Source organism: Trachurus trachurus, assembly GCF_905171665.1.
Source record: "Trachurus trachurus genome assembly, chromosome: 6".
Taxonomy (NCBI): Eukaryota; Metazoa; Chordata; class Actinopteri; order Carangiformes; family Carangidae; genus Trachurus; species Trachurus trachurus.
This window is the reverse complement of record NC_139897.1, coordinates 4,910,472-4,982,560: the sequence shown is the minus strand read 5'-3', so window position 1 is coordinate 4,982,560 and position 72,089 is coordinate 4,910,472. Positions and strand designations below refer to the sequence as shown.

The window sequence follows — 72,089 nt, the reverse complement described above, 5'->3', positions numbered from 1 at the left end:
GTTATAATAAAATCATACAACTAGTAACAAGTTGTACACACACATGACATATCATCATCTTCTTCACATCAACCATTGACCAAAGGAGGCAGTCTTTCTTAATAGCAGGATCGAAAACTTGGAGTTCTTGCTGTTTAAACCATGCAGGCTTCTCAGATGTTGTTGTTTCTCCTGGTAAAAAGGATTTTGAAAACTCTAACATACAGATAGGGGAAGAGGATGGAAAGCTTCAACTCACAGTCAGTCAGCCTGAGTTATGTGAAACCTACCATTAACTTTTTGCTGAGTCAGCTGGTGTTTTGTGACATGGTTACACATTTTTTGTCTAATATGCACACTAACCACTGTCCACTATTTTCTGACTTCGCCATTTTTAAATCGCTGATGCAGTACATGACTGTTAACAACTCTCTTTTGGAAACTTACACTTGCTAATTGATGCTATCAAGGTCAATATGAATGGGAAGCTGCTCATTGTTCTCAGTAGGAAATATATTATATTTTGTTCTGAATCATGTTGGAGCTAAACTCCAGTAACGGTAACTGTTCTGACTGATCTGGTTTGTGTGGGAGTGTTGGGAGCTGGGACTGTGGAAAACAACAAACAGTACAGCCAGACTGACAGTTGTGATGAGGGCACGACCATGTCTTTACTACAGGCCTGTGTGTGATGTGATGGACAATTAGAGATTACTCGAGAGATCATATAGGTCTCTCTCTCTCTCTCTCTCTGGGTGTTTTGTTTAATTATATCACTCGTGAGCATCATGATGTTACCATGGTGAAGGGGTTTGAGTGTCACAGTGATCCAGTTATGCTGTCTGGGGCAAATGCCCCTGGAAGGGTCTCCCAAGGCAATGTGGTCCCAAGGGAGGGGCCAGACAAAGAGTGAATCATGACCCCTAAATGAACAGACATGATGAGTGGTGTGACTTCTTGGAGCCAGACCTGGGAGGGGAACTTGCCCCAGTGATTGTCGAGTGGCTGTTCCTTACAGTTCTACTGTAGGTAGGGGTTGGTTGCTATGCCGATTGGGCAGCAGATGGGCAGAGACCTAGGCATTTGGATTGCAGACTTGCTCGACATGGAAAGTCACTTCACTGGAAGACAAGGACATCTACTGGGGGAAGTTGGGCACAAGTCTGAGTGGACCGTGGCCGAAGCCTCCACTGCAGAAGCAGCCATTGAGAGCTGTGACCACTGGGGTGTTCAGTCAAGAGTGAGAACTGTTAACATCGGAGGGGGGCAACTGCCATTCCGACATAGGCCTCTAATTGTCTAAATGGCAACACTTAATTTTCTATCAAACGTCCCGTCATTCCGACGATTTTTGCCCGATATGGTCGGAATGACGGCATTTTTTTCTTTTTTTAAATGTCCTGCCTTTCCGACAAATGGCGTATTTTTTCCCCAAAAGATTTTGCACTGGTTGAGCTTAGGCAATGATGAAAGGACTTGGTTAAGTTTAGTAAAAAGACCAGGTAGAGGCTAAACAGGCAGACTAGTCCCTGTCTACGCTCTGCTGCGTAATTACCAAAACCATGTGTGTATTCCTCTATCAGCATGTCTTAAAGAAGGGAGTCACCTGTTGAGTAACGCACATTTCCTTATATTGAAAGCCTTGTCGGAATAGTGGGACGTTGACTTGTCGGAATAGCGGTATGTCGGAATGGTGGGATGTCGGAATGACAGCATGTAACCAAAGCGGACTGGGTAGGGGATGTTGTCGGGCGGTGGAAAGAATACGTTGATGATCTCCCAAACCTACAGTAGCTCACATGTCATCCATGGAGGAGGCAGAGTTGGAAGAGTCAAGGGAACCCTCATCCATAACCCTGACAGAGGTCGCCGAGGTGGCAAAGAAGTTCCTCTGACTGTGGCAAGGCAAGGCACCAGGTGTGGATGAGATATGTTTTGAAATGCTGAAGGCTTTGGATATTGTAAGGATGTCGTGGTTGACACATCTCTTCAGTGTTGGAAAACATCAACAGTGCCTGTGGAGTGGCAAACTTAGGTGTTCCCCAACTATTGGAGGAATTATACTGCTCAGCCTCTCCAGCAAAGTATACACCAAGGTGCAGGCTTATGACTGTGGGGGGAACCTGGGGAGAGGAGCCTGGAACCCTCTGCTTAAACTGCCATCATTGTGACCCAACCCTGGATGAGCAGAAGAAAATAAATGGATGAAACAATTTTCTTTCTCACTCTCAGTCTTCCTCATTTGTCATATTTGTCAGACATTTAATATCTGAGTGGAAAAGGTGACAAAGGCTCTAGGTTATAACATAAACCAAACAGTAAATGTGTTTCCAGGACCATGAACCAAGACCAGTAGCATGTTGCCATTATGTAAATACAGTACATGACAAACAATATTGCTGGTAAGTGAATTATAATTATGAAATGTTTTTAGGTCCATAATGGAATAACTCAGCCAACACTGTCTTATATTGTACAGTGGTTCATGGTCCATAGATGATGAATTCTACTGTCTTTAGTGATCCATTAATGTTTCCTTCACTACCACCACCAGTGTTAGTTTGCCATTGTTGACCAGTCTTTGATGAAATGGCAGCTGTTGGATGGATTGCCATGAAATGTGTTACAGATTTTCACTGTAATACTGATCCTTTTCATCAAGTGCCATCATCAGGTCAAACACTTCGGGTTATGACCAAACATCTGCTGAACTAGAAACATTCCCATTGGCCTCTGCCAATGGGAGTGTTATTAGATGGGAATGGTTCTCTCCAGGTTTGCCAGCTTCCTCCCACAGTCTAAAGACACCCACACTAGTTTAACTGGCAACTCTAAGCTGGAAGTGTGAATATGTGTGTGTGTGTGTTATAAGTCCTAACAGTAAATTAGCTCAGCAGCAATTACTTCAAGTGAAAAATATTTGAAAAAGCATTTTTAGGCTCATTTAACATTAGCTGATGACAAGCTTCGACAGCCGCTTCCCGTAAACATCTGTTTAGCACTTCTGTGTAATAATACATGACTGGTTGGGGATAAATCTGGAAGCACAGTGACTCTGACTCTGCTGTGCTTTCTCCTCTTGTCTGCCGGGTGAACAGCTGAGGAGGGTGTGGCGTGGTTAACATGAACCACACACGCAGGTGTGGCCTTCACCCTGCTGCTGCACTGTTTAATTAGGTTTCTTCTGCATGGGTGGAGAGTCTCAGGGTTTCCACTGTAAAAAAAAAAAAAAGAAACCTCAAATCTCATCCTGGCAGTCATTGTCTCAAGACTTTAAGAAGGGCTCCTCCGTACAGGCCCACGAGCAGTGACGCTGAGGGTGTGACTGAACTTAGTGACCACAGCTAAAGCTGGAGAGATGAACCTGCACAAAAGTTTGGAATACATTGTAAAGCACTGTGTACTCAAAGTAGCCTGACAAACTCATTCAATATGTTTGCTCCTTACAGTTGCTGACAATACACATCAAGGGTTACACAGGGCTGAGATCTCAGTCTTGGAGCTGGACCTGGCCAAATGTCTGTCACTCTCCATTAGTAGTCTCTTTCTTCTGGATGAGGTATTTCTTTTGTTTGGTGCTATTTTTCCATCCCTCCTCATTGCCTGTGTGGCCTCGCTGGAATCAGGACTGGGTCATTTTGGTTCTTCTCCCACAAGTCTGCTCCTCTCCAGAAACTGTTTTTCACACAGCTTAGCAATTTCCATCCAGATGCCCAGAAATTATATTTTCTTCATGGAGAACAGCAGTGGGAGAGTTCTGTTTTTTCGCCCATGATGCCAGTAAAGAAAATATAAATATGACACCTCGCAGTCGAAAAGTGATTTCTGCTTGTTAAGGGGATTTTCAAGAGGGCAGCAGGGTTAGAGGAGGTTACGCCTCAGCAGGTGGTGTGGTTTGATCTCCATTTCCTCCTGTGCATATGTTGAGAAACACATTTAACCTTTCCTCATTCTAAATGACATCCAGCACGAGAGCTTTATGTATACAAACATACAAGCCAGGGGATTCTCTGACAAATGTGCTGCACTTGCATAACTACAGCAATATCAGTGGCTCTGCCTGCTGCATTTGAGTCGCTGACCTTTGACCTTGGAAGAATACAAACAACAGCTTTCACCACATGGAGTCAGCTGCCTGTCTCCGACACTAAGAAGAAGATATTCTGGGTTTTTTTTAAAAAGCGTGACCACACCATTATATATATATAATCCTTGGCTGCAAGATAAAAACTGCATAAATCTCATAAAGAGCTCACACCTCTGGTGGTGCTGAGTTATGAGAGGAAAAAATGCAGACAAAAGGGGGAAAAAGTGTGACCAGGAACGTTGTGTAAGTGTTAAAGTTGTTTTATCAAAACAAAGACTTTTGTTGCATTAAAGATTTAATTGCTCAATAAATTACAACCAATACGAAGAAATATTGAATGCAAATCAATGAGCAAACTTTTGCAACACCAACATTGCTACAAGAAGCAGCACACATGCATCCCACTTCAATCTTTCTTACAGTACACACACTACCCATGCGTCACAAGTAAATCGTTGACGCTACTTTACTGTGGGTAATGGTGACTGTTGACACATCATTGCAGTGGTGTTCATGACTCAGTGGAGGCTCTTTCTTTGGAGTGGGGACTCAATTAGGAGAGTGCAGGTATAAATTTTTGCGTAGGTGGGCCCAATATGGCAGCCACTCTGGGGCCCAAGGCTGGGAGATAAATCAATATCAGACTGGTTGAATTAGAGCATCAGCTTGGAGCTTCCCTCTCACCGACCTCTTTTTCTTTGCTCTTGTCTTTTCTTCCCATCTCCATCTGCTAATTGCAGGGGGGTCATAGCTTTCTGGGCTCCAGTCTGTTTATCTGTCTTTACTGCAGATTGCCATCTTCTGTGTTTGCTCTGCGGTCCTTGTTACGGTTCATTGGGGAGATCATGAGAGGAAATGGAGGCTTCAGTTCTTCACCACGTCTGTTTGTTGTGAGATTCACGGATGACAGAGAGGTCATCCATCCCTCCTCCTCTCCTCATGGAGAAGTCTTGAGGCTGTTTAGAGCACCTTGGGGAGTCCAGAGGAGTTACTACGCTCTCCTCCCAAGTGGTGTCATTTTCTGTTTGAGTGACCCCCCATCACAACTGCCTGCCCTCGGCTCATATGACTTCATACAGCAGCAATGAGAGATAAAGGGGAGTGGTTGAAAATGTAAAACTAAACTCTTTATCTGATTATGATTTAACTGTTTATTTTTGGTTGAGTGTGTGGGCTCATGGAGATTTAGTTTAAAAGACATTTTCCATAATGTCCTGTGTTATCATTTTTGTTCAATAAATTTTTTAACCATTATTTTATTAATGTCATCACTACACCTGCAACTAATTATGACTTGTATTATTATTATTATTATTATTATTATTATTATTATTATTATTATTATTATTATTATTATTATTGTTATTATTATTATTATATACCAGTATAAGTATATTTTTTGGCTTTTCATGCCTTTATTTGATAGGACAGTTGAGAGAGACAGGAAATGGGGAGGCAGAGAGAGGGGGAATGACACACAGGACAGGGTCGCTCGACACGGGATTCGAACCGGGGCCGCCTGCAGTGAGGACTATAGCCTCAACACATGGGGCAGGTGCTCTGAGCTAACCACCGCCCCGTGACTTGTATCATTGATTAATTGGGTAATTCCTCCATGTATCGATTATCAGGACCCGAGAGCACAGTGGGTGAAGTCACAGCCATCATAATGTATGATACAGTGGCTTGGCCTGTCACCACATGAGATCGAGGCAGATCTGTGAAGTTAGAGTGATTTACGGGAGAGAGAGACGAGAAAGGATCAGTCTTGTTACATGATTAGAAGCAGAAAGTTTGCAGCTTCTCTTCCCAGGAGAAGACAAAAGAAGGCCCATAGATACAGCTTCAGAGAATAAGCAAAATTCATCAACAAATAATGATAGAAATTGCAAATAACTTCTTGAACAAATAATTAAATGCAATTGGTGAAAAAAAACCTACTTTATTCCCACCTAGAGGAAATAAACTGCAAGAAACCGCCATCACTTGATTTACGTACAATACATTTTCATGGTCTTGCCTGTGCTTGCCTTGCACGTGCCACCCTGAGATGTGCAATAGCACCAAGGCCCATTCATTACTGCTTGCAGCTTTCATTGTAAATTGACCCTTTCCAATTTTTCTTATCACTACACACAGTACTTTATGATTGAATTTGTTTTGTTTTTGCAACTAGATTAAACTCTGTGAAACTCAGATGTTCTGGTAGATCAATGCATGATAACAGTAATCATTTAGAGAATCTGTGTTGACGCATGTCTTATTTAGGAGTAAGAATATTCTGTATATGTTAAATGAGACATGGCAGGCTGTTTTTCAGACTTAATTACTCACACACTCTCACACTGTTTATTTGCAGTGAGGAAGAAATAGCACTGAAATAGTTCTTTGAAGTGTCACATGTGGGCTTTTCTTGCATACCTTGCAATTTTTTTGCCCCCAATATTTACTTATCACATTGACCCCATGTGTGTCCCATTTAGCCCAAGCCTTTACGTCACCGGTGGAATAACAGTTGAAGGAAACGCCTTGAAAAAATTCCACCCTGCCCTTAAGTGCTGCCTGTGTTCCTGAGCTTAGATCTGAGCGGCGGACCTATCCTCCACCCCAGATTCTTGCTCTTCCCCTCTCCTCTAAGCCCACACATGGACCCAGCCCACCTAATTTACTCCCACCTCCTAATGTCAAACAGCTGTAGAGTTGACTTGCATGGAATTGCTGCTATTACGTCCTCCTCCCCTCCCTCACTACGTTTTCTTTCTCAGGCATTTTGTGCGTGTGGCCCTTGCTATCAGGTCACTCACCGGCCCAAATGCTGGTCTACTGTAAACCATGCATCCATTCAATCTTTATTTATGATGCAGGCGCTGGATATGAGGTCATGAATTGGCATCGTACGTACCCATGGGTGGAGATGGATAGACCAATAGCTCACCATAAATTGTGTGAATGGATTGTGCGCAGTTCCCATGTTTTGCTGTTTCCTGGGTCTTTCTGACATGTAAAGCCAGACTGTAACTGGGCCAATGCCATTTCCAAGGCACTCCATCTAACTGAAGGAGCTGCGTGACATAAATGCCAGCGAGGTCATTCTTCACATGATTGACAGGAGAAGATCAGGCAGTGATGCTGAGGGTTGAGAGCTCCTGTTGCTGTCGGGAATCTGCTTCAAAGGATTGCTTTGGCCCCGTGCCTGAAGCCTGACCTGGAAGCTGATCACACAAATTTCAAGAATTTATCACTAACTTTAAAACTTTGGCCCTGATATTCAAGACAATACTGGAAAAGCAATGAAACTGCTGTGTACTCACATCCCTTTCTTGCAGTACTGTTAAACTCAGGAGTGCATCGGCGTGTGAAGACCATTAATTTAAGCGAAACGAGGAGAAAACAAAAGACATAAAAAGCAAGATGTAAGTGGAGTCAAATTGTGGCTAATGTGGCTGTTATTGATAAGGAAATACTACGTGTGAGTTAGTGCGAGTGTGAGAGCATTGTAGTAGGCTATTACTGTATGTGAGAGTATGATGTGACATGTAAAAGCAAGTATTTATCTCTCAAACGGCCGCACATGTGACCATTGGTCTGTTGAAGACCATGAATGCTGAACTGAAATCAGATAGGGTCTATAGAGGACTTGTGCTGTGCATCACAGGTCTTCCTGCCAAAGTGCAGCTTTTGTCCTCTGGCAACCTTCAAAACTTGAGGTTCTAAGGCCTGTGGTGTTAACAGATGTATTAAATCGTGCTGAAAGCCAATATTTATATTTGAAAGGGTTATCCTCAGAGTGTGTGTTGGTGTCTTTTGCTTTCATTACTGGCGCAGTGATTCTCAGGTTGGGCCACGTAGGATCCATCTGTTGGACCGTTTTTGATCCTTTAGGGGACACAAACCATATGTCTGCTTTGTTCACTCTCATACATTTTAATCAACTGGGGTAATTTCACCTGGAAGCTCAACAATCAGGTGAATTTTGGATGAACTCTGTAAACAGTCCCATTATGTTAGAAGGAAAACAAAACCACCACCAAACCAGATCATTTTGAGGCAGTTTCCCACTAGAGAAGCTGAAGTGTTGCTGTTTTAATGAAGCTTATGCTCCGCCTGAGCACTCCCCTAAAGCAACACTGACTTTGAATGGAAACTTATGGGCGTTCATCACGTCTATCGCGTTTGGTGTGAACCACAGTGAGAACATGGATGGTCTTATAATAGATCCATGGGTGAGACTTGAAAGCACCTTGATGGCATAGGTGTAGCTGTAGCTGCCCAATCAGAAGGTTTCCTTTAATGCAGATCATCCAGTTGTCAATTAGCTATCTGAAGATGACACGAATAAAAATAATTAATTTTTTATGATTTTTATGATGATAGGTCAGATTGCCCCTCCCCTTTCACCAAGGCGACAGCCCGCGCAGCTAGCGCAGCAGGAATGAGCAGCATGCTAGCCTCTTCGGCCTCTTCCTGTAGCAGATAAACAGACTAGTCATGGCGGAACAACGCAGTTTGCTGAAGTTTGTTACAGAAACACGCCGTGAGGAGCTGGAGGAAGAGAAGTCAACTCATGTTCAGCCGTGGACACGGACTTCTGCTCCTCAACAAGTGCTAAGTAGCCTAATGAGGACACGTAGGCTAACGTTACATGCTAATTCAGCCCTTTCATTAAGTCGGACTGTAGCCTATGGTTTATGGAAGCCGCTGCTGCCCGCGCGCCTCAGTCAAACAGTGATGTAACTGCGTTACTAACCTACCCTTTTCAGTAACGAGTAACGTTAGTTTCCCCGTTATAACGCGGTTACCGCTAATGACAGTAAAATGCGCTGTTACTCGACATTACTTGACTCAAAGACAAGTGTAGCCTACACACTTTTTCAGCTGTTTGTACGGAGCCTGTCAGTGCGGAGGAATACTGAGTGAGTTGGTGGGTTTCGGATAAACAGGAGGTTATGGTTATGGTTGGTAAGGAGTCTGGGGTGAGTCCCAGTAATTTGACATATTTGAACATTGTATTAAAAAGTAACGCACTAGTTACATTTCCTGGTAATTAGGTAGTTATTTTATTAGATAACAATTAAGTTACCAACTTAGTTAGGCTACTTTTTGGGAAAACTAATGACAACTAATTACAAGTAGGCCAACGTGCCCGACACTGGTCAAACACCAGAGACTGGGGGATAATAGAGCGCCAGCAGCACACACTTCGGTCAGTGTGGAAGATGCAGAACATGAAGTGTTGGTCCAGCAGCTGGAGAGAAAAGTCAGAGTCTTTCCCTCACCTGTTGCCTCTCTGACATGGCTTCCTGTAAATCAGTGGCTTCCTCCAGGCCTTTGCAAGCTGTAGCTGAAAGACTTGGATAAAAACTGGCATCAGCTGGTCAGTAGCCCTCTGTCCCTCCTGTCTTGGAAAGACAACTGACTGAATCATTCCAGTGTTCAACATGAAGCCCGGTTGTCCCCTGCTGTAATCAAAAGTAAGTTAAGTTACACTGTGTAGCCTGTTGCGTGTGTGTGGTTTGATTGGCCGCCATGCCACGCTATGTGTTATTTTACTTGGTGCTAGTGTACCTCTCTGAGCACTGCATTTATTAATAATGGTGCCTTAATTATTTCCTTGAACTGTGGTACTTTCATGAGAACACAGTTGTGACGGTCTGTTTTGGTTAACATGCTTTTCAGAACCTATAAGTATGATTGGTGTTGGACGGGCCAGACCCACCGAATTTCCTCTGTGCTTGGGAACACCACTGATGGCACCAGGTCAAGTGCACTGTGGCTGAGGAGGATCTGACCAGGTTTCATCACTCATCTGTGGTATGTCATCAGTTACCACTAGCAAAAAAAATCAGTATGAGATTTTTCCCTCAACACGGTACAGTTAAAAAATACACTAAGCCTTATGCAAAAGTCTTTTTTAACAAACATCCACCTGTTTATTTTGTTGGTCAGGGGCACAGAAACCATGCACTGGCAATGAACTTTAGCACTGGACACAATACATTTTGAGAATCCATGTGTATGTGCTTCCTCAGGATCCTCCCTAGCCTCGGGGTAAGCTGGGTCCATAAATATGATGCCGAAACATAGCAGCTGTCCACTACAGCTACAGGTTACAGTGAGTGACAACATGATTCCGATTGTGGAATCGACTAAACAAAATGGCAGAGGATAGAATAAATAAAAAACTATTTATTTAAAGTATTTTGGAGCAAATTACATAGTTCCCCCTGGTCAAAAGAGATTTACTCAGTTTTTGAGGAGGTGGACATTGTGTATATTTACAGGAATAATTTGTGCTGTTATGTTAACCCCATTAAAAATAAGCTTCTACTAAAATTTGAAGAAAAATGGTTTGAAAATGTTCCATCAAAACCAATATGCAGATGAAATATAGGCTAATTTTGGCCCTGAATTATGTTACATTTCGTATGCAGAGAAGTTAAAAATCTTTAGTTGCACAGCTGAGATGGTATTCTTACTCTGGCGATTGAGGTCGGTTGATTTAAAAATATTCCTGAGGAAAATAGAATATGTGAAATGTGTGAGTTGGATGAAGTGGAAAGTGAGTATCATTTCCTTTTGTATTGTACAAAGTATGATGATTTGAGAGAGGTATTCATTTCATGAAATCTAAAGACAAAACCCTGAAATATTCTGGTGCTCTGATAAGCAGAAGCTGGAGTGGTTGTTTAATTTTAATGTGTTTTAAGACTGCTAGTTTTATTTCTGGAAAAGAAGACAGGAGCATTTGTTTAATTAATCTCTGATGATTTCCTTTGAACCTTGGTATTGTAATAAAATTCAATTCAATCATGATAATCATGGCCATGTCTGTGAATCTTAGTTTTGGATCATCTGTGAGCAGGTCCCACAGATGATACCTGATGTCTTACCATCATCTTACTGTGGGTGTGAACCCTGAACTTGCCCTTCTTCTCTCTGTAATTGAAAGGCATGGACATGGCTCTGGTGATGCAGTCCTCCAGCTCTGAAAATGCAGTATATTATGATTTACACACATGCCCTTCTAGAGACCCCGGCCTCATATCTAATGACACTGTGGTTCTCTTTTGTGTTGCACGGAGGATAAGTTTTGGTTTGATATTCTGCGCTGGCTTGGTTGGTTGGGTGTTTGACTTAGGGCCAGTCAGTGAAACCGCAGGTTTTTAAACTGATGCACTTCTGTCTCCTGGTTTCAACCTCAGTGTTTGTTATTTCTCGGCCTCATGATGACTCAGCTGACGTTTCATTGGAGAAAAGCGGTTCATGCTTTTGTGTCTCAGAGTTGGCGGCTGTTCGTCTCTGATTTGGTTTTCCCCTCTGCTTTGCCATGAGTGTTGCATCTTGGCCAGTCATATTGTGTTTCTGAGGTGGGCGTGGCTAGAGTTAGGTCATACATGACAACACCTATCAATCTTGTTATTTTGAACACCACACTGGTTTATGATGTGACTGATTTGTTTTTACAACTGTCAGTGTGAAACCAAGAATAAAAGGATTTAAAATAGGAGCAGAGTCTGTCTGGGCTTACACTCGGACTTAAAGGGATAGTTCACCCAAAATTGAAATTTCACTCATCTACTCACCCTCATGTCGACTAAGGGCTGGGAGAAGTTTCAGAGTCCTCCGTGGCTTCTCTGAGTTACAGGGGCTCTCGGCGTAGCAGTGCATGTCCATATAACGGTTGCAAATGGATACCAACTGTCTTCGTAACAAAAAGACACACCAAAAAACATCCAAATACCTCCATGCTGCTCGTATGTAATGTCCGTCTTGTATTGAAGCCCCGAAATGCGAAATTGTCCCGAAAAAAATTAAATAAGTCTATATTTCAAACTTGTTTGTAGCGGAAGCTCCTCTTCCCGGTTCGTGAAATTTGGACGAACCAGGGTCTGTCCTCTTCCCAGTTCGTCCAAATTTGACGAACCGGGAAGAGGAGCTTCGAGAAGCTTGCACTACAAACAAGCTTGAAATATAGACTTATTTAATTTTTTTCGGAACAATTTCGCATTTCGGGGCTTCAATACAAGACGGACATTACATACGAGCAGCATGGAGGTATTTGGATTTTTTTGGTGTGTCTTTTTGTTAGGAAGACAGTTGGTATCCATTTGCAACCGTTATATGGACATGCACTGCTACGTCTAGACCCCCTGTAACTCAGAGAAGCCACGGAGGACTCTGAAACTTCTCCCAGCCCTTAGTCGACATGAGGGTGAGTAGATAATGAGTGAAATTTCAATTTTCGGTGAACTATCCCTTTAACTGTGTGTAAAGTGAGGAGTCACAGGGTGATGACAGAGTACTTTGTTACCAACATGTGTCAAGTTGCTCCAAATGATTATAGTCCTACACCCTACTTTTACCTGACTATGCTGTAAGCCTGTCTCCAATTATGTCAGACTGACTCCCCATTAGCCATGTGGTGTGTGTGCCTCTCCACAGGCCTTATACATCCATTATTAAGCAGCTCCTGATGTTTTGCTGGCCATCGCTGCTCTGGTGTCAGGTACCCGTGCGATTCCCCTTCATTGGACCAGACTGTTGGGATCCAGTTCCAGTCTCGGTGACCTGCTGCAGCTGCTCCTGAAGCTACCACGCTCCACTCCAAAACATTGAGTTTCTCTGGATGTTGTCTCTTCCCTCAGCTGACTTCACTATTTCTTGTTTGTCTAACTGTTGATTGAGCTGGGAAGCTTACAATGCACTTGGATATTTCTCTTGGCGTGACATTAGGACTGTTTGAGCTTTCAGAAGGTATGGTGCTGCTATTATATTGTTTTTTTCTTTGTTTAAAAAAAAAAAGAATCAGGGGTAATTTTATAGCAGACTGTAAAGTACCAAAACAACAGTGCAGTTAGGAGGCTTGTGGTGAAGCAGTATAGTTGTTTATGCAGCTGAATTTCATCTCACTGGGGGGAGAAATGTGTCCCAGGCTGCTTCAGTGTTTGAGGATTTTGCCTGGTGTGATTACCATGTAGCTGCCTTCGTGATCTGTCCACTTTTATTAGTTTGACACTGAACAGCGTGGCCGACCACAGACCAGGCTCAGGGTTACAGATATGTGTGTAAGTCTGTGTGTGCAACTTGACCCCATCTGATTTCATCCCCATAAGCAATGGATGTTGCCTAGAAACCCTGTTGCAGGAAGACTGTTCAACTTCCATATTATGCCAGAGGAAGGAATGCTCCCACACCTAAATAGATTACAGAGTTTTTTTTTTCCTTACAAGGGAATCTTCTCATCCAGTTCACTCAGAAGTCTTGAAGTTTTCAAATCACAAACTGGTGCACACACAGAGACCTGAGGGTAATCAAGGCACACAAAACAAAACCCCAAATTGGCCTTTTTCTAGTTAAGTTTTTTATAGAGTGCATTTACTGTATTCACTGCTGAGAATAACTGTGTGTGTGTGTGTTTGATGTCTAGGTAGAAAAAAAAACACGTTCCACTATTGTTATTAAGTCAGGGCTCATAGGGATAACATTTCAGACTGCACGAATAATACAAAGTTACTTTTTCAGTTCATCATTTTCCTGAATATTCTACAGTTAAGCGCAGTGTTTTTCAACCTTGGGGTTGGGACCCCATGTGGGGTCGCCTGGAATTCAATTGGGGTCACCTGAAATCGCTAGTAATTGATAAAAAAAACTTCGATAAAAATATTTTTTAAAGCCCCAGTATGTAACTTATTTGGCTTTTTATTAGCAAAAATCAAATATTACTTTCATAAATACGTATTTCACTGAAGTCGAATCACACTTGCATACAAATGAAAGCTTTCTCGTACCTTAGAATTAGTTGTTACAAGTCGTTACAAATACATAAGTGGGCGACTCACCGAACCGAGGCGGCCATGTTGCATCGCCATTTTTTACGTTGAGTGGCAGCGTGACCGTAGGTAACCATAGAAACTCAGCGGAGCTGTCAGCTCGGGGAGAAAGTTTTCCAGGTAGCGCCTGTTAAAACTGTCACCACTGTGTAGTGTGAGGAAGGACGGAGGCACTGGTGTTGCATTCAGGTGCAGTCAGGCAGACGGCCGTCGGCAAACCAACCGGATGTCATTTTACTCCACGAGAGAAAGACGGTAAAACGTGGGTCAGGTAAACAATACAGTACGACATCACCATGACAACATATTGTCACGCCTGTATTGTTTTGCCTCGTGCTGGCGGACCACTTGTTTACATAGATGCTTGTTTATCCTGTTACATGCAGCGTCTGTTGTCTGTCTGACGTCTGCCCCATTTCACGTGAATGCAACATCAAGAATACGTTCCGATATGCAACCGCACCGCTAGATGGGGGGAATTCCTACATACTATACCTTTAACTAATTATTATTTGTTTTAAATGTATGAGTAAAAACACCACACACAACTTACTTTCACTTTCTTGAATATAAATCGAGTTCAAATAAAATGCAGCATATAAAAATATCTGAGCTGACGCATCTAGATTGACGGCTGTCAGAAATTTGATATGTCAAAATGGAGAGTGATCTCCGGCGCAACTTCACCAACCCACAAGGTGCATGGAGAGTGTGATGTGGAAAAACAACTTTATTTGATATGTCAAACTGGGGTCACGAGCCAAAAAAGGCTGGGAACCACTGGTTAAGTGTATTAAGTTTGAAACTGAGGTACATTAAGAAGTCAAGTTGCAAATTATATGAATACAACTTAAAATACAAGACTTTTAAGATCCACCTGTAAGGATTTAGAATGTATAGATAAAGCGGGTTTACACAGTGAAAGCTGCTACAAGTATTAAATGGCAGCTCAGTAAAACCCTGTAGTATTAAGGGAACATAAGCACCACAAAATGGTGCACAAACACAAGGCAAAACCATAAACAGGGTGTGATGTGTGTGTACCAAAGAGTACCTCCAGTGAAAAACACTGTTAAAATACCAAGAGAGAATAGCTAAAGGTTTAAAAAGTCTGTGATAAATAAAACAAAGGCAATAAAGAGTAATGGTAGGTCCTTAAAATAGTGAGCAAATGTTATCACAAGCCACTTTTCATGTCACCACAATTAGTGCTGCTCACACCCTGAAAAAAATCCCACAATATAAAAACACATGTAGAATATGTCAAACATAAAAGCTATGCTCAGATGATCACATTCGGTGGCCTGAAAAGTATAAGAAAACTTTAGTTTTGTAAAGATCACCAGAAGAGAGAGTTTCCTGCTGTGCTCCCTGACACCCACAGTGGATGGAGGATGGAGTGTGAGTGGCAGAAGTACAGAGGAGCAAAACTGTGGTTGAGCTGTCAGCTACTCTGCTGAGGGAGCATTTTACACGTGGAGGCCGCTGACAGATACCGAACCGACTCATTCCTTCTCCCAAATGGATTTTTTAAGTCAGAGAGACGGACTGACAGAGAATGATCCATTTAGGAGGCAGGAGAACACAGCTCTCAGCGGCACCGCCAACACTTTCCACCACTCTTTTAACATTTTTATAATAGAGCCCGATAGAAACTATTTGCAACCTCTAATATATCTTTTCCATTTATGTTATATACTGTTCCAATCTTAATCCACACTGTAAATAGTTTGATGACTCATACTGACCACTTTTTAATATCATTTACACTACGGTCCTTTTTTTTGGTTTATTCTTGAAACCTTGAGTTTTATTACGTAGATATTTTCCACTTCTTCCTCAGCTTTTCTATCCACAAGTTTAGAAGTGTTTTTATGAATCCCATAACTCCTAGTGGATACATGCAAACCTTCTTCATGGTAGGGTACATGTATGCACTGCAGGGTCACTTCCTGCTCTGCATGACTGTGTGTGAATTACAGGCAAATTATGAAGCACTTTGGATGATACCATGACAGTTAGTAATTATTTATTTCTATAGCACCTTTCACAGCATGGAGTCACAAAGTGCTTCACAGTGAAAATTAAACAAAAAGATAACAAGGCAGCAGTAAACAAAGTGCAGACATGGTAAAAAAAAAAAAAAAAAAAAAACAGTGCAAAGGCAGTGAACATGATTACCAGGACCTTGAATTGGTACCTGAAAGCCACGGGGAGGGAGCGCAGGATGGGGGTGATGTGGCAGGACTTCTGTTACCATGTTAACAGCCTGGCAGCGGCGTTCTGTACCAGTTGTAGGCGCTCCAGAGATGATTTAAAGAGGCAGGTGAATAGTGAGTTAGATGAAATGAAAGCATGGACAGCCGGTTTGAGTTCTGAGTGTGCGACGATGGATCATCTGACATCCAACGTTGCCACTAAAAGCAGTCTATAATAACTAAAAAATAAAAAATCGGGGCGAGGTGATGTTCTGTGATAACAGGTAGTTTCCTTTCAATATGAATCTGAATTTACTTGGAACACAGTAAAAATAAGACTGTATTTTTTGTGGAGCATATCCATGGATGCATGTTAAGCAATTAAAAGAAAGCGCCTTTACTCATTGTGTTATGAGTAGTACTTTTATTTTGAAGTTGCTCCCTGATGTGACGTGTGTAGCTTGCCCCGGGAAAAGTTTGTTGATGCTTGTGTTCGAGCCGTCAGTCTGGAAAATAAAGCAATGGAACCTGTACCAAACAATGTATCCCATAGATCTAAGATGCAATAGATCCGTGATAAAGTGGAGGCTTGACTGCAGCGGTAAAACGTTACTTGCAGGTGGGAGCTTCTCGCGGGATTTTGAAATCTTGTTAAGTCAGAAAAAAATTACCCCAAAAAACAGGAGGAAAAAAATTACTACGAAAAACAGAAAAAAATTACTACGAAAAACAGAAATAATTACCCCGGAAAACAAACCAAAAAACAAATGACTCAAGTGAATGTAATACGCTTCTGTATATATTTGTGATCCATGTGATCAAGCTATTTTACAAATATTGACTGGGTTAAAAAAGAGAGGATGGATGATATGCAACATTGGTAGCAACCAAGCCTGTTGTGATAAAGCTAGACCAGAGCCACTAGGACCTTCCAGAAGCATCTCATTAAACATGTAATAAGGATGAAACCACATTCAGAGCTGCAGTCAGATCAGATCCTGTTCTCCCCTCTCACGCTAAAGAAATGTTTTCCTTCTATGAAACTCTTACTTTGAAAAACACATCTATTTGGAGCCTGTTTAATGTCCAGTCTATGTTGTTTCCTGCTTTACCCACAATCCATCTCCCACATCACCCCATTGTCATTTTCTGGTCCTCTACACTTCTTTTTGCTTCTTGGAGCTTCCTCCTGAACACTCTACAGCCACTTTCTGTAGCAGAAATATATGTGCTTCCGTTCTGTCCGCCTACATATTTATTCCTGACATCACGCTGTGTCAGACTCAAATCTGTGACGCTACTCAACCTCTTGTCACCAACATCCGGAGACACGCTCAGACTTAGACACAGTTTTTCTATCTTTAGCTACACTGCTATAGAATGTGGTTGTATACGTATTTCAAGTCAATCCTATGTGCCGGTGTGCAGTATGCACCTCTGTTGCATCCTCACAGGCAAAGAGAATGAGGAGATACCTATGGGAGCTGTCAGTGTTTGCCGTGGTGGTTCCCACTCCTTTTCACCCGGTGACAGAAATGATTGAGGAAAAATCTGAAGGATGGATTATTTTGACAGACCACCGGAAAAACCTGGACGTAGGCAGAGGAAAAACCTGCTCAGCCACTATTTTAAAACACACTTGACTAAAATATTAAATGTCAAGTTTTGACATAAACTTCACAGCAGATTGTGTTTGCATACTAGTGGATTAGTCTGACACGTTCATAAAACAAAATAAGTAATAATGATCAATCGTATAGACTGTTGGCCACTCTAGTATCGGTTTTCTCACTGCAGGTGAGCCTGTCGTGAGAAATGTATGAACATGACAACATAACGTGGGTCTTGTTGTTTACAGAGAAACAACAATTCCCTCTCCGAGGAGCAAGGAAAAACTTTAAACTGTGTGTGTGTGTGTGTGTGTGTGTGTGTGTGTGAGACAGAGATTTTGTTCTTTCGTGTAAATCTAACATTGTTATCTTGTCTACCAACAGCTTTATGTCGTAGAAGCTGTGCTCTTGATGCGTCACTCACATTTTCACAAGGTTTGGTTGAATATGGAAGTTGTTGTATATGTGAATAACAGCGGTGGAGGGTTTGAGTCAAAACCGTTGTGTTGTAAATGTCACTGTGCTAAACACCCCAGCTGAACCCTCGCTGGTTGTCAGCGTATGCCCTAACATAGGGTTCTTCTCAGTGTGTAATATTTTTCTCCAGCGAATGGCGTGTTGGAAGCCTGGAGGCTTGGCTTGAGTCCAACAAATTTTCCCAGCGGGCCATTCACATCCCAGGACAGGCTGGGAAAATATGAGCAAGGCAGTGGCTTCCAGTTCCTTCCACTCCGACTGCACTGAGCAAAGTGTCAGGTGTGAATGGAGCCTGATAAAGTGTTTCTAGAGTATGTGACGTAAAACTAGAAAAGTTAGTTCCACTTTTATATTGTAGGCTACTGGTTTGGGTTAGATTCACTATGAAATTATAAACATAATAGGCTCCATGCACAGCTCCACTACTTCCTGAACTTAAACAAGCTCATTTATTTCCTGTCTAACATTAGGCTATTGGACAAACTGATTAATCCAGCTGTGTCTGACTCTGACCTAGTCACAACAATGGTCAGACACACCTGGATTAATCAGTTTGTCCAATAATGTTAGACAGGTAATAAAGGAGCCTGTTTAAGTTAAGGAAGTAGTGGAGCTGTGCATAAAACCTATGAATAGTTGTAAGAGAAAAAAAGGAAAGACCCTGGTTTACTTAGTTATACTATCCAAAATATACATATTGGACACAGTAAATGAGACAAATACAGAGATAGAAGTGAGTGTGTGAACTATACACACACTTTAAAGACAGTGTTATCAGGGGAATGCTCTGGATTTAGACTCACTACTCTACTGAGATAGCAGTAAGAGGTTAAGAGGGCTGTTGTGTCTGGAGGGACAAATATGTCCTTAAATATCTCAGTGCAGAAGAAACAGAAGACTTCAGAATGTGCTGGGAAGTTCATCGTACACATGGACAGAAAACCCAGTCCACTATGCACATGTTAGCACATGTTATGTTAGCTCGCTTAAGGCTTCAACGCTGTGCAGGAAGCCATTGTCACTTTTACTTTAAGAACACCAAGAGAAACTTGAGCTGACTCACTAAACATTTGAGCAGTAGCAGTTGACAGTCTGTGTTATCTGCTGCCCTGTGTGGGTCTCTGTCCACATACAAGGGCCCACTTTCAGCCAGCCCACTGTGTGTGGGATGGGAATGTTGGGTCCGTGGCTCAGCACAGCACCGCTTCTAGCTTGTTCCCACCCAACCACCCATGCAGTACCCATCTAGCTCTGCTTTCCTCTCAGCATGACAGTCCTGTGGTGGGACCGTGACCACTGTCTCCTCCTGCAAACCCAGTCTCCGGCTCAATGACAGGACATGAGCAGCATGGCACCGCCGAGTCGCCGATGCAGAGCATGTCCACTGTATTTAGATACCAGAGGCCAGAGGCAGCTGCTTTAGTGGAGGCTTTCCTCAGCCTGTGACTTAGGACGGCAGAGGAAACATTTTGTGTTTCATTGTCGGCAGTTCTAAAAGAAAGCCAAACCATAAGGAACTGGTTACAACAAGGACGGTGAATGTGGACATAGCCTGAATCTCTCCAACACGTTGGTGCCACCTGGCAGAATGGTGAGTGGCTTTGTCTCTCCACTTTCTCTGCAGAGTTCCATTTGTTTAGTTTTTGTCATACGACATGAACTCCATTGGATGTTTGGTAGCGTCATTACAGGTTTGATTATGCTTTTGAGCAGAAACTGAGGTTTTGCCTGTTTTTTTTTTCCCGTGAATAAATCTTATTGCATGATCATCGGTGCAAGCTATTTTTAGAACGGTGGAGCAGAGCTGCGAGCTGCTCAGAGCTACGCTACGGAGGCTAATGGGATTTCTTGGTTTCCCTCATCAAACTCATCAAACACACAATCCAACAACTCCAAAACGCTCTGGTGGACAAGTTGTGACCTGCACATTCACCACGCTATGAGATAATGGAACGTTACGAGACAGAGCCATTTTCGAGGTAAATACAGAAACTGCTTGCCGGAAAACTGCCCCTGACAGGAACGTGCATCAGCAGTTTTGCATGAATTTACCTTGAAAACAACTCTGTCTGGTAACGTTCTGTTATTATCTCATAGCGTGGGGAATGTGCAGGTCACAACTTGTCCACCAGAGCGTTTTGGAGTCGTTGGATTGTGTATTTGATGAGTTTGATGAGGGAAAACAAGAAATCATGAGCCTCCGTAGCATAGCTCTGAGCAGCTCGCGGCTCTGCTCCGCCGTTCTAAAAATAGCTTGCACCGACAATTAAAGGTAACAACCTGATGCTAAGACTATAGGGATTATGGCAATGGGCCAATTTGCCAAAATGTTGAACTATCCCTTTATGAAATATGGCAACTTATTTCACTCGATACATAACTGTTTTTTTCATGACTAAGCTCTTGGTCTAAGCATCATAACATGACTCTGGATTCATGACCATGTCTACGAAAAAAATGTTATTCTTGAGTGAAGGCAAGGTGGTTGTTTTAAAACACATGTATTCCTAAATAAAGGTAGAAGTCAGTCAATTGTAAAAGCTCTTAAGCTTGGTCAAGCTATACAGTCAGATTACATAAAGGCTGCTGAACTCAGGTGAGGAATGGGAATCCAGATGTCTCTGGCGTGACTAAGTAAGAGCAGACATCACACAAAACATCACTGGGAAACTGCAAGTGACAGAAACATGTGCTCAAAGACACACTGGCGGTTAAATCCCCTCTCTACATACATGGCAAGGAATAAATGCAAGTGCTGCAGTAAATCTGGAAAGCACACCCTGGTGATTTCCTTTATGCACAAAGGTCTCTGAGTGGTTGTTATTTTACCCGCCATGTGACATGGGTCTGAGACAGAGGTGTCCTTTGTTTGGCTTACCTACGATCAACACTCTCACCGAGGCAGCTGAATGGGAAAAACCACTGGGCCACTCAGGTTTCCCTCCAGACATGAAATGAAATGTCAGCCACAGCAAGAAAATTAGCCAGGATCTGGTCAGATGAGATCTGACCTTCTTGTGAGGAAATATTTCTGTAGCGCTTGCAAACTTAATGCACTCAGGGTTGTTTTAACTGCAGTGGCCACAGCTCCACTAAAATACAGGCTTTATTGAACATGAATAGATACATACCACAGCTGTAGTTCTCTAATCACATTATTGCAGGATAACTCTGGATGCTCTGAAACTGAATCATCCAGGATGCTGTAGAGGAAACGGTCTCGGAGGACCTGCCCTCTCTCCTCATGCATCGTTTGCAGCCGGTGGCCACTCACGGCAGAACGACGGAGATCACTTCCAGTGCAGTGGTCCTTAACATAGCTCTTAGTGGTGCATGCTAAGTGCTCAGGACTGAATTGCTTGATTGAACAACTCATCTCCATTTGTATGTTAATCCACTGAAGAGCTGCAGGCTCGTGTAATGGGATCTGCGGGATCTGTGTCTGGTCGGCCGCGACCCCGTGCTCAATTACAAGGCCAATATAATTTATCTACACCTCTACTGTAATAATCTAACACTGCAATTACACCCCGGCTTGTTTGATGGTATTCTACTGTATTATAACAACGTTGAGTGTTATGGATGTAGGTTTTACCCCCAGCACACAGTTTTTACTACACAGTCTTCCATTGTGCTGGCACAGCATTGGGATCGTTTCTGATCCACTGTGATGCTCTGGCTGAAAATGGCAGTGGAGGACCCATGCCAAGACTTCAGTAAAAGTACCCACCCCCCACCCCCGCCTCACCATCCCTTAATCTGACTCTCTGCATCTTCTTCCTTCCCTCTCCCTCCTCCTTTTCTGTCTGTATTACAGCTATCTATCTCTTAACCTACTCATCCGTCTTGGTACCTCTTTATCGGAGTCAGTGACTCACCCACCCCCCCATCTTTTTTCCTCATCCATCATCAAACAGTTTCATTGATGATCACAATTACATAATACAAGGAGTTTTCAGAGCAAACAACAGAATGTGTGTGACTCCTCTGCTGTCCTGCTGTGTGTGTGATCCTCTCTGAGCTCTGGAGGATGGATCAGATGCGATGCTGCAGTAGCATTCTGTCTTGATCACTGCGACAATGAAAAAAGCAGGCCGGCATGGAATCGAACCTGTGAAATCTAACAAGCATCGCACATCCCTGTGGTTTAAATGGTCTTAATATGAGAACTCCTCTGGGTGTCTGTCTATTGATCACCATAACAGCATTTAGTAAAACATGTGACACATGCTGTGTGTGTGTCAATGTGAGTGAGAGAGATTGTCTCACTTTACTACCTGCTAATTACACTCCATAGTAAACATGAAATGTGTAACCACTCCACTGCAGGATATCATTAACTAAAAGGATTAGAGTGTGGCTCAGGCAGGAGGGCATCTGCGGCTTCTCCCGATTGAAGATGGTCTAATCTAAATGGGATACATCAATAAAACGGTGGAATAAAGTTGCGAGCACTTAAGAGCGTCAGCCCCTTTTGCTCAGGCTCAAAGTAGAGAAGAGAGTCACTGGCTGGCAGCCAGCCAATAAATTAGAAGATAAGAAATATTATTCCACTGGCACACCAGCGGCTTGAAGCTATTTAAAACAGGAAAGTTTATTGATAATTGAATTACTTGAAGGAAAAAAAAGACAAGACAAGAATAGAAAGCTTGGAGGCGGATCAATAAGGAGATATTGTAGAGGATAATGTTGCGGTGGCAAGCAACACAGCCAGGAGGATGCGGAGTGGCTGCTCATGTGTGTGTGTGTGATACTGTATCCAAAGAGTGTGCGTTGAATGTTGCTGTTGCACTTGATGAAATGAGCATATTCCCAAATGTAACAGGGAAATATATGAAAATGATAAAAGAAAGAGACCATCACATCATGTCTTTATGTGTGCATTGTGTTTCAGGTGCTGAGCTGAAGTAAGACGGCCTCCAACAGAATGGCGACTCCTCAGAGCAGCTCCAGACAGAGCAGCTCGCTCTCTTCATCTCCAATGAGGCAAGTAGCAGCTGCACCCCCACACATTCACATTCACAATCACAAGTCGTTTCGTCATTGCGATATTGAACTGTGTCATCGCACATGGGACATTTTGCTGATATGGTGCAGGCCGACTGCACACATAAATAAACCAAAAACAGAGAGAAAAGTGCTGTTAACAAACTCCAAATACTGTAAGTGGACTAAACCAAGGATGTTGACAGGGATTGTCAGCCTAGATATGACATTGCATTTCAGCAGTATCTGAGGGAAGCAACTAGAGTTAATTAATTGATTAATCAAACAATAAGGGGGGAAACACTGATTGAAATTTTTCAACATTTTATTGACCAAACAATTAATTGATTAATCGTTTACATAATTGACAGATTGATCGATAATGACAGCATCCGGCATTGTTGTTACGTGACATCTACATGTGGCTCAGGTTATAGGTTAGAGAGGCGGGCTATGACATCATCACTTTACAGAAGTTACGTTTTCGTTGTCTGCATGATGTTTTGTGATTTATTCACTCTGGAAACCGTATCCTATATCCATGTGGACGGGACCTCGTAGTCAGAACCGGTATATTGAAGAACTCAGGCATGTCAGTTCCAATCACTCATTTATCACTTTGCCACATCTTTCTTTCTTTCTTTCTTTCTTTCTTTCTTTCTTTCTTTCTTTCTTTCTTTCTTTCTTTCTTTCTTTCTTTCTTTCTTTCTTTCTTTCTTTCTTTCTGTCTCTCTGAACTTACGAAATGGAGAAAAACTGGCTTCTGAAAAAAATGTATTATGTAAATAGCACCAAACCCCTTGTGTGTGGAGGTGCCTAATATGAATGGAAATGGTGCTGCAGTGGTCAGCTCACATCCAAATAATCTACTGATAGTAATAACCATGATAACAAGAAATAACCTCCTGTTTCATCTGCAGACGGGGGGCCCCCTCAAAAAATGTAACCTTCTTTGATGCCAGTCCCTCTGTGATAATGTGCTGTAATGGTGGTCATGGTGTCATGGCAGCTATTGTTAGAGCAGAGATTGAGGTTTACAGTGGTGACGAGGGTCTGTAGTCATTCTGGGCTGTATGATCATGAATTGCAGAAACAGAGCCATGTTGTCACCTTAGCTGGAATTCAGAAAAAAAGCAGCACTTCATTACAAAAAACGAGGAGCTGGAGAATGAGCTGTGAGGGTGGGGTTGTGGTGTTCGTATGGTGAGCTACACTGTTCTGATTCTCATGAATGAGAGCTTCCAGGAGGAGCTCATGCACTCGTCAATCAGTACGTTTACATGACACTTGAGAAAACCGAATTATTGCCTTAGTCCGACTATAACTGGACAACTGAGTACAATTTAAACATGTTAGTCCGACTAATATCTTTAGTTTAACTGGACAACACATGTGCACATGCTCCACACCCCCTGCACTAGTGTAAGACCCCGGAACAAAAACATCCAAGAAAGCCGGTCGCAGAAGCTATTGTTGTAGCGTTACGGCGTTCTTGTCTGTCTCTCTAAATCACCATGACCTCTAGGGATAGCGTGCACCTTATCTGCACAATAAGTAACACACACATTATGTTCGAGATGAACAAAGCCGTACGCTTAACCATTCCACCTGGCTAACCAGAAAAGGTTCCGTATTAACCCGCTGAAACGACACATATCGCCACCTGGTGTTGAGGAGGAGCACACGTTCCCGTCAGTTATTTGATTTTCTCAGTTGCATGTAAACTGGGACAAGGACAGATGTCCGATTAGACGCCAAAATCGAATTTTGAGCATAGCTCGATTAAGCTGTGCATGTAAACGTACTGACTGACTCCAAACAGTTCCAAGATAATGTTGGATGTTGTCTCACTTAAACAATGTGCATGTAAAATCATTAGCAGCCAAATAATATAAATGTAGTTAAAGTTGAGTGCTCATAATCTATCAGCAGCAGTGTACAGCTGCTGAATGAATGAAGGAGACACGTTGCATAGGCGGAATTATCCTTTATTCAGGCTCCACTTTCATACAGTATATCTTAAAGAACTGTGGGAGAAGAATTGATAAAGATCAAGTCCAGCATTTCTCAGGTCCAGTCCATCATCATTCTGTAACAAAAGTCTCCTCATCTTCCTTTTATATAATCGTGGACTCTTGTGAACCTTTTTTTAATTCACCTGGCACCACTGGAGCACATTTTTTCTTACTAATAACATTTATATTAGTGCATATAAAAATCATTGCCATCCAAGCTGATAATTCTAATGGCCTTGATGGTTTTGAAATTCAACAGGCACTTTAACATATTGGCCTGTGTATTGTTCGGTGTGATGCCTTTCAAGCTGAGAGTCGTTTCAATGGAAATCTGATGTTCACAGAAGAGAATATACTTCTTTTATGTTTACTCCACATTAATTTAATCTAAAGAAGAATCATGATTAAATCACAGGAAATGTGCGATTGTGAGAGGAATGTCTTTTTTTCACTGAGGGCTGAAGTTGGTCCAAGCTGCGCAATATTAACATTTATTTGAGGCTGAGTTTCTGGTGATCAGGTGAAGTCCAATATTCTATCTACGACTTTCAGCACTTAGGTGAAATATCTGTGTGTTTAGCTGCTGAATGGTCTGTTGTGATTACTAAGTAGGTGCTAACTTAAACAGGGAGCTACAGAGGATTTATCACATTAGAGTGGAACAAACCTTGAGGATGTTAAAATGCTCATGAGAGCTGAGGGAAACTGTGGAGTTACCGAATGACAAATGTGTATGTGTGAAGGTGACGAGTGACCCCTCTCACATTTCATCCATGTTTGATTAGACTTGTTGGTTCAGCATCCCCAAACCAATATATTGGCCTTAGAGAGGATCCTAGACCAACAAATTAGAGGCAGTCAATAGCAGAGGGCGTAAAGGTCGAAACCCACAGATCCTGACCCACACACTCACACACGTGAAAAAAATCTGTCCACAATTGGATTCTACACAAGAGCTAGAGAGATTACAACCAAAAATCCTGAAAAAAATCTGTGAGACACATGTGGAGCCTGTGCATACCAAACAATCAGTAACTGAAGTTAAAACACAACTGGAAGGCTGTTCTTCCAAATACAGTATAACCTCAGTTTATTCTGTTATCAAACATTCTCACTGGTTTATGTATTTATTATGAAAAAGCCAGATCCTGATTCCAATTTTTTAAATGAGAAAAACCTCTTCATCAAACACTGTGGTTGAGAATATTTCAGTCACTGCTAATAAATTTGAATATATATCTTCTGACAGTTTTGTGTTTACAAATGCTTACACAGCACGCACAGTGAATGCCCCTGGATATCAAATCAGTGGAGTTGTCACGCCATACATTGGCAACCAGACACGCGCACACATAAACAAACAGATCATCTCTCACTTGCTTCCTTTGTCCTGGCTCACACACATGCACACAAACATAAATCCTATTTGTGGTGACGCATGGCAATAAATCAGCTGATGAAAAGAAGAGTATTAAAATAAAGAGCAAAGACAGATGGAAGCGCACACATGCACTCAGCTGACAAACATCTCCACCAGCTCTTTGCCCAAATGGGCTCGTCTGGACAATCAGGGCTTCAGGTTACAATCTGAAAAGAGCTTTGCCAGTCATTACACTGTTGGCAGGTTTAACCAGGTTTTCTGTGGCGTCGCTTTTTCATGTCGCCACTTTTGCTTGCTGCAACCCATGTAGGAGTGTCGGAGAAGTTGCACAACTGTGGGTTTGCTGTTAAGAGAGCTGAGATCAAACCAGCAAGTCAGCTGGATATGGTTTGAGACACACACTGTGTTTGCCTGCGATAGCTGCAAATCGGTGCCTAGTGCACGGAACCAGGCATGTGTTATACAGGGCAGGAGAGTGAGTCAGAGGGAAGAGAGAACAAATGATGGGGAGAATGAGAAGAATGGAGTGAGACAGAGAAAAAGAGAGAATCAAACTTGGTGTGTGCTAGTCAAGGTGGATCTGGTCTTGGCTGCACATTAGAGGCTGTCTGAAACATCTGGGAGTCAGATGTCTGCCCATGCTGCCAGGATTCAACCGGACCAGTCAGTTGCCACAGTATCCCCTTACAGTGTGCTACCTCAGGGGCACAGACCCCATCCTCGTCTGCAAAATCAAGATTTATATAATGGCAGTTTTCAGTGGAGCTGTGTCCTCTGTGTTAAAAATGTGTTTTGAGAGAGTCGTGCTTTATTGAAATTCTGGTTTCTTAGCAGCGGAGGAATGCTCTAGCGTCCTGTTTGGTCGTCATGTAGCCTCCATATTTAATTCTTTTAGGACAAGAGCGTTCTTGTTTCCTCTTTCAGCCAAAGCCAAAGCCACAATGGTCTGGTCCTCAACATTTCCATTCATTTCCATCGGTTCCTTTGTGGTATTTGAGAGAGATTTCCATTTGTTCATATGTGACATCAAGAGTCAGACTGTTACATTCATTGCAAACCAGACAGTGGGCCCTAGTGAAGGGCTCCTTCCAGCTTGTATCAAGAGGTTCTGAAAACAGTTCAGTCCAATCCAAACATTAAGGAACACATGTTGCTGCTTCTTTCCAAACAAGGTGCTTGTAATAATGCATGGAGTTGGTGTGAAGTCGTAGATGTTACCTAAGATTTTTTTTTCAAAAGAAATTGTTTAGTTATGAGGATGAGTAACACTACAGAGACATCTGGTTTCTACCCTGTTGTGTTGATGTTGACAATAATGGTTACAACATTTTCTTTTGTTCCTTAAAATAGCCAGAAGTAGGCAAGGAAAACAACTTGATAGATGAGAATAAACATTACATCAATTTTAGGAGCAGGTAAAGATAGGCAAAAGGTTTGAGGGAAGCTAAAGGGAATTTAGTATGAGAAAAATATTGACTTATTAAACTGCTGACATGACAGGTGACAGATTTAGTTCAAGTCTGAGCTACCAGATTTAGAGCAGAGCATGGGAGCTAACCAACAGCTAACACCAGGTCACAGATGGCTACCATTAACTTCTACATGGTTGGTATAGCTCATTGATCGCCTTGCTCCAATGAACAAGAATACAAAAAAAAAGCAAACTGCAAACAGGTAGATAGCTTGAAGTTGGTATATGGACTGTGGCAAAAACACATTTACAGCACCAAAAGTCCGATGTTTTGTATATAAAACAGTAAAAAATAAACTTCATGTTCAGTCTGAATGCACCTAACCAAATAAACAATTTGAACTGTATCCATATTAGATTAGCATATTCTGGGTCACTCAAGATGAATATTTGATAAGAATGATGCAAATATTTGATACAATTATTCACACCCGTAAATATGCATGTTTTCATTAGAGGTGAAGCCAGGTTCTGTACTAACATGTGAATGAGTTCATCAGGAATACAGATTTTATTCTGCCTCTTTAAAGGGACATTGTGTAACTTCTCCTGTTATCTAATCACGAAAATCGATTATTTCATTCAAAAGTATGTTTTTCATTAACCAGTAATCCCCCCATCAACAGACTGAAGTGTTCCTTTCAGCTCTGAATTTGCCGTTCATATCATTCATATCTACATGGAGCGGGTAAGCTCGGTGCTGCTGCCATGTGGTGTCGCCATGTTTTTACGTTCAGTGGCAGCGTGACGGTAGGAAACCACGGAAACTCAGCGGAGACACCGGAGCTGTCGGCTCAGGTCGAGGTGGCGTCTGTGAAAAGTCACCGCGGTAACGCAGTGAGGAGGAATGGAGCGTTACACTGATGCTGCATTCACCTGCAGTCGGGCAGACGGCCGTTGGTAACAAACCAGATGTCTTATTAGTCACAGAAGTCAAACGGTAAAACGTGGGTCAGGTAAACAATACGACATCGCCATGACAACATATTGTCACGTGTATTGTTTTGCCTCGTGCTGACGGACCACTTGTTTACATAGAGGCTTGTTTATGCCGTTACGTGCAGCAGCTGTCGTCCGTCTGCCGTCTGCCCAATTTCACATGAATGCAGCATGAAAAATATGATTGAGTTGCTTGCGATATACAACCGCAACTAGATGGGAGTAATTCCTACACAATGTACCTTTAATCTATAAAGACAATCAAACAAACACATAAATAAACTGAATAGAATAGTACAATTACATTTTAAGTTTAATCTTAAAGATATCCAGTTTAATATCCTAACTAGGAAATTATTCAAATGTTTAAAAAGACTAAAACATAACTTTTATGATTTACGCACAGTGTAGATGTCAATTCCCAGATCATTATTATTATTACTATTATTATGTAATTTGTTCAATAGGCCCTGCTTTGTCTATGTAAAACTGGAATAGCATAACCATTGCTGTATCTTGGGTGTTTGTATTTGAAGGCATTCAATTGTAATTTTACACACTTTCTTTGACCCTAGGCTGAGCTTCCCACCTACTGTGCACCTTAATTCAGAACATCAGTGGGTCCATTTTACAGCTGACAGCAGGGTGCCACGACATGCAGGGAACCATTTATCAAGCAGCCGACTGGAGCAGACATTACTCAGCCCGGGCTCGTCGTGTGTGAAGTGTTGCATATAGTATACCTGAATCATTTCCAGCCTCTAGCGATATGTAGAATACGCAGAGTAATGGGCAGCCACCCTCGAAGAACAAATGAGTTCCTGCTGTCCAATCACTGCTATGCTTGAGTGACAACAGGTGCTCTACCTCCTGGTTCCAGCCCCGCCTCGTCTGTGGCTCCCCAGCTAACAAGCACAACACTGCACAGCACTGATGATAACACACAGGATGTAACTGTCACACTGGTTTAAAACACATTGTTATCGTCCTTTATTTTCATTATCTTCATGATGCGATTAGTGAATGACCCACGGATTAAGCACGCTAACAGATTAACGCTCACAGTGTGTTTTCAAGTGTACATAGTTGATATTTTTAGCCTCAAGAAAACTGACTCACGCCCTGTGAGGAGACATTCAGTTAAGAGATTCACATGAATGCGACAATGCTTTTGTGTTTTTCTACTCTTTGCTTGGCACAGGTTTCCTCAGCATAGAGCTGATGCCAGCAGATGATCCCCTCCTTTAAAGAAGTCACAGAACAAAGGGTTTTGAAAAAAAATACACATGGTTAATGTGAGCTTCGCTTGAGTGACAAACCATTTCATTTAAAGATCCTGTATTATTGTCTGGTTTTCTTTGAGTATGAAGCAGGTCAAGGCAGCAGACAGCTGATGGGGCTGATTTTCCAGGCAGTGCCACTAAACAAAAGCAGAAAGAAAGATGAAATGATTAAATGAATACCCCAGTTCTAAGCAGAGTTGTGAACATGATGTAAAGTTGTATGTGTGCGTGTTTGATGTATACTGTAGGCCTATGCATCTGCTAGCACCTAAGCACACACACAGACACAAACTGTGTGTCAGTGACTCATCCTCCTCATATCCTTTAAGTACATCAGAGGTTTAGTTAAATGAATCATCTAAAAGCCTAAATATCATTTAACTAACTGAGCACACCGGCCTGATTCCCTACACCAATCAGTGTGGGGTTCATCTGTTTCTGAGTCATGTAGCATGTTACTGCTTTCAGTTACATGCTACATCTTAGTTGTGTAATTCTTGCCAGATTTCAGGAAGTCTTTCACTTGTTTTATATTTTTATTAACCATTTCCACCCTGTAGACTCACTAATTGTATTTGCAGCACATGGAAACACAGAAACTACAATGTGTGTGAGTGCAGTACCACAACAATACAACACACATGCCTATGGACAGTTTATTAAAGAACTACTCATCCTGTCACAAACCCTGTCCTTAAAACTGGGCTCCGTCTCTATTGATAAATGAAACATCTATTTCACTGATTGTGATTTTCTTTGCCATTATTCTTGATACATGCTTAATGCATAATGGATCTTACTCCAGTCCTAAAACACACATTAACATTTGTCTTGTGTTATTATTATTATTAATAATAATAATAATTCATTTTATTTGGAGGCACCTTTACAGTCACCCAAGGTCACCTTCCCCCCCAAAAAATAAAAGCATAAGCATAAGTGTCAGCTTTCTGCTACCATGTCTTGTGTTAGGGTCGGTTTTGTCCTGAGTCTTAAATCAGCTGTAAAATACACTAAAAGCTTTTTTTTCATACATTTTGTTTTTCTTCTCTTGATTACATCGTTAGGCTTCCTTATCCATGAAAAGCTTGGTTTTAATATTTTTGGGGTGCCCCCCTGGGCCTTTTTTGTCAGTATGCCCATTGGCTTCAATTTCACCTTGTCAGCTTTCTGCTACCATCTCTTGTTTTAGGGTCGGTTCTGACCCGAGTCTTAAATCAGCTGTAAAACACATTAAAAACAATTATTTATCATCCCATTTGTTTCTCATCTCTTGGTTACATTGTTAGGCTCCTTATACATGAAAAGGTTGGTTTTGCACTTATGATTTCAGTTTTAACTCTCATTATTGTTCGTATCGTTATAACCAGGTCAAAACCAACCCTAACAACACAAATGTCATAATTTTAACCAGAGCATTTTAGAATTTGGGGAAAATGTTTAAATAGAGGTTCCTGAAAAAGTCAAAAAGGGCTTTAATTTATGTGGTACTTTTTTATGCATTAGAAATGTGTCAGTGGAAAACCTAACACAAGAGGACGGTTAAAATCAATCACAGAGAAGTTAATACAACGGCAGACTACCTCTGGTACAATAACAACATGTCTAAATCTTGCAGCAGTATTTTTACCAGCAACAGAAGGATGTGTGCTGTTAAGCGGCTCGTCTCTGTCCCTGTGTTTGGTAACAGTGGGAGCAGATGAGAGGGGCTGATGCTGATGCTTCATCTCCCCCAGGATCCCTGACAGGGATAATAGAGCTGCTCTTCCCTGACCCTCTCTCAGCCCCGCATGTAAATATTTGTCACTCCCTGCAGACTGAAGTGTACTGCTTACCCTCCTTTGGAAAACACACCTATTGTTATCATCCTTTTTTCAGACACTATGACAGGAGCGTTTGTGGCTCGTTGGGCTCATGATGCTGTTATATAATTGAAAATGGTTTGCAATTGGCAGATCAGGAAAGATAGGGGATATTGTTGCACCTAAAATGAATGCTCACAGTTACTAGGAAACATATCACACATCAGTCATCCAAAAAGCAAAGGATAACCCTGGTGAAATAGATCAGAAAATGACGCCAATTAATAACTGAGGGCTCTTTTCATCCCCTCCTTCAGGTCTGCCTTCCACTGGCAATCAGGCTCTTTGTGACTAATTTGACTCACTTAGTTTGAATCATAGTGTTACTCACCACTGTGTGATTAATCTGCAGCAGGAGACATTTTCACAAGAAAAGTGGTTTTAAAGAGTGTGGGGAAAAAAAAAACCCTGAGGCTGGGTTTACTATAATATTGTATTTGGAACATTTAGGAGAAATTAATTTACTAAATTGCTCAGAACTGAACTAAAACTCATATCTCATCCAGTTTCAGAAGTCACAGTGATACATTTGAAGCCGTTTACTCCACTTAGCAGAGCGAGCTCTGCATTAAGAATGACCACACAGAGTGACACTGCGCACTTCTTTATTCTAGGTCACATTTCCAGCTACTTAAATTTCCATCCTCTCTTGTCCTCTTGTCAACTTAACCTCAGCTTTAAAGGGACAACGAGGAGTTTCTCCATCGGCAGAACGAAAAATTCCGCGACAATAAAAAAGTCTCATATTAATGTGGATGAATCTACGTTACCCACACTTGTTAATGGGCCCATTTTTGATAAATATATTGTTTTGTCTCTATCGTTATTTTGTTATTATTAGTGGTGGCGGAAATGCTGGGCGAGCCGACCAGCGTTTCCTTACTTTCGGTTTTGCGGCGAGTTATGAGAATAACGCCGCCGAATCGCCGTTTATGGTCGGAACTACGACGGTATCTGATCGTCTTCGAACCGCTGACTTTAATTCTTGATGAATGAAAACATGAGTCTGTCTTGCGCCGGTCAAAGAATTTCACGGTGTGCGCGGAGGCTCATAAATGTAGTGTAGTAGTGTAGTGTGATAACGCTTCGCTTTTCCAAAACTCCTCGTTGTCCCTTTAAATGAGACCTTTTTCTGACATTAACCAAACTCCTAACCCTGTGTGGTTTGATAGCAAATATATTTGAAGTTGTGGTTTTTATTAATTAATTCCCGTGCCAGCAGCTCTGGCTCACAGCTTAGACCCAATACCCGGCTTGAGCATGTTTTTTGTAATGATGCTGGTTGTTGCTGGTCCGTGACAAACCATTGTTTTGAGTGTACACAACCACAAAGCTTCTCTTAGATTAACCAATATTCAATACCATTATCTCAATGTCTCATGTGAGCTGCCATTTACTCATAAACTACAGACGAAGAGAGCAGAGATGAAATTATCAAGCTTCATTAAAGCGCTATTCACATGTGTTGACTCTGTTGTAGCCATCGACCTATCCTCTTTCAGAGAGATTTGCAGGATTCTGGATTGCCCCTTTAAACATGGCTTAAAGAGCTCAAAGGTTGGGAAATAACCTGCCAAAAACTGTCAGTTATTGGTCGATAATTGACCTCGAGTATGAACCCTTGACCTCAACATTGATCATCTCTGGTGGCATAATGGGCTTTTTTACTTTACAATACACAAGTGGATTTTATTTGGATGTACAGTATAAGGCTTCAGGCCAGAATTCATCTACCTATCTATTCATCCAACCATCCATCCAAGATGAAAACAAATAATTGGGAAAAAGAGAAGGGGGACTGATAAAAAGGGAGGATCAGGTTGTCATAGCCAATGATCTGTCATTGTCCAAAAAAGCATTTTGGATTTATGGGTAAGCACTTCCTTAATTTTCTGCTGATTGAGCATGTTATTTCTTGTGGAGGAAGCAGAGATGATTAAGGTTTTCTCATATAAATCAGTCCAGGCTTTAGTCAGCAGACCTGGCAGCAAACACAACATCCCACATCTCAGACAGTATTTGTGTGATTGATACCGAGTACATTTGTTGCATAAACATGGTTCCTGTTGTACAATAATTTGTACCTTTCATTTTCATATCAATAAAGAACGTCTGCTACAGAACCAAACAGCCGATTTCCTTTCAGCAAAATCAATTCAGAGGCAGGGAACAGAACTTCGTCTGAATATAGCAATCAATAGAGGTGAATGAACTCTGCACTGAGGGCTCTTTATCTATCAATGTAACCAGATGGAAGATATATTGATGTGCACCAAAATCCAACTGTTGATGGATTTGTTGGTTTGTTGGATGAAAATTAGGGCTGGGACGATATGCTTTTCTCCCGATTCGATTCTTCTGCAATTTTTTGGATGGCGATTCGATTTAAATTGCGATTCTACGATATTGCCTATTCTCTCGATTTTAAGTCTGCGTTTTTAACATTTATCTGCACACAAATACTGTTGGAGCCTATAAATTAACATACTCCATTATAAAGTGAACTTAAACCCTTTTCAAAACCTGTACTCTCTGTATGTAAAAAAGGCGAACAAATGCACATTGCACAATATTTAAAAAAAGAAAAAAAAATCCAAAAAAAAATTCTCCCCCCCAAAAAATTGATTTTTGAAAAAAAAAAAATCGATTTAAAAATCGTCAAAAAAGATATTTATGTGAATCGTTTTTTCTCCCACCCCTAATGAAAATGTAACCACAGCCCCATTGTGAATTTTCAACCTGTTGGTATGTCATCAGAAACTCCCAACCTGAAGAAGCAAGCTCTAACTATATTGTTACTCCCTCCCCACAGCATCCGGATGCAGTCTCTTCAGGTGGATTCTGTCCAGCGCTGGATGGAGGACCTCCGCCACATGACGGAGGTGGAGTGTATGTGTGTCCTGCAGGCCAAACCTATAGGAGTGGATGAGGACTCTCAGCAGGGGGAGCTCATTGTGGGCTCCGGGGTTGGTGCGGGGGACCACGTGGCCAGGAACAACCTGCAGACGCTCCTCCGCCGAGCGCTGGTGGTCAGCACGGAGCTCGGCAAGATGTTCCAGCGGTTGGAGAAGGGACGCTGGCAGAGGGTCCACAGTACCGCCGTGAGGGCCAACTGCCACGTCCGCTCTCTGGTGCACGAGTACAGCACTGCCCGGAGCACGCCACCTGAGATGCAGAAGGTCAGTCACTGTGGAGATATGTGCTGAAGTGAAGGCTTCCAACATTACACCACTTAAATCTTTTTTAAATCACTTTAAAGACCCACTCCCGTGAAAATCGTGTTTTTTGAGCTTTTCACATGTTCCTGTGGCATTTTTCTTGTGTTAGAGGACATATCAGCAGAAAAGGAAGTGCAAAATTGCATTTCTGAGTTTTTCTGCCTTCAAACTGCTGTGAACCAATGGCAGACGCAAACTGGCAGTTTCAGGGAGACTGGAGTTGAGGGTGTCACAGCTCCAGGGGAGGGCACTAGTGCTACAAGCTCCCGCCCCACTCTGCATTTGGCTCAGAGGTGAACGGCTTGGCAGCTCGGTGTAGCTGTCATGGTATAACAGGTATAGCTCACCTGGTAGAGCAGCTTTCACCGTGAGCAAGGACTATGTTCCAGTCTGGGATCGAATCCCAGTGTGGAGTTTTACGCTAAACGCGCTGAATCTGTAATTGTACAATGTCCAGCTGTCAGCGAGCGGGGAGGTGGGGTGTGAGGAGGTGGCTGGGCGGGTGCAGAGCAGCGCAGTCTCCGCCCACCCTCCAGAGGTGCATTGCTAATGTGCATGGCTAATGAGCTGCTTTTAAAATGGCCGAAAAGGGTCGCGGGAGTGGGACTTTAAGCTTTTAACTGGATACACAAAAGTCTCTGGTTTCTGATATGTCTCTGTTACCTACAACAGCAAATGAGCCCATCAGTGTGAAGATACGCTATTTCTATACCTCTGGAAGGCGTGGTCGGGTCAGACCACTGACAAAACGATACCAATAGATACATTACTACACACGCCGGCCAGACAAACGTCTTCATGACAGTGGGAAATGCAGTCTTCGTTCCGCCGCTTTCGTCCACAGGGGCCGCCAAAATCAACACTAAATTAAAAGTCTGTACAGGGGCTTTAAAGGGAAATTTCAACATTTTGGCAAATTCGCCTATTGCCATAATCTCTATAGTCTTAAGAGTAGGTTCATTACCTTGTATGGTCAGTGCAAGCTGTTTTTAGATCGGCGGGGCAGAGACGTGAGCTCTGCACAGCGCAAGGTATTTCCAGGCTTTGCCTCATCAAACTCATCAAATACACAATCCAACAACTCCAAAACGCTTTCGTGGACAAGTTGTGACCTGAACATTCACCACGCTATGAAATAATCATGCAGAGGGCAAAGTGACTTCAAAAGCACAAGTAGTTTCGAGTATTTGCTTCATGTGTCGTAATGTTGTATAATACATTATTATTTCATAGTGTGGTGAATCTGCAGGTCACAACTTGTCCACAAGAGTGTTTTGGAGTTGTCGGATTGTGTAGTTAGTTTGCTGAGGGAAACGTGGAAATACCATGAGACTCCGTAGTGTTAGCTGAGCAGCTGACGTCTCTGCTCCGCTGTTCTAAAAACAGCTTGCACTGACAATTAAAGGTAATGAACCTACTCCTAAAACTATAGGGATTGTGGCAGTAGGCAAATTTGCCAAAATGTTGAAATATCCCTTTTAAAACAGCATACAGATTATTTGCCTGATTTTAGAATTATCCATATGCATTTATATTTTTCCTAGTCTTATCAGTCTAATTGTAGATATCTTGTTTGCCTCCTGCAAGACCAGTCCATCTTTCCCCTACACTGATTTCTGCATTTCTCACTGTATTTGTACAGACTTCTATCGTATCCTCACATTTCACTACCAAGATGTTTTCTCACCGTGTTGACACGTTTCTCACCTGAATCTGACAAGTTGTGAAAACAGTTTGTAGCTTCCTAAGACGGAATAACAGACCTCTCACTCAATTTGACACAGTTCTGCTTTGCATCACTGTTTTTTATCACATCAATTTATTAAAGAGAAACTATAGGCAGGATTTTTCCCGTGGCTATGCTACATTTTTACCTTAATTAAAAAACTCCGGAGTAATTGTGATCGTTAACTACATGACTTGTGACTTGTTACGAGTGAGAATGGAGGCTCTCTGCCTTCACCTGGCGTCTCACGGCTGAAAACCAACCTTGTAACATCAGTTTAGTACCTGGTCGCCGCCCCGGTGTCCCAGCTCTCGTCTCTGCACACCGCAACACAAACACGCTCTGTAACCCGTAATCTTTTGTTTATGACAGTTAAAGCAGAAGTAAGCGATCCGGTCGTTTTGGCTAATGCTGCGTTCCAGGCAGGCTTTTGAAACCGTAAATTACAGCTTCAAGTCACAACTTACGATTTTGTAGCGTTTCAGGCAACCCACTCGTGTTTTTCCGACCTGTTTTACCGGTGAAAGTCACTATAACGGCCACTCGTAACTTCCGACCCGTGAACTCGTACCAGATCGAACTGGTACGACTTCACAGGTCGGAAAAACACGAGTTACGAGTTGCCTTGAACGCACCATAACAGTCCTCGTCCCTACGTCACCACATTCACGGCGTCCCTTGGCTGCACACACAGCCCTGCATGCCGTTCTCTCTCCTCATTGGATAAAAACTGTAGGATACGATAAATGTTTTCTCCTCGGCTCAGAGCGGAGCAGAGGGACTGAGAGACCCGTGTTTCGGTCCAAACACTCTATGTAAGTGATTGCTGTCGGAAGATATAACTATTTAAGACTTATATTAACACAAATATATCACTTACTTCTGCTTTAAGACTACATAGATATACACGTTGTAACATCGTATATGTTATATAACATATAACAACCCACTGCTCCATGAATTGATTTTTCGCCGGCTTTGTTGTAAACAAATGCACATGGCCGAGAGGAGGGTTAGCAAAACAGCGGAAAAGCGACCAAACTTCCCCTTTAAATGTATGAAAGAGCGAGGCCTGTCACAAATACACACACACACACACAAATACACATACACTCACACACTTATCTGAATGTTTTATCATTACAGATATGTTTTATCATTATATATACACTTATATATACTTGGTGTGTTTCTGCTTTCCCTTCTGTTGTAGTATGAGAAGTCTCTGCTGGACAAGTGCATGGAGCTTACAAACATTACAGAGAGGTAATATTAAAAAGGATAATACATAAGCATGAGAAATTTGTAAAGATGAGTCTGTTTTTCTAAATAATGTGTTGAATTGCCCCCTCATCCACAGGTGCCTTCACACGGATGATGAATTCTTCCTCAAATCCATGAGAGAGGCCATCCACGAGATCCTCACTGATGTCAGTGATTCATTCAGCAACATGATCGACATGGCCTTAGCTAATGAGATCCAGGTATTAACTTATTGTAAATTTAGCTCTCTGACTGTGCTTTATTTCCGCATGTTAGGTGGAGGTGAGTTTAGGCCTAAACAACAGCTTTAGTGGGTTTTTTGTGATTCACAGCTCCATCCTGCCTTAGACGTATGTCACAAACATTTTCACATACAGCACACATGCCTGTGACTTATACAGTTTTTCTCATTCACATTGACTTAATTCTCAAATGAGAAACGCATTTAATCAAAACATTAAGCTCTTGCTGTTCACAACATACTAGACTTTCTCATGCATTTAGAGGGATATTTCAACATTTTGGCAAATTCGCCCATTCCTATAATCCCTATAGTCTTAGGGGTAGGTTTGTTACCTTTAAATGTTGGTGCAAGCTTTTCAGGGCAGAGATACGAGCTGCTCACCTAACGCTACAGAGGCTCATGGAATTTCTTAGTTTCCCTCATCAAACTCATCAAATACACAATCCAACAACTCCAAAACGCTCTGGTGGACAAGTTGTGACCTGCACATTCACCACGCTATGAGATAATAACGGAACGTTACGAGACTGAGTTGTTTTAGAGGCAAATGCGTAGCCTACATTGCAGACACGGTTGCTGGGCGGAGTGATTTCAAGAGCAAGTAGTTCTGAGTTTGCTTTCTGTGTCGCAATGTTACATAATAATACATTATTATTTCATAGTGTGGTGAATGTGCAGGTCACATCTTGTCCACCAGATTGTTTTGGAGTTGCTGGATTGTGTATTTAGTTTGATGTGCACCTCCGTTGTGCCCCGCCGATCTGAAAACAGCTTGCACCGACAATTAAAGGTAACGAACCTACTCCTAAAACTCTAGGGATTATGACAATAGGTGAATTTGCCAAAATGTTGCAGCACAGGAACAGGCTCTGAGCACAAGACTGATGTATGCTGGGGTCGACCACACCAGGCAGAGCCCCAACGCTAACCCATCATTTGGGCTAAATCTATCTGAAAAAAAAAAAATCAAAATGATCTCGTGGTCCATTAAAACGAGTACTCAAGGCTGATTCTTCTAACAGGTCCTGATCAAACAGATTGAATCATCGGACAGCGTTCACACCATCGGCAGTGCCATCAGCAACCTTCTGTCTCTCACACAGGACGGACCCCAGCTCTGCAGCATCATTGCCAAGGTACTGTATATTCTACCCACAGGTGCAGGCGTGCAGATCCGATGCCAGGATTGGGGGGGACACAAAAGAGATTTTTTTTTTTTTTTTGCCCATATGCAACTCTACCATGCCGCCATACATCACAACTCCGCAGAGGCTCGGCATATCATTCAAAAAGTACTGCACAGGGAATCATTTATTGTGCTTACCTTTCTTGTTTATTTGTCCTAAACAGCCAGCAGTGAGTATCATTGCTGTTATAAGTAAATTATAATTTAAAGGGTCTCGGTCCGGACATGTAATGTCTACTCAAGTTCTTATCTTTCGCCTCCCACCGACCCTCCCAGATCCCCAATTCTTCTCACCATCTTCCTTTTCTCCCAGTGTATGGAACTTTATGCATGATTAATTGATATGGATGAATATCAAAATATGAAGCCCTATTGAGGGGGTCGTTTTTCTAAAGCTTGCTGATATCATCAGCGTCTGTGTAAGAAACTACCCATTCATTTGCATTATAGTGGAGGAGACCAGAGATGGGATGTGGAGTCAGAAATATTTTTGTCAAACATTATTTGTTCCACCATTTCAATAATTTATTTTTAGATGTGAAGAATGTGAAGTCTGAAAATACATTTGTTAAATTTTGAATAGTTTGGGGTATTTTTATTGGGGGGGACATGTCCCCCCCGTCCCCCCCCGGGATCTGCACCCATGCACAGGTGGGCTACAGTCCTGTGTTGGTAATAGTTATCACATTCAAGTGGAAATTAATTTATGGACTGGGAGCAGGAAATTCCAGTGAAGTGTATCTGTATAAGATTACTCCATCTCCACTGATGTATGTGATTGTGAAAGCCCGGTGAGGTGTGAGATCCTGACATCAGTGACAGTTGAGCAGCTGTGATTTTTACCCATACTTCCCACCTCCCAGTTTTTGACTGAGGGGACTTCTTTTGATATTATATCCTCAACCTTCACTTCTATCTGGCCTCACCCCTGCTACAGTCAGCTTCACCTTTAGCCAGGGCATCATTCAGACCAGCAGAGCTGCAGTTATCTCTTTTGTGTCTCTAAAAAGCTATTTCACTGTGAGATAAGACGGGGCCGACCAGACAGCAAGCCTCAGTTAGCCATTAGTTAGCTAGCCGCTTCCAGGATGCTACTGATAAGACCCTTCCTGATGGTCCCACACACGTACAGAACAACACACACACACACCTCTTTATTCCCAGATCAATTCTGTCAGTTCCCATTAGGAGGAAGCATTGATCACAATGCAGGTTGCTCAGGCGTCTTTACCTTTCTGTCAGCTCCGCCTCTCTGAACTCCCTCAGTCGCCCCAGTGGCTGAACTCTCAGAGAAGTGTCTGAGAGAAACGTGGCCTCCAGTGACTGCTAATGAATACCCAATACAAAACATCATCCACCTGCTATTTGAATTAATTTGCCTCCATACTGTCACATATACACCCTTTACAGTAACGTGATTTTTCTGGCTCGTATCCGAGTTATTCACTCATTATTTTCTGCAGCGTGCTGACTACAACAGCAATTAGTTGTTTAAATGCCAGGACGAAGACCCTTCATCTCTTTACCTGTGTTTCTGTTGACAGACAGTGTTTAATGTGGTGTGTTGATCTTGTGGCGGATTCAATGTGTGGTATTGAAGCAAATAAATAGAGCTACAGATTTACTGGATCTTCAGGTTTTATTATGTTGTTGGTAGAGGCACCATGGGTGGAGTGTAACTATAATAAAATAAAATAAAATATATATAATATAGTTTATTTATTGACATCTATCCATGCAGTATCTTTGTCTGTTTGCTGTTTGGTGTAAAGCAGGAAGCTATAGTGGGGTTTACCAGAGTGTTTTTCATTTTAACAGCTGTCTGCTGCTGGAAACAGCAGAAATGAAAACTGTGAGACTGAACCAACGACCAAAACCAGGAGGAGCAAGATGCTCAAAAGTTAATCAATGTTGAAGTGGGTTTATAATTGTTAACAACTCCATTTACATATAAGTCAACAGTTTTTATTGTAAAAAAAAGAAAAAGAACATAGCTTTAAATTGTAATAATTTAATGATAATTAATTATTTGTTTAATTACAAGAAATTAATCGTAAGAAATTAGATTTCTTACATTCTGGTGAACTAAAGAATCAATTTGAACCATACTTAATAAACCATATGCCTTAAATGCATGTATGGTTCATTAACTTGTTTGCTTTTCTCATATCAAATCAAATATATGCATGGTATTAATGACAAGCGGGATGCAAATGATCTTGGAAAGATACCAGAAAGCCAGTGAGATGTTCACTTTCATGTCTAGTTAAAATATTGTGTATTATATAAACCATATAAACCGTATTCAATGTTTTATTCTCATGAGTCTCGTATATGTGGTTTACTCAACTACAGAATAAAGCACCTCTCCATAATTGACAACTTATCAGACTGAGTAATCAAACAACCTTGACTGATTTGTCACAACTGAATGTACTGTGCCCATCTGGTAGGACTATACAAAGGTCAGAGCAAATTATTCAAATTTTCTCCAAACATTATCCATATCTGCCTCTCAACATTGATATTTTTAGGTTAAATTATAGTCTCATTGTATGTCTTTGGACTGCACACACATGGACCAAGGCAAGAAGAATATAATATGAGCTGACAGTGTTTAATACTGAGCCATGTGCCACCTCATAAATCAAACAGCAGCTGGAATATTACAGAGAAAATGTTGCGAGTTCAGTGTCCCACTGTTTACTTACCATCATGACGGATAGTGATCTGAACGTGTTCATGTTGGCTGACTCCTCGTATGTGTCTTTGTGTGGGAGAGAGTGATGTGGCAGTAGCTCAGGCCTGGTCAGAGTCAATGTGCCATTTAAACTGTGCGGACAGAGACAGAGGAGATATTTCGAGTATGAACAAAAGTAGAAGAATGAACTGTGGTTTGGGGGCTCACGTTAGGGGTTGGGTTCAGACAGTATCTTCTTCCTCATTGTTGTGTTGGCAAATCAGGATCTAAACTGCCTGCTGCCTCTTGCAAATCCAGAAACTGCAACACCCCAGAGCACAGATTTCAATTCAGAAAACTATGAGATGGAAAGAAATTACACGCCGCGTAGGCCTTCACATGCAAACACATGGATAGAGAGGCATTTTTAAACGAGTAGTGGAGTTCCACATGATGACGTTAGAGCAGCAAGTACGAAAAAGCATGAGTGTGAGAACAAATGCGTTGTGTGGGTTTCGTTTAAAGGATGAGGATGAAGTCATTGGAAACAATAGAACTGCAAGTTGTTTGATGGGGAAGGGAGAGAAACAAATGACAAGCTCAACAGTCTGGAAAAGCAGGAGTAAATCTGTAAAGATAAAACAAACAGCCAGACGCTCCCACCACAGACTGGCTTAATAAAATTGTTTCTAGCTTTTATTTGTCTTGTAATTTATATTTTAGTCTTAAGACTCATTCACTGCTTGTTTACTTCATCTTTAAATTACTTAGAGTGTAAAGACTTGTGTGCATGCTTATACACAAATATGTTACTGTGTGTATGTTATTTAATTACAAATTCAACTATATAAAATAAGTACATAAAACTCCATGATAAAACTGTATCATCAGTAGAGTATAAGGGCCTGATCTACCTGAGGTTTGCATGTGTATAAATGTGTGCAAACGTGATGTCCCTTCAAATAAACAAGCTCATTCCCGGTGTGCACTGAGGACTGCATCTTTAAAATGTACAAAACAACACATATGGCCTAATTAGTACCTTTTACTTTAATTAATATATACAGTATACTATTGGGCGTTTCTGCCCTGCTGTGCACAATACTGGGAAGAGAAAACACAAATAGCTTGACTCAAGCACACACACTGTGATTTACTAGGCCTGGAAGTAAATTGTGATGAGTGTGACTGCATATGAATTTAGTACGTTTGGAATGGGAGTGCTAATCAGCCCAGCATCATGCATGGCTGCTGTTACTGCAGCAAGGAGGAGAAAGGCACAACATAAAAGTATGTTTGGAGTTTTTCTCACTTGTGATGGAATGAACAAATAAGTTAGTTATTGTATCTCTTGTCTGGGTTATTCCAGCTACTGTAACTGTTTCTGCCGGGGTCTCCCGAGGCAGTTTTTCAGTCCCAAGTCCTTAAAGCTACAGTACACAGAAGTAAAGGTTTCTGCACACTCAGGACTCAGTAAATAAATCCAAGTTGGGTTTTTATGCAGTTGTTGGTTTTACTCTTAGTATATCACCCACCAGTCATACACCAACCTAAATGTATACATACGTTACCACAAACATGCAATTTAGTACTCTTAGCCCTGTCATGCTAGCACCTCTGTAAAGCTGTAGTCTGCTGAAGCACAAAAGTGATTTGCAGAAAATGCTAACATTAGCAAGCTAACACACAGTGACAATGCAGTCTGGTTCAAGTTCATAGTCTGCCGTGGTTTTATTTTAGTTGAGTAAGTTAGTATTTGAAGGTCCAGTGTGTAATAATTTGGAATATCCTACCCATGAATATATTAGTATAATCATTATAAAATAAAATCTGTTTGGTTTTCGCAGCCTTATAATTCTTATTTTATATATAGTATACATTTAGCAAGGGTCTTGTTTTAGAGAGTGTCACCATCTTGCGCCGCCATGTTTGTACGGCAGCCCGAACGGAAAATCCAGCCAGAGAGCGTGTTTCAAGAGTTTTGAGAAGAAGAAGGCGGAAGGAAAAAAGGAGTAGTAAACAGCATATCATAAAATGGTTTAGATCTTCAGATCGCTCCATGCTCCTGAAATATATAGTTGTGGGAGACAAGTTTTTTTTAGTCACACTGGACCTTTAACATGTGAGAATAACTACTAAACCTAAAGGCACAGACAGAGTCTAATATAATGTCAGTAGTATTAGCTGTATTTTCCCCCCCCCAATTTTATGTCTAATTTATTATTTTAAACCCAAGAACAAAAACCCAAAATTGCATAATACCATTCAGAGGCTCCCCAGAGACTGTCATAGTTTTTTTTTAAGTAGCATTTGCATCACACACAAAAACAACAGGATCAACAGCCTCTTCATCAGCACCTGAACGCAGCTTGAATCCGCCTGCGCCTGCCGAGGCTCTGTGGGGTCTCAGAAGGTTCACTGAAAACTGTCTGACTGTGTTGCCGGTTCTTCCAGGGACGGCGGACCAATATTGTGTAGGCAGCGAACAGGGAAGAGGGGTCTGGCTAGAGGGCAGGATGATTAGCCACTCCAGGCCCCAGCAGCATGGCCTTCACGGCGTATGAGACATGCCAGCCCAGTATAATGGCCTTATTAGTATAATGGTGGTAGTTACTGGCTTCGTCTTCCCGCGTGTAATTCTGTCTATCTGCGCAGTGAATAGAATTCAATACCTGCAAGTGTTTTTTGTCAGAGGGGTGTTGTATTGTAGACATGGAGCCATTACAGGAGCTATTTTTGTTTGTTTACACCAGAAAATGTTCAGCTATTATGGCTGGCAAATCATCTTTATTTTTTCTCTTGTGTTTTCCATTCATGAAATATGTATATTTTGGCTGTTTCGGTCTGACGTGATAAATTGTGTGAGTCATTTGATAGGTTCTGTGGTTGGCAGGCTCGCTGAGTGAAGCTGCCCAAATCCATCGGTCATCTCAGGTCTCCTGGACTCTTTAAAACCAGCATGCTGCTGTTGGCTTTGGGCTGCGGGACCTGATGGATCTCACAGCACAGTCTGAACAAGGAGCAATTTGATCCGTCGTTTTGCACACATCACATGTCATGTGTGGTGTATAATTTGGTGTATAATGTCAGGCCTGCGAAAGTCTCAAAAGAGCTTGTAGTCTTAATGAAAGTTGTTTTTTCCAGCCGAACCAGCATTTTGTCCTGCAGTTCCCCAGGCTCCTGGAGAGAGAGAATTTACTGAACCAAAGAGCGTCCCCTTCACAGATAAACAAAGGAAGGATCTCCTTCTGAGAATGTGACATAGTGTACCTCATCATGTGGTTTTGTTGGGCCAAAGCAGATAGCACTGGAAAACATATTCCAATATGTCACTGTCTTTGAGTTACAGTCTTGGACAGGTCTCAGGGGCATAGAGTATGACCTGTTTTGGGGTTTGCAAACAGTTGCCAAGTCGTATCAAGCTCAAGTAGCATCCACATCTGCTAACAAAGGAAAGCACAGCAGTGAAAGCAAACAAATGTGTGACAGTATGAACTGTTCAAAAGTTGCTCGCTCACTGTTAAACAGTAGGTTTGAAAAAAGACTGAGGAGCCTAAAGACTGTAAATAAAATGAACAAATGAAAGACAGAATATATGGATAATTAATAATTTAGAATAAAATAATATGGATGCGTTAGGGATTTCCTTCTCTAGAGGTTTGTCAGTTTTACTCAAGGCCTTAGTTTCAAAGTTTGCTGGAGTTGGATGAGTTTATTAGTATCCCAGCATATGGTGAGCCCACTGATGGAGGGAAGAGACAATAGACTGAAAGGCAGAGGGACACTCATATCAACCTTGGGTTAGATGGGTTCATACAGCAAGAACAAAAGCTGTTTGAGTTAGAAACCCTGCCATGTATACCTACAGTCAAGTTAACAGGAGGCAGGAAACACACACACACACACACACACACACACACACACACACACACGGCTGTTGGCAATAAAAGTTGATATCCTGTTTGTCAAATTGTATTCATTTCAACAGAGAAATAAAATTGTAAATTGATTATATAAAATTAATGAAGAGCTGGTTGGTCTATGTCATTTCAAGTCCATTAAGTTATTAGTTAAAGGGATAGTTCACCCAAAATTCAAATTTCACTCATTATCTACTCACCCTCATGTCGACTAAGAGCTGTGAGAATTTTCAGAGTCCTCCGTGCCTCCTCGGAGTTACGGGGGGGTCCGCACAGCAGTATTTGTCCATATAATGGTTGTGAATGGTGCTCACTTTTCTTTATCCAAAATCCCAAATACCTCCATACTGCTAGTCTGTAATGTCCCTCTTGAATTGAAGCCCCGACATGAGAAATTGTTCCGCCGGTCAGCAGTGAACTGAGACACTGGGAGCTTCCGCTTAAAATATAGACTTGTTTCATTTAGCGACATTAGAGACGAGCAGTATGGAGGTATTTGGATGTTTTTTGGTGTGTCTTTTTGGACGAAGAAAAGTGAGCACCATTCACAACCATTATATTGACAAATACTGCTGCGCGGACCCCCCCGTAACTACGAGAAGGCACAGAGGACTCTGAAAATTCTCCCAGCCCTTAGTCGACATGAGGGTGAGTAGATAATGAGTGAAATTTGAATTTTGGGTGAACTATCCCTTTAAATGTACTATTGCATTTTGTGCAGTGTAGATGTTTCAAGGAAACACTTGAATCAGTCCAGTGGTCAACCAGGCATTCACCATGTTGACCTCTCCAATGCAGCTGATGAGTATAATTCAGGTTCAAGATGTCATTTGTCATTTGCTGCAGATTTGAGATAACTCAGTATTGTGTAATAGGCCTATTTGTTTTCAGTGGTGTGATGTAACATCACATTTCCCCTGTCCACAGGAAGGAGCTGTGGTGGCCCTGTTTAAGATCTGCAGGCAGGACCGCTTCAAAGACCTCTATGCCCACGCTCTGAGAACAGTGGCGTCCATCTGCTGTGTGGAGGACGGCATCAATCAACTGGACAAGGTAAACCTCAATCTCATCCAAACACCACCCTCCTCATTACAACTATCTACTATCGACACCAAACCTTATTCTAACCTTAAAGGGATAGTTCACCCAAAATTGAAATTTCACTCATTATCTACTCACCCTCATGTCGACTAAGGGCTGGGAGAAGTTTCAGAGTTATCCGTGGCTTCTCTGAGTTACAGGGGGTCTCGGCATAGCCCGAAATGCGAAATTGTCCCGAAAAAAATTAAATAAGTCTATATTTCAAGCTTGTTTTGTAGCGGAAGCTTCTCGAAGCTCCTCTTCCTGGTTCGTCAAATTTGGACGAACTGGGAAGAGGACGGACCCTGGTTTGTCCAAATTTGACGAACCGGAAAGAGGAGCTTCCGCTACAAACAAGCTTGAAATATAGACTTATTTAATTTTTTTTGGGACAATTTGGCATTTCGGGGCTTCAATACAAGACGGACGGTATTTGGATGTTTTTTGGTGTGTCTTTTTGCTACAAAGACAGTTGGTATCCATTTGCAACCATTATATGGACATGCACTGCTATGCCGAGACCCCCTGTAACTCAGAGAAGAAATTTCAATTTTGGGTGAACTATCCCTTTAACTCTATATTTCAAACAAGCCCGTGAGGCTCTGTGTCCAAGTGAGGACTCATTTTGCAAAAATGTCCATAAAGGATTAGAGTTGAGGTAAAGAGCAAGATAATGATAGCTGATTGGATCATTCATTACTGTAATACAGGGACAATAGCCACTGACTCAGAGATTCATTGTACATAAATGAGCAGCAGTTGGTCTGACAGGTAAACATTCATCTGCAACACATGCACAGGAAAAAATGCATGTGTGGAAGAAAATGGGCACGAACTTAGATTTTCTTGTTGGCTGTGTGGATGTTGAGAGAGAGAGAGAGAGAGAGAGAGAGAGAGAGAGAGAGAGAGAGAGAGAGAGAGAGAGAGAGAGAGAGAGAGAGAGAGAGAGAGAGAAATAGGGAGAGAGGAGATTTCAATCAAAACTAAGTAAGTACAGTACTTCCAGTAAAATTCCTTGGCTACCTCCGGCCCAGACAGATTATGTTTACAGTGATCAGCTGAAAGGTGTAGCTCAGACCTTCCCAGCACCACAGTATACTCTGTTCAGCCAAACTCCCACTTTCCATGTTATGACTGGGAGGCTGCAGTTTGTTTTCACAGGTGAATGTCCGCCAACAATGGCTACAGGAGGAGGCCTGGCTGCACACACACACGGTGTGATTATGGACTTGAGGGAATAATAGTTAGATGAAAGACTTAGCAGAAGAAAAGTCCGTGTTACTTAAATGGGAAATGAAATAACCTCTTCTCTTTACAGTTAGTTTACAACTGCAAAATACATTTCTTGAAACCTTTTTCAGAGCTGTAAACACAAAACTCAGCAATCAAACTACTTTCATTAAATCTCTGACGCTTAATGCAAAACCAAACCTAAACCTTAAAAATAGTTTTATCTGTGTTTAAAATCAGACTCTGTTTTCACATCATACACAAGACAATCAGAATAAATGTATTTCATATTGTTTCTACAAAATATTCACAACTCAGTCAGTAATAGTCTGACCTGCTGTATGAACCGGAAGCAATTCTTGGTCTTGCTCTTCCTCTCCTTACTCCTCTACCTCTCAGACAATTTTCCAACATAGTTTCTTTCAAACTTCAACCGTCTTCAACCTGAGCTCTCTGACTTGGTTCATGTTATTTTCATCACTTGATTAGCAAAAAGTTTCAGCAACCCCAGGAAGACAAGTTTATTCATCTTAATGGGCTATCCTCTAATCAAAATTCAAATTCAATTTTCGAAAAAAAGAAGTGTGAGCAGTTTTGAGGTATGTCTAAGCAGATCTTTACTGGTGTGTGACCTCTAAAACCTCAGTTTACTAATTAGCATAAAGACTGCATTTCAGTGCACAGTGTGTTTTAGAGAGTAAAATTGCGTTAGAGTTGTGTGTGTGTGTGTGTGTGTGTGTGTGTGTGTGTGTGTGTGTGTGTGTGTGTGTGTGTGTGTGTGTGTGTGTGTGTGTGTGTGTGTGTGTGTGTTTGCTAGCTGCTAGCTTGCTAGCCGGGATTTGCAGTTCCTCTGCAATTTCCATGCAGCTTCTTCTTTCACCCGGTCATGATAGCAGCTGGAGGAAACACAAAATAAACAAGGCTTCTGCTGCCACAGCTGCACCAAACTTTCCTCTTTCTGGGAGTTCTATTGGCTGATTAGTAGACGACACGTAGGTCGTAGCAGCTGCCACACTGTGAGATAGTCATCCTAAATTTCTGACACTGTCAGAATTTTATCTCGAATCACCTTTGGTCGCAAGACGTTGACAACGGCCGTCCTTAAAGGGGACATATTATGGAAATATCACTTTCTGAAGGCTTTTTAACATATTTGGGTGTTTGTTTTGCCTTCCGGCCCCCAGAATGTAAGAAATGAAAAAATAAATCTGTAATTTTCAGGCTCCCTAGGTTGAAATCCATGTGGTTTTATGAGCTGTTCCCTCGGTTGCTGCTGTTCCTCGGAAGCCTAAGCCTGTTCTTTGAAGCGTGCCGCTATTCCCTTCCTGGGACTCTATAACTGTTCCCTTGGTTGTCTGAGAATGATGTAACTAGTTTTCTAATTTGCATAATACCACCCCTACCTGGTACCAGTGGTTCATTTGCATTTAAAGGGACAGGCACTGAAACCAGCCGTTCTGAACAGGGCTGTTTTGAACGGATGAAAAGAGCTGTGATGTTTGATCCTTGGGGTATTTTGACCAAAGCATGTCACAGACATGTCTTTAAGACACCTGGGAACTATTTTAATTTGTGGAAAAGGGGAATAATATGTCTCCTTTAAACCTGTGTCACAGTGCAACGTAAGACCTCCGTTTTAGAGCCACGACCAAAGATATTTCCACGTTTCTCCTACGATGGTCATCTTTAGTCTGGGACAGCCCAAAATCATACGGTGTATACCGGCCATAAGAGAGGCTGTGTACTTAGGTCCACCACTACTCAAAAATGTCCACTTTAATCTGTCTCTTAATCTACTGTACAACTACAGTATGTGTTCTCACTGCGTAGAGCTGAGGCCTATAGAGCTGCAGCCACTACTGGCAGATTAGATTGTAAAACGTAGAGTAGAAACCGGCAGAAGCTGCCAACCTATTGGTTTCACTGCTTTATGTTTATCACATCATGAATAATTGATGTTGCATGTACACGTAGGTCCTTTACATTGTTTTGCAGGCAAACACTTAACTCATACGTACTCTATGGATTTATTACTTCACTACTAAAAAGAACCTTTGGACTGCAGTCGTTGAGTCTTCCAGCTTTCTATTTATTTGATTAAATTTTCATGAATGAGGTCACTAGCTGCAGCCACCTCAGGGTTGGTGAGCCACCATTAAACTTTCTAGCTGTATAATTTTAGGATAGGAAGCGGCGAGAAAATAAGCACACTAGTTAAGTATGTGTTTTTTTTTTCTGATGCCAGAATTATTGTGCACACACAAAAAGATGAGTCATGAGTTACAGTCAGTCTCTGTGGTCCCCAGAAATGAGGTTATTATATAAGGCAGTCCTGACCGCTGGGCTTACGGGTCAAACATTTAGACCCCAGTGTCTTCTCACTGTGTTTGTGTCTCTATGTGAAGGGATTAGGTGAAACAGCATGAGAGAAAACTAATGATACAGCCTTCTGTGTTTGTCATTGTTTTTTCCCTATTGAGAATTCATCCACAATAAACAACAGACGCACCTGTGTCAAGTGAGCATTTACAGAAAGACAAATATAACCTGATTCCGGTGAATAATGATGCCACAACGGTGTCTGCATTCACATGTAGAGCAGCTGGGACAGCGCGAATCATCCAAGTGTGAAAACTTTTTAACGGGAACCAAAGTCCGCTCATGATTAGCAGCCTCGTCCCGGGAGAGGGGCTGTCAGGCAAGTCTACGCTACCAACCGCTCAGCAGTGATCGCTCAGGCTTGAGAAAAACAACTGTCACTGTTGAAGGGTGATTGAAAAAAGAGGCTGGTGTGCACCAGCACTGCTCATTGGTGAATATACAGTCAACTTCTTAGTTTTACTCCAGCAGGAAAACTGTACAATCACAACACGGTGAATAGGAATAGTATCGATCATGAGCGAGATGTACAAAGAAAAAACTTCCACATGAAACATGGAGGGTTGATATCTATAAAACAGAATCAGACTAACCCTTTTTAACACATAAATCAGTGTTAGAAAAATAATAATAATATTAAGAAGGCGATAAGAGAAATAAGACTAATCCATTTATCCATTATTCGTACAGTGTTGTGGGGGCTGGAGCCAATCCCAACTAATAGGGCAAGGGCGGGGGCAGGGTAAACCCTGGATTAATATACAATTATTACAATTATTCTTATATTTCAGATTCATTTTTCAGATCATACATCTTCCAATCACAACAAAAATACCACTGATCATTCATTTTCACATATAGAAATATGGAAAACACTCTTGCTACATCCTCTGAACTGTTGCTCAGTATAAGAAAGATATTCACAACAAGATGTCCAACTATACGTCCTGTAAGTACTAATGTATTTAATCTGTGAATTCAGAGCACACAAACACTAAAACCTGAAACAAATGAAAAGTATATAACACTGTAAATATACAACACAAGACCAAGTAATGTAGAGAAAAGGTTTGAGCAACTGGAACAGACCATGTTCTTGTGTATGATAAATAGAGGAGATACATATACAGTATTACATACTTAACATATATTCTATTATTAAAATTACTTTTCTTGGTTTTGCTCCTCCTCCTCCTCCTCCTCCTCCTCCTCTACATCTTGGATCATTTCCCTCCATTATGTCTTTCAGACTTCAACCTGGTTCATGTTGGTGTCATCACTTTGTTCCAATCAGGGTGAACAGTTTAGAGTTGTTGCGTCTAAGTGATGACACCTGTGCCTGTATCCTCTTACCATTATGCATTAAGAGTGCATTACAGTGCACAGTGGGTTTTAGCCAATTAAATTGTTTATGGTTTTGCCAAAAGAGTGATTGATTTAATAAATTCTACCCTGTGCATATCTATAGATTAGAGAAGGGGCCGGTGAGCATTTCACTCCTCTCAGCTAAAAGCCCACGGTTCTACAATATGAAATTACACTACAGGACAGGATTAGAATAATCATGAATACAACTCACACTACACGTGTTGTGTAATGATAATTTTCCTCTCACTCAGTCCTGTTATCCCATGATGTCATAAGGTATTTTAACCCTCATGTTGTCCTCCTGGGTCAAGGAAAAAAGGAAGGAAGGAAGGACGAAGGGAAAGAAGTTAGGAAGGAAGGAAGGAAGGAAGGAAGGAAGGAAGGAAGGAAGGAAGGAAGGAAGGAAGGAAGGAAGGAAGGAAGGAAGGAAGGAAGGAAGGAAGGAAGGAAGGAAGGAAGGAAGGAAGGGAGGAAGGAAGGGAGGAAGGAAGGAAGGACAAAGGGAAAGATGGGAAGAAAGAAGGAAGGGAAAAAGGAAGGAAAGATAGAAGGAGGGAGGGAAGAGATTGGGTCAGTTGGGTCAATAAGGAAGGAAGAAGTAAGGATGAAGGGAAGGAAGGAAGGAAAAAAGGATTGTGGAAAGAAGGAAGGGAAAAGGGAAGGAAAGAAAGATGGAGGGAGGGAACAGATTTGTTCAAGGAGGGAAGGAAGGAAGGAAGGAAGGGAGGGAGGGAAAAAGGATTGTGGAAAGAAGGAAAGGAAAAAAGGAAGGAAAGAAAGATGGAGGGAAGGAACAGATTCGTTCAAGGAAGGAAGAAGAAGGAAGGAAGAAGGGAAAGAAGGAAGGAAAGAAGAAAGGGAAAAGGGATTGTGGAAAGAAGGAAGGGAGAGAGGAAGGAAAGAAGGAAAGATGGAGGAAGATTGGGTCAATTTGACCCAGAAGGACAACGGGAGGGTTAAGAATGGGAGAGTTCACAGGATTTACCCTGCTGACATATTGCCCCCCCTCTCCCTCTTTTTCAAGTCTTCATGTGGTGTAAGATGAGAGGAGGAGTTAGACCTTTTCATGTGTTTGTAGGTTTTAGATTCTGTTCCTTTGACGCTCGCCCTGACCCACTGTGCAGTTAAAGAGGAGTTGGGCATCGTTCTATATCTGGGAGAAGGAGGAAGTCGGTGGGGTGGGGTAGGGGTGGGGGGAGATGTTTCCACGTCAATGAGACGGAGGTGGGGGGGTGGGGGGGGGCTGTTTCCACGTCAATGAGACGGGCTGGCACAGCACTGCAGACGTCCACATAGTCAAAAATAGAGAAATGCCCCACGAAACTTGGTTTGTGGACGTTCGTCAGCAGACAGGACTGACAGGTGATGCTCTGCCTCACTCTGGCTGCTCGTCTCTAAACTATAGTTTTCAGGAGAGTTGTCTAACAGACAATGGCGATTCTGGGGGGTGGCCTGGGGTGGCACTGGCCACCCCTGAAAACTCATTGGCCACCCCTGTGGCCACCCCAAATTTGATAGGTAGTTGTTGGTTAAGTTCGTCAACACAAGAAACAAGAGGAACGCTGTCACACACTCCTCTACACACAGTCACTGTAGCTGTGCCTCGCTCCGCTCTCTCTCTCTCTCTCTCTCTCTCTCTCTCTCTCTCTCTCTCTCTCTCTCTCTCTCTCTCTCTGTCTCACACACACACACATACATACGGGCGCATAGGTCGCGCTTGACCGCTAATAAACGGTAAATGCGCTATATCGCGCTAATTGTACAGTGTTGAAATTAACACACTTTATACAGAGTGCAGTCAGACACCAGGCTAAAGAGAGAGGAACAGCAGATCCTCTGACTGCGCAGTCAGCTGCAGGTGAGTGACAGACAGGTGACTGTGAACCAGCGACACCAGTGAGGCACAAGTTAACGTCCGTTTGTGGTCAGACCTTCCGTCACGGGGTCGGGGACGAGCTGCTGCATAACTGACACACATCAGGCTACTGTAGCCTAGGCTAAGTCCTCCTGTTAATATGTTTGCTGTGAAATAGGACTAGACTATATAGCTGTGCAGTACCTATTCTTAGTAGACCGGAAAGCAGCAGATGATAGAAGCGTCATTACAACCAGAGGAGACAGGAGATTTTTTATTTTTTTAGAGAATTGAGACTTGACTTGAATTTGGTAAAAAAAAAAAAAAAAAAAGAAGAAGAAAAAAAGACTTGTGAACATCTCTGGCCCCCACTACTTAACTTTAGTTTTCATTCTTGCATTAGAGCATGGCATTTAATGTTTTAATGTCATGCTGTAATTTTCTGTCATGTTTGTACATTTACTAGCTATACATAATGAATATTGCACTGAAGCTTGATTTTAAGAAAATCGTGAATCAAATCAGAATTGTAATATCTGCCCGAACAATTGCAATTAGATCTTTTCCCAAAATCGTTCAGCCCTAGATGCACTTAAGAATATCCATGTTCTGTGTTTCTAAGAAACTTGTTCTGTAAATTGTTTACTTGTGATCAAAAATCTGAAGCTCAGTGCTGATGCTTTTCTGTAAATACTATAGTTTTCTAATAATAATAATAATAATAGCAACTTCTTCCAGTTCTAGGCTTACAATTACAGGTTAAAGTCCCACCCACTCCATAGGCTGCATACAGATAATTTTTATATGGTTGAAGAGACAATGGTGTAGCTACTTGCTCATCCCTAGCCATCTGGCCACCATCTGTGTCACCTGTATTGTTACCTACGTTTGCTTTACTAATTTAGGCAGCATCTTGTGATTAAACAAAAACACACGTGTGCTGGCAAAAAACAAACCAAAAAATCAAATTCCAGTATCTCCAACAAATTTAGATGTAAGATAAATAATAACATAAACCAAGCATGTTAAGAGCAATTTCAGTTTTTTCTTACAAGCATAGTTTATCTTTTGCTTACAGATAGGCCTACACCTTTTAATGAGGCCTATCTTTAAATATTAAGCTTTAATTTGAGTTTTTGGGTTTCTTCTGTTGCCTAGATTGCTGTGTTTATTTAATCACTAGATAGGGCTTCAATTAGTAAAGAACACACAGGTAACAATACAGGTAATACAGATAATGAGCTAATGACTGATGAATGTTATTCTATAGGATGAGTTAAGAGCAGGTGAATTTTGCTACCCTGATACAAATTGTGAAGAGGTGAGGACTTTTATCCACTACAAGGCTCTTAGAAAAGCTGTACCCTATCCTGAACAATTACTGATTAAAAACCGACATGTTAAAACAACCAGAGAGTACCAAGAACTGTGAAAAAAATACTGTTTTTTAAAAGTTTTTTTTTTTTTTTTTTACCAGTAAACCTTTCTTCTTGACATTTATGAGACAGGAAATCATGGGCGAGAGAGAGGTAATGTGACATGCAGTAAAGAACCTCCAGCCAAGATTTGAACCGCGGTCGGCTGCGTATATCACAATAGTTTTGTTATGCCATGGCCACCCCACACTAGCTTTGTGTCCCATCTTGGCCACCCCAGTAAAAATATCCTGGATACGCCACTGCTAACAGAACAGATCATCAGAGGTGCTCTTCAGTGAATGATATCAATAGAGACTGAAGTTTAAAATGACTCCAATAATAAACAGTGTTTGTGATGTATCAGGTTCTTTCACCTCCACTTTTAATTGTGGAATATTTTATATTTCTGCTCATTTCCAGCACTTGAACGTGTGCAGGACGTTCACTATACTGCAAATATAAACTGTATAACACTGCCCCCAAGTGGATAAATATCTGTTTCATGTCAGAAGTCTCCATACTCATAACAATTCATGCACACAACAAAGATGTATGACCGCATGGCCCTCACTGAACTTCTCTAGACACATAACACACAATTTCCTTCTCTTCTTAAACCCAAACCTAATGATTCTTGATGACACATTACTGTAGGATGATGCCAGCCACATCCAGTAGAGTTTCTCAGCAGTGTATTTCCTCAGTCATTATGGGCAGATACACAAGTATCTAGTAGTAGATTTATCTCTACCACAGGTGTTGACTGATGATTTTTTGTTAGATTATTTGATTTGGATTCGTGTTTTGCTCACTTTTTATTCCAGAGTGCAAAGCAAAGTTATTCAAATTCCTGGCATTATGGGACCTACAGAAACAGACATCCTTATTGGTATTAAACATGAGGAAAGCAGGAAGACAGACGTTGATGAATGAATAAATTAATAAATTACACAGTCAGTCAATCAATCAATCGGTTAATTAATTTATTCAGTAAATGAATAAAAAAGAAAACAGAGACAGTGCACTAGTATATATTGAAACAACGTCTAGTTTTCCCTCCTAGAATTTAGGAGGGAAATGGCAGAAGATATGAAAGAGTGTCTTAATCTGTTGCTTTGGGCAAAGAAAGTAGTCTGACCTGATGGCACAAACTGAAACGGTTGACGTGAAGATGTGGATTCAAATTTCCTAACATCTAGTATGAAGTATGAATCATGTTTGTCCATGACCTGGTTCATAATTGGTGATTGGTATGTACATTCAGTCTGCTTACAACAACACTGAGCTCTGCATCCTTGCTTCTGTACTGCTACTTTCAGGATTTACTGTAACACCTCCTGCTGTGTTGGTATTCATCAGTGCATTCAATGTTAACTTAATGTTTTAACTGTAGCATACTTGGTAAAATGTGTCAAACAAGAGGGTTTGTGACCTCAGGGACTTCAGTGTCCTGACTGAACTCATCCTTAATTGTCAAGAAAAAACAAGTCAAGAAGAAGAAGAGGGAAAACAAAATCATTACAGAATAATTACTGGAGCAGCTCTGAGTGTAGTTCTATATCAACCAGAGAGAAGCCACAAGACGCTGGCTCCAACCTCATCAAATGATGGAATTGCTTTTAAATTCAAGTTCAGTGGGAAGTTTCAAATCAATCTGAAAACAATAATCTTGAATCAGTAAAGGAATCTGTGGAAGAAACTTTTGGAAACCTAGCAGGCTAAATAGTAACCACATCAACTGTCAAGAGAGTTAACTGCAGAACATATATTGTGGGGTTTGAAAAACTCATCCACAACATCTACAACCACATAGACAGACACTACAGCCCCCCACCCCTTGCTCCATCAGGTTACCCTGCCTGGCCTTCAGTTCTAACAGCTAGATGCTCCAACTGTCTCCAGCAACTCCTGCCTAAAGAATCCCAGCATCACCAGGCCCAGGCTGATGTCTTGCTGAGGGACTCCTGTTGTCCCTGTGGGTCAAATTGACTCTATCTGTTCACTTCCTCCATCCTTCCTTCTTTCCTTCCTTTCTCCCTTCCTTCTTTCCACAATCCTTTTTCCCTTGCTTCCTTCCTTCCGTCCTTCCCTTCGTCCTTACTACTTCTTCCTTCCTCTTTTGATCCAGTTGACCTGGTCTGTTCCCTCCATCTTTCTTTCCTTCCCTTTTCCCTTCCTTCTTTCGATAATCATTTTTGCCTCCCTCCCTTCCTTCCTCTCATCATTACTTCTTCCTTCTTTTTTGACCCAATCTGTTCCCTCCCTCCATCTATCTTTACTTCCTTCATTTTTCCCTTCCTTCTTTCCTCCCATCGTTCCCTTCCTTCCTTCCTTCCTTCCTTCCTTCCTTCCTTCCTTCCTTCCTTCCTTCCTTCCTTCCTTCCTTCCTTCCTTCCTCCCTCCTTCCTTCTATCTCTTTATCCTTCCTTCCTTCCTTCCTTCCTTCCTTCCTTCCTTCCTTCCTTCCTTCCTTCCTTCCTTCCTTCCTTCTTTCCCTCCTTCCTTCCTTCCTTCCTTCCTTCCTTCCTTCCTTCCTTCCTTCCTTCCTTCCTTCCTTCCTTCCTTCCTTCCTTTCTTTCGTCCTTCCTTCCTTGACCCAGTAGGACAGCAGGAGGGTTTAAAGGGATAGTTCAACACTTTGGCAATTTCCCCTTTTGCCACAATCCCTATAGTCATTAGCCGTGTTTCCACTGCAGGAGTTCCTGGTAAAGGGAGGGGGTAGGAACTTCTACAGGAACCGTCCTCTCACTCGGCCCTCTCAGTGGCCGTGTTTCCACTGCAGAGTCGGACCCCGCGGCGACGTCATGAGTTTCGAAAGCCGCTTAATCGCTGTGCGACAGTTTTGTCCGTGACGTCACCCAGGCAGGTCACAAGCACATGCACAAAAATCATAACAACGAAGACGGAGAAGGATGGAAGGAGCTGAGCATAATACATCCATGGAGCTGAGGCGGTAGGCGCGTTTCTGGTTTGTGTGTTTGTGCACATGGCGGTTGATTGTAATCCTGCTTGAGTTTTAAAAAAAGAAACTTTTCACGGCATTGTTTTGCGGTGTGATGGATCCCCAGTGTGTCGAGGTGCGCTGATATTTTCATTTCGCTGCAATGACTCAAACCCCCTCTGAATCTCCTCGGTGCTGTAGACTGCAATCAATGTCTGCACCTCATCGTCGGTCCATTTGACGTACATCTTCCTGCTGTTTTCTTGTTGTTTACAGCAGTGTCTGCTAGGCTAATGCTCCCCTTCTGCTCCCCCTTTTAAAAATGCCGGTTGGTTGTTTTTGTGCTTTCTGGTGGCGTCAGAGCCTGCTCTAGCTTTAGCCAATCAGTGCCGGGTTAACCTCGAGCCCCACCCAGGAGCTTTTCAGGGCCAAACGGAGTACCTACCCTGGAGTAGGTACTCCGTTGGCCCCCGTAAAAGTTCCTGTAAATGGCCCTGTGGGGGAGGTTCCTGCAGTGGAAACACGCACGAACGGGGCTGGCCCCGTAAAATTACCCCGAAGTTCCTGCAGTGGAAAAGCGCCACTAGTGGTAGTTTCATTACCTTTAATTATTGGTGCAAGCTCTTTTTAGATCGGCGGGGCAGAGACATGAGCTGCTCAGCGAAGACAATGGAGGTGAATGGTACTTTTGCCTGTCCCTCATCAAACTCATCAAATACACAATCCAACAACTCCAAAATGCTCCTGTGGACAAGTTGTGGCCTGCACATTCACCACGCTATGAGATAATAATGAAACATTACGAGACAGAGAGAACCTACTCCTAGGACTATAGCGATTATGGCAATAGGCGAATTTGCCAAAATGTTGAACTACCCCTTTAAAGGCCAGAACAGGATGTGAGCCGGACAATGGTGGCTCGCTGAGGTTCTGCACGCATAATTCTGTAGGTCCATATTAACATCCAAAGAAAAACACCAACCAATACATGCAGAGCAGGATTAGACCACCACCCATTGATTGTTAACATTAAAATAAGAACACTTACATTTTGGTTAGATCGCAAATTGAACCCTTAAGACACACTGAGATTTCAAGAACCACAAACTCAAGAACTAACCCCCTCTGTCAGCTCGTCCTGAGACTTACTGATCACATAATACTCAGAACTGTGTTCAACCTCAGACTAGCACTGCTTCCCAACCACTAATCATAGTAAACCAAATTATTAAATCATCAAAAGATGCCCCATCTGGAACACTATATGAATAAAACCAAAACTCAAAACAAACTTAATTGCTATCTGGCCCTAAACTGTGAATATGAATTGGCAGAGGGTCAGAGACACAAAGCAGAGACAGATTCAGAGACCACAGTCTGAGAGAGGGGAGGAGTTCAGAACAAGGAGTTCAGAACAGAGGAAACAGTCTTTCTTTTTTTCTTTCTTTTATTTAACTTAATAAATTATTTTTTTTCTCATTTCATTATTGGATTGTATTATCCTTAATTCTTTGGCAGTATTGTTCACCTAACCTTCATACCAATAAAACATGTCCATTTTAATCTGATTTACTTTTATCTCAGGTGTTTTCTCCTCCTGACAGATTGCTGTTTGTATAGTACAATAGAATAAAAAATGGTTCTAATAAATGATCATATGGTACCTAATATGCATTGTATGTCCTGCCCTGTGTAGGTGGATGGGATCCTGTGCCTGGCCGACATTCTGACTGATGACAGCAGCGTGGAGGCAGCCAGGGCCGAGGCGGCGGCCGTTGTGGCTCAGATCACGTCGCCTCACCACACGTCCACCCAGCACCTCGCCAGCTTCCTGGAGAGCATGCACGACATCGTCACCGCGCTCATCAGTGAGTGATGGCACTTTAAAAAAAAAAGAAGAAGCTATTTTAAAGCTTTCATTTGATAGGACAGTGCAGAGAGACAGGGAAGCAGGGACAGAGACTGGGGGCATGACGTGTTAAAGATTGTCTCGGTCTGGACTGGAGTCGAACCGGTGATCAGTGCTTCAGGCATGTGTTCTCTAACCACTCGACCAATGAGCAACCTTTAAACTTTAAACCGCCGGAGTCATCATGAGGACAAAAATAGGAATCAATCATGGAATTTAGAGGGGGAATGACAGGACTGGTTTAAGTTTAGTTGTTGTTTTTTTAGATTCAACATATGATTGATGATATGATTATTTTTATTTTACTTGACAATGACAGATGTTCAGACAAGGTGCTTAAATACACGCGCTCAGTTGCCAGTTTACTGGGTACTCCTGGCCAAAACTAATTCAGACTATTACAACCGTCAGGCAATGAATCCTCCTTCATGAGGTTATGATGTCCAGGTTTTATTTGGACTCTTTTCGGGAAATGGTAATTCAACCTTATAGTGATTCTCAAGGATGTAGTATGTGGTGCTGTTAAATTATACTGTGCTGATATGTTTCTATTTTCATTTATATTATCAATCAAGGCTCAATGTAGAAAAAAAGTCTCCATTTTCCCAGCAATGCTTGCTCATATCCTGAAGTTTTCATGGTTTTTCAGGTGAGAATGTGACCATTAACTTTACAAATGTGTTGTCAGTTCATCCAAATGACGCCTGCTTGAAGATTTTCACAGGTGTTTTCAGAGATGGGATTACCGTCTCAGTAGAAAGTATTATGTCTGCAGTTCTTTCTTCATTTACTGTCGGTTCTGTGTCTCTGGTGTTTAGAAAGTCCTTTTGGAAGAAATCTGATCTGAGTTGATATATTTGTAGGGATTCATTAGTCTGAGAAGAAGAAGCTGAATAAATGTGATTTATTGAACAGTTTAACAACAGCTCTGCCTGTGAGCTCAACCAAATACATTTCAATAACAACAGATGAATGATTCAGTGTGCCTTGTATCACATTTTGTTAGATTTCTACACATTACAGGATATGATAAGTCTCTCTCTGTCATTTCTCTGTCTGTCTGAGGAGATGTGAGTTTGATTAGTCACAGTACATTCAGGTACGGGTGAGTTGAAGTGAAGCTGAGCCGAGCTGAGCTGTGGATATCAGCAAGTTGTAAAATGCGTTAAACCTGAGGCTAGTTGAACAGCATCACAAAATGCATCCAACAAAAAACCCTGTTAAAGATAGGATTCATGTGATTTATTTAACTGCAATATTTCACTAAGCTGCGCCAATAAATGGGCCATGTAGCATCTTTATAGACATTAAAAGACAGAATACAACTTTAGACTGTACCTGTTGCGCCTTTTTTATTTCTACCCCTGTCAAACTGCTGAACTCCCAACTGAGGGATGAGTTGCAACAGAACGAAAACAAAAAAAAACACACACCTTACAACAGTATACTGTCAGTCTGGCTCCCTTTAGTACGTCAATTACATGATGCATTGTCTGTGTTACTGTTGTTGGAGCACTGGAGTAAGACAGCAATGCCTTTATCCCTCAGAGTTGTGTGAGAGCGCCTCCTGTGGCGAGGTGTTCCTCCTGGCGTCTGCAGCCTTGGCCAACATCACCTTCTTCGACAGCATGGCCTGTGAGATTCTCCTGCAGCTTAACGCCATCCAAATCTTGCTTCAGGCCTGCAAAGACCGCCAGAGGGTGGACACACCCTACTCCAAAGACCAGGTGCACATCAGCTGTTCTTTGTCACTGAACATGAATGTTGTGAGTAATATAAGTCATGATATATATTTTTATCTATATTTTCATTATTGTTTATCTCAGGTGGTGACAATCTTGGCAAACCTCTCAGTATTAGAGCAGTGTGCCTCCGAAGTCCTGCAAGGGCAAGGTAATATGTTTTTCATAATGATATTTGTTCTTTCTTTTGGGCAAAACTTCAGCTGACACTTGCAGTTGTTGTAACACACCAGAAACAACAGGACCACCTGTTGACGTGTGTAGTTTCAACTGAGAGAAAACCAGTGTAATTCCTCTTGAATCCTGAGGATGGCAGCATCAGTTAACATCTGTGAAGTAGCTTGGAAGTGCCTCATTTCTGACTACACAGTTCCCATTAACTCTAAACTTGTCTTAGTCATCGGATTATTGTACCATTGGTCAATTCTAATATCCCCAGTCTCCAACCAGGAAGCTACAAATCACCTGATCCTCTCTGTACCTGCTCAATTTACTCTTTATCCCACATGACACAATAACCCTGTGGCAGAGAGAATTTTTGAAAATGCAAACAAATTCAAAATTAAAGTGTTTTTTTTTACATAAAAGTCTACATGGCTCCTCCTTATGTCATAATGTTACATGTAGCCTAACACATTATGATGTTACTTTTCACCCTAAAGGTGAAGGAAGCTCATAACTACCCTAGACTGTGAGGTAACATGTAACATTACATTCATTGAGTTTAAAGCTGTACAGAAAAGAAAATTGAATTTGAGCCCACTCTGGGTCCTAACATTAGTGTAATAACTCATCTATCAGACGATGTAGGCCAAACTTTGTGCAAAATTCTATTTTTGATTAAATCCAGGATGAAAGTGAGGTAGTTTTTTTTCCGCATTGGATAATGCAGGCGCACGGATTATACGTCAGCCTGTACACGATTCACCAGCCACTGATATTGGATCCGTCATCCGTCAATCAAACATCTGAGACAACACACACACACATGGAGCTCGGTCTCGCCCCAAGCTTTGAATATCCCGCCCGCTCAATAACGACCAATCAAATTCGTTTTCCTTACTCGGATAAACTCGTGTGGCAACTTGTGACAACTCGGCGCGACAAACAGGACAAACGGCCATTTCTGTACACCTTTAAGACCAAACAAGGCATTTCTTGTTTACTTTGCAGAGCTAACACCATGTTTGTAATGAGTTTGTATTCATTTTGAATGCTGTCGTATAAGAGCTCCAAGATACAGACAGATATTAAAAAATGTTCCAAGCATTCTTTATGTTTTTAGTTTGGGTCAGGGTCTTTGTTGGAGCCACTATCAGTAATTAAGCTCTTGATTGATGTGTCTGGGTCCCTCAACCACTATCTCCTTAGTCTGTTCTGTTTTAACGAGTTTGTTTTAGTCTTTGACCCTGTAATTCAACACTGAATTGCACTGATGCAGTGAATCATGTGAAGCAAAATTGAAGACTTAGACCTGACTGATTGACTGACTCACCTCATCTTTACTGTTTGAGTGTTTTGGGACTAGAAAAACTCACTTTCTTTTTTACTGTAATGGCACTTTGCTTTAGTACTGTATAATGTCTGGCTCCACTCTTATCTACCTGAACACTGTTTTGTGTCTGAGTCTTGTGCAATTTTATGTCTGGAAAATGTCAAACTGATCATTGTATTTGGGTATTCTAACTGATCTTGTCTCTGTCATGCCAGGTTTGTCCTTTTGTTTTTACTAAACCACTCTGACACCATTTTACTTATGTTCCTTTCTGTCCTTCCTCTGATCTTTAATGCTTGGGGGTTCTTGCCTGGCTAATCTGTGCTGTATATTATTGTGTTTCAGGAATAGAGCGACTGCTGCTGCTTCTAGGAGAAAAGCCATCCTCCCCCAGCCCATCGGAGGGCGCTGCCTGTGAGCGTGTCCAACAGAAAGCTGCAGTCACACTGGCCCGTCTCAGCAGAGACCCTGATGTAGCCCAAACAGCCATCCAGCTAAAGGGTACCACAGCTTTTTTTGTTTTTTTACAACACCGTTAGAGAATTTTTATACTCAATTTTATGAAAGGAATTGAGCAAAATTCATAAATGCCTAAAAATGTAGTTGAAAATGATAAATAGAAACAATTAGCAACATTACTTAGGAAAGGTAAGTATATTAGATGCAGTTAAATACATGTTTGGCTCCATAAAGACTTGAGCTGTGTGGATGCCATGGACAAAACAGGGAAAATCAAAGAAGAAAAATTAAGAGCCAATTAGCCTATGTCATTAAAATTTGGTTGGGCCAGATGAATCCTAATTAAAAATAAAAGTGAAGTCAATTTATAAGTATAATACAATAGAAATGGCCCTTGAGTGGAGCCTTGAGGTTCTCCACTTGTAATCAGTACAGTTAAATCAACAAATGACCAACCAGAAATGATACCCTGGTTCTGTATTGAGAACCCTGGTTGAGGTTTAAATATTTATTTACTCCAAGGACCAAAGATGTCTCAGATGGTGATTTCCCAGGCCAGAATTCTGTATCTGATAACTGAAAAATCGATATAACTGTGCGGTATGTACTGTATGTCCATATATACGTCCTTGTCACATGGGAAGCAGCCCTTGATAAATACTTAATCAAACCTCATAATTTGATCTTTCTCATATATTTGCATATTAGAAATTGTATGTCCATATATACGTCCTTGTCACATGGGAAGCAGCCCTTGATAAATACTTAATTAAACCCAAGGGGGCAGTTGTCGGTCTGAGAAGTGAAGCTCACTTCCGCGTTCAAAAAACTGCAATCCCCTCGGCTTCCTCTGGGGGCTGGTGTCAGAAAGCAGCATTCTCCATAGACCCCCATGTTAAAATCGCCAACTTTACATCCTCAATAAACATGATCAAAGCCTGGTGTCAGAGCGTTTTTTGGTCTCAATCGATAGTTTCTACTCCCGCACACACTCTGAGGGGGGTGAATTTTTTTTAACTCTACCGTTTTACTATTATTAGGTTAAAACTCTGGCCAATTAGGGAGCGGAAACGTTGAGTGACAGGTCCGGACACCACTGCTTCGAGGCCAGTGGGCGGGTTCTCGGCCGGTAAATCCAACATGGCGCTGTTCAGGCCGCCATATTTGAGTCACAAAAACAACTCCCCAAAACCAATGGGTGACGTCACGGATGCTACGTCCATATTTTTTAAAGTCTATGATTAAACCTCATAATTTGATCTTTCTCATATATTTGCATATTAGAAATTGTATAAAATCCAAACATAGAAAAGTGTCCCTTCTCTTAACGTGATGCTTCCTTGGTTTGATTTCATTTAAAGGACTCTGATATTTGCAAATAAAGTTATGTCAAAGCTAGAATTAGAAAATAGATTGTAAGAAGTACTTTTACTTTGGATTCTTGCCGTTCACAGTACAGTACATGTGCTTTGCATATCTGTTTGATATCAATATCTATGAATGGGACAAGCTTGTAACATTTTTTTTCTCTCTCTTGTCTTAGCTGTTCCTCGTCTTATTGAGCTGTGCCGGTCCCCTACTGAGAGAAATAACAGCGACTCAGTGCTGGTCGCTTGCCTGGTGGGTGTAAAGTGTATGTCTATATGCTGGTGTGTGCGCAGAGCCTTAGATATGTGTAAATGACTCAATGTCCTGAATAGAAATATGAAATTTAAACATGCAAACTGTCTATTTCAGTCACACCCCTAAAATATTATGCACTCTCAGCTCCACATGATATATAGGACTTCAATAGAACAAACCAAGGGCATTATACCACAGGTCTGCATGTGTAAAATCAGTGCAGCAAATTACCGTCCAATTTAATTACATCCACAGGGCAACATTTGAACATCGAAAATATATCACAACCACAGTATCGTTAGGGCATGTTGAGATAGCTGACCGATTCACATCATCTCTAATGTTGTATGTTTAAATATGTACATATCATGAATAATATCCCTGCTTGTACTTTATCATTCTCTCGTTCTGATGATAATGATTAAAACCAGATCTTAGGGCCAATGAGGGGATTTGAAGCGCATAATGGTCAGGAGCTTAATTGGGCTGCCTGGCTGTGCTGAGAAATGCCTTCTTCTTCGCTGTAACCACACTTGTCAGTCTATTCAAATTAACGTGATTCTATTTTATCCTTTTAGCCAAGGGTTAAGTAGTGCATTTGTAGGTGTTGAATTTTTATCTTCAAAGAACGCTGAGCTCTCACAGATCATTTGTAATCTTAAATGTAAATGTTGGGGGCTCTCAATGGGTTGGAGACGTCACACATACGAGTCGACCGATGCGTTCTTGTTGGCATGGCAGATACGAGGGGAAAAAAATATTATCCTGTGGTACTTGGAGAGATTTTTGTTGTTGTTGTTGTTGTTTTGTACTGGTTTTTAGTTTAATCAGGTAGCACAGTTTCACCAGTTTGTCCTTTGCTCCTAAAGGTTTTTCTGTAGTTATTCATTATTTCACCTGCAGCTATAATTATGATTTCATATGTATTTTTCTGAATGAAATGTGCATGTTTGATTACAGCACTTGCAGAAGGAAGTTTTGCTTGTGAAAATGCACATGTCTGTATGTTTCGTGTCTTTGCACACATGTGTGCTGACCTGCATGTGTGTGTCTCCAGGCTGCCTTGAGGAGGCTTGCAGCAGGGTGTCCAGACAGCATCGAGGCAGCCGACCACCAGCAGCTCATCAAACCGCGTCTGGTTGACTCCTTCCTGCTGTGTTCCAACATGGAGGAGAGCTTTGTGTGACGGCCTGCACACTGAGCACTGAGAGCGCCGAGCTGAACTCATCTACATGATCATGTACATGTACTGTTGCTGTGTGATGACAGGGGGGAGACCAAAGAGCTTCACTCCTAATCATCCTGACTGAAGCTTTGAATGGACACTTTATGTTTGGAATCTAAAGGAAGTGTGACTGTATAGTTTGAACAGGTACAGAAGACATTTACATTTACATGTATGTATATATAATTATATGCAAATGTGCAAATGAGTGTAGTTTATCGATCACAAAAATGCAATGAATGTATGCAGAAAAGGTGTTAGAGAACACGTCATTAATTCATTTTATTCAACAGACTCTTTTACATCAGTAATTATTTTATACGAGTAGGAGCTACTTTTCAAAAAAGAAAGAATAACCTGGTCTGGGTTGTATGCTACCACTGTGCAAATTTGTGCTCTCGTCTGGAGAGGTATTACAGAAAAATGCCTCTGATGAAAATGAACATCTGAAGCATTTATCTGTGAAGGATTGCTAAATCTATCCTCCGCTCTATGTTTAGTTTGCTTGATTATTTAAAATCTTGCCTTTTTAGAAATGTTTCAATCAGTAGACACTTTATTTGGATAACCATGTATAACTAAATTATTACAGTTAGGAACAGGATGTCTGATCTATGTGTACAGGGCACTATTAATATTTAATTTTTTTTAATTGAGGCATGTATTTGTCCTGGTGTACAATATATTGTTTCTGAAAGAGCAGTGTATGGCATGTTAAACTTAATTTGCCATTAATCTCATATATAACATATATTTGCTACTGGAATTTTTTTTTTTATGGTCTTGACTTTAAATATAAAAAAAAAGCTTTTTATTTAAAGAGAATTACCATTATTGTATGCCATGCATGGAATAGGGGCAATCATCTATTTAATGTTTCACTCCGGTTAAGTACTGCCACATGTGTTGTTGAGGTTTACATGATCTCATTGATGGTCCATGCAGCTGTATACTTACATCTTACATAAAATAAAGAAGTACCAAACATGATAGAACATGGTGACACCAAATTAAAGTGCAGAGGAAGAAGATGAAGAAAACCTCAGACTTTACCTTGTAACCATTCTCTAGCCCCACCCTCCCCAGACTCAGCTCTTCACTACACCAACAAGAAACGGACTAAAATCATCTGAATCAGACTAAACCAGAACATCTTCTGACAGCACCAGTAGCGCGTCTCCACTGAGGTCCACACTGCAAGTCCTTCCTGTGCTCCAAGTCTCTCGAATGTGTCTTGTTACAATCAACTCTTCATCTCTTCTCTTTCATAATGTTAATGACATTTGCAATTTTAGCTAAAAAATTACTTGAAATCATTTGAATATTGAAGGGGACTGGTACATTTCTTTTGAGATTTCATTCACACACTTAATGAAAAATGATTATGCAGCTATAATCAATAAGCCTGTGAATATTCTCATTTGTCCATGGTCATAGTTATCTCAAGGAAATTTCATCTGACCAGGCTAGGACAGTCCTAGCCTGGTCAGATGCGTACATGAACTGATGAAGCCTCTTGGATGAGAGGAGAAACATCTTCCTAGACAAATAACCAAGTCCAGTTGCTTTCGATTTAAATTTCCTTGAGATAGCTATAATCAATATTTTGTGAAATGGGAAAAATGTCAGGTGGTTTTCTTGGGGTCGTTTGTAGTGATAAACATACAGAAATGATCGTGTGAATCTGCAAATCTTTACAGAGATTAACAGTAATTTCAGGTCATAGTTTATCAAGGACCTGGCTAATCATTTCATATTTTGGTTTTGCTCTTTTTCTGTTCTCAGCAGGCCAGCAACTAGCTGCTGAACACTGAAACACTGAGCTGCTGAGGAGCCAGACATTACCCTCGGTAACACACAGTTCCAAACTATATCCTTACATCGTGTTAATATTTTGCATACAACAACTTGTTCCTGATATGGGTCAAAAATGATCACAAGTTGGGCACGGTAATAAAGTGGTTAGCAATGTCACCTCATGCCTCTGAGTTTGAAGCGTTTGCATAGTGCAAAAACATGCACATAAGTTATTCTTAACTCATCATACGTGAATAAGAACCCACCCCCTCCCCAAAAAAAAAAAAAGCCTTCATGGATGTACGTGTGGGGTATGTGTAATAAATTAAGTATTTAACGGCTGCACTTTTTCAGTGCACATAGTTTAGCACTACTGCAGCTTAGCTTCTGTTCATCTTTACTGGGCTCACATGGAACAGTGCTCCATTTCAGGTACATCAGCATAACAGGGTCAGGGTCCATGCAGCTAAAGTCCCCCAGAGGGGCGCGCTGACCTCAGGCTGCCTCTGAGGAAAGACACTCACCGACATATCATCTTGTCACACATGCAGGTCCAGGGATGGGGAGAGCCTTTGAATAAGTCTAGCAGAAAAAGAGAGAGGATAAGAGAGGGTGGGCCCAAAGGTCTACCTGTTGGTCCTCTGCCTCCTGTAAGAAGTGGGCAGTATGGGAGGGCATTTTCTATTTAAGCCTCCAACTTTTCACGAACATTGAGTCTCACTGGGAGGAATACCAGCGCAGAATGTGGCTGTGCGCATTACAAAAACTTGTCATCAGCTTTTCAAAGTGAGAATTCACTCATTCATTCATTCACAATAGCTTTGAAAAAGATTCACAATCCCAAGTGCGAGCCCAAGTTTTAACTCACAAGTGATTGAGATTCGAAGCAGCTAGTGATAGCAAAGAAATATGAGGGCTTATCTGTAAAACTTGTCCTTTGTATTGTCATCTTTTTGATGAAAACACTCTCAGGTTTTTTTCTCCATAAGCCTTCCTCTCCTTGGAGAGACAATTGAGGGCCTTCTTGCTCTCTCTGTAGCTTCTTTTTCACCTAAGGGCACTTATTCTGAGCCTGGACTTGTTATACCCTTGCCCAGTGTTGAGACAATTGAGCTTCTTTGTGTGTGTGCGTGTGTGTGTTGTCCAGCATACACGTGGGACCGTGTTCAGAGGCCTTTGTGATAGAATATGCTCCTGCCTCACTTTGTTGAGACCCAATGAAATATGTATAGACACAGAGGAGAACTAAACAGACGGCCTTAAAACACAGGTTCCTTTGATATTGTTTTGGTACGACCATGACCATGAGACTGAGTATTGTAGCTACTGGGTTTTTCAGCTTTTCTCAGTTTCTAAGCTCTTGAACTTTCACTCTTGCTTCTGTACATGTGTTGTTGCCATCCTCATTGTTTTCATCCACTGCCAATGTGAACAAAGTTTCAAGGTAGTGATTAAGTGATGAAAAACCCACCAACCACCCAAGTTACATGGAAAGATTCAAAAGGTCACTTTCACAATATCAGCACTTAAAACTTTTATTATGGGAAATGTACATTGTAAATACAATTCACTACTCCTTAAAGAAGATATCCTCTGTGTAGCCTCTGTGTTTTCTGTGCTTATTTCTGTCAGCAGTGCATAGCAGTATTTGTTACTTGACTGTTACTCGAGTTTCAGCCAGTTCATTTTCATTATGAGCATCAAAAGTAACGAGAGGGGCCGGAGCAGCCTGGGACCAGCTAGTTAGCATGTTAAAGGTGTTAAGAAATGGCCGTTTGTCCTGTTTGTTGCGCCTCCTTCCACGGGTGAGTTTACCCGAGTTAGGAAAACTAATTTGATTGGTTGTTATTGAGCGGGCAGGATATTCAAAGTTTGGGTTGCATCGCCTGATAGATGAGTTATTACGCCCCACAGTGGACTCAAATTCAATTTTCTTTTCTGAACACCATTTAACTTCAGTAGAAGACAACAATGGTGTCTACATTGATGTTGCTTTCCAGAGTGTTCCACCACTGGAGACAGCTGTTGCTGAGAGAAGGGAGTTTAATTTCTTCTGGACCAATAAGTGACTAGCTTTAAATGCTAACATTGGCTACATACAGTATGTAGAAATAGCAAAGTTTACAGTGGTGCAGAGTCATTTTCACATCCTCTGTGCTGTCGCAAAAAAATAAATCACTGACATTTTGTGAAAGAAAAGGATCTGAGGACTCCAAGGCTAATGCAAGAAGACACTTCTCTGTGACTCTCCTGAGACTTAAATATTTTATGTGTCACATCTTTTGCCTCTGATGCAGAAAAGTTTTTCTCTCAACGCTCTTTTAAATTCCGAGGGCCAAATATTATTGAAATGTCCTTTCCTTTTGAAAACTGCTTTTAGAACTTGATACACTGGATTTTACTTTATAAAAAAGATTCAACAAATTAGTGTGTAATGATTTGGACAAACTTAAAAGTCAGATTCCTTTGGATAAGAGATTAAAAGTGATTTATGACTTCATACACAAAGAACTGCAAATCCCCCATCTCCACCGTCAGTCCACTGAAGAGCTGCACAACTTCAGATGCAGATGATTGCGACACCATCAACGGGAAGGGTATTTTCAGGGAGCCCCAAACAGAAACAGTTACACACTAAGGTGGGTTGAAAAGCACATTGTACAGATGTTTTTGTCATTCATTTGGTTGTTAGTTTGGTACATTTAATTGCACTCAGTTCAATCAGCTCAACGCAAAGATACACCAACCCATTAGCATCATGCTGCAGCACATGTGGACCTCACAGCTTGCATAAAGACTAATTGCATCTTAAGTGCCATCACCTGTTGGACAGCCAATTAATACAGCCAATTAATATTCCAATTTACTGATATCTCTGGTCCAGTCCCCAGCTGACTCCTATTAGAGGGTCCAGTGGGGTTTTAATTGCTGAAACACAACCACAACATTGAGTATAAATTAATATCAGTCCTGTGCGGTCACAACATTTGGCCAAAATCAGTGGAGGGTAAAAGCCTAACGCCAGAAATGTTCAGGGGTCTGTGTACTGTGGTCATATGGATTTACCCTGTAGCTGTCCTGCATTAGCACATCACAAGGTCTTAGCCAATGTACTGTAATAATCCCCTTTCATGGTTTTACTCTGTGTTCACTGTATACTGCAGATGAATAAATAGCAAATATTGTAGTTGTAGTCCCACAGTCTGATTAACC

At 41.6% G+C, this 72,089-nt stretch overlaps 1 protein-coding gene across 1 annotated transcript; it reads left to right on the top strand.

Annotated features, from left to right (window-relative positions):
- The first annotated feature begins 19,665 nt into the window (after positions 1–19,665).
- insc (INSC spindle orientation adaptor protein) lies at positions 19,666–67,183 on the top strand. Its single transcript, XM_083972853.1, has 13 exons — positions 19,666–19,772; positions 23,076–23,167; positions 34,931–35,297; positions 38,276–38,328; positions 38,423–38,546; positions 39,592–39,705; positions 47,283–47,408; positions 60,323–60,494; positions 62,084–62,262; positions 62,362–62,428; positions 64,118–64,273; positions 65,775–65,851; positions 66,912–67,183. The coding sequence occupies exons 2-13, from the start codon at positions 23,109–23,111 to the stop codon at positions 67,038–67,040; spliced, it is 1,623 nt and encodes a 540-aa protein (XP_083828979.1). The 5' UTR covers positions 19,666–19,772; positions 23,076–23,108; the 3' UTR covers positions 67,041–67,183.
- Positions 67,184–72,089: the final 4,906 nt, after the last annotated feature.

What these genes read in the sequence shown, in the direction of transcription:
- insc (XM_083972853.1), top strand. Translation starts at nt 23,109, where the DNA reads ATGGCGACTCCTCAGAGCAGCTCCAGACAGAGCAGCTCGCTCTCTTCA. An exon ending in CTTACAAACATTACAGAGAG is followed by an intron (nt 38,329 to 38,422) that starts GTAATATTAAAA and finishes CCTCATCCACAG; the next exon opens with GTGCCTTCACACGGATGATG. An exon ending in TCTGCAGCATCATTGCCAAG is followed by an intron (nt 39,706 to 47,282) that starts GTACTGTATATT and finishes CCCTGTCCACAG; the next exon opens with GAAGGAGCTGTGGTGGCCCT.